This window comes from Ascaphus truei, unplaced genomic scaffold (assembly GCF_040206685.1).
Source record: "Ascaphus truei isolate aAscTru1 unplaced genomic scaffold, aAscTru1.hap1 HAP1_SCAFFOLD_1309, whole genome shotgun sequence".
Taxonomy (NCBI): domain Eukaryota; kingdom Metazoa; phylum Chordata; class Amphibia; order Anura; family Ascaphidae; genus Ascaphus; species Ascaphus truei.
Window position 1 is genome coordinate 7275 of NW_027454185.1, and position 72089 is coordinate 79363.

Sequence of the window (72089 nt, forward strand, 5' to 3'; positions counted from 1 at the left end):
GTCATTGTGTCGGATAGAGGGTCTCAGTTTGTGTCTTGCTTTTGGCGTTCTTTTGCCTACAACTAGGCATTTCTCTGTATTTTTTCTCTGGATATCACCCACAAACAAATGGTCAGACTGAAAGGACAAATCAGTCTCTAGAACAATATATATGAGGTTTTGTTTCCGATTCACAGGACGACTGGTCCGAACTTTTGCCCTGGGCAGAATTTGCTCATAACAACGCACGAAGTGGATCTACCATGGGGTTTCAGCGGCAGACGACAGACGACAGGATTAAAGAACTGCAAAATCTTTGGGAGACCTGCTCAGGAATTCCACTTTGCCACAACCCCTGAGACCTGCTCAGGAATTCAACTTTGCCACAACCCCTGATACCTCCAGCCCATAGCAAGGCTGCAACAGTGGGGCTCTTAACTAAGAGTTCCCTTGCTGCTCCGCCAGGGTAATGGGGAAGCCTGGCTGCCCTACAAGCTGCCCTTCCTTCCCCTCCCCTGGTACCCCTATCTCCTGCCACCACCCGGTCACCCCTATAGTGAAACAACGTGGTACAATCATAGGGAAAAATAAGTCAGGGTCAGTCTGCGACTTGGTCTGGCTTACCTCGCTGGTCCCCGCAGAGACCGCCGCCTTCGTTGGTCCCAATTGCAGGGGGACTGGAGTGGCCGGTACCCGGATCACCTGGGCCGGGCAGCAACGGGCCACTGCCGCAACAGCGCCCGGGCTTGGTACAGGTAAAACGGTGCAGGACAAGGGTCCCAGGTCTTTGTGGAGTAACATGGCTCCCGCCAAACCAGGTAAAATAACCCCCTCCCGCAATCCCTGTCCCTCCCCCCACTCAGAAAGGGCTCCGGCACTTTGCCGGAATCGCGGCTCTTCTGCCGCCGTCGCCGCCATGGGCGAACCCCGGGTAGCTGATGGATGGCCGCCGCTCTCCGCCGCTGTTGCCGATGCAACCCGGCCAGGTTCTCCAGGGGACGTCCCGCGAAGGGTTGTCGCCCTGGCTGGGCGGGAGCCATCAGAGGATGCCGCTAACTGGGTCATCTTTTCCGCAGCTCGTGAGCACTGGCCCTGAGGGGCTTCTTTGCCCGACCATGCACGATCTGGGCACCGGGCATTATTGTGGCCCGTTTGTTGGCAGTGCCGCAGCGCCTGCCGGAGCTTCCCCGCCATCGGTGGACTAACCCCAGCAAGGGGCAACGGAGTCCAGAGCGGAGTTGCTCGAGCGCCGGGCTCATTCCAGAGCTTCTCCGCCGCCAGTGGACTAACCCCAGCAAGGGGCAACGGAGTCCAGAGCGGAGTTGCTCGAGCGCCGCGCTCATTCCGGAGCTTCTCTGCCGCCGGTGGACTAATCCCAGCAAGGGGCAACGGAGTCCAGAGCGGAGTTGCTTGAGCGCCGGGCTCTGGGAGGGGATAAGCAGGTCGGTGCAGCACAAACGCCGTGAACTGGGTCCACTTCGCCGGGAACCACGTCTTGCCCAACACACACACCAGTGCTAGCTCTTTCATGGGAAATGGACGGGCCACCGCAACGGCCGTTACCTCTCCTGGTGCAAGACTTCCATGGTCACCGAGACCACCTGCTCCCTCCACAAGTCTCTGCCGTCCCGGAGCTGGGTCCATTCCCTGCTCTCCGGGCGGTTTGATGGTTACAGCGGCTGCAGCTGTGGATCTTTGCTCAGCCTGCCGGGTTTCATGCTCACCGATCACTGCCTCTCTCTCAGCCGTGCCGGCTGCTGGTCCCCGCGCCAACTTGATGCACTCCTCCGCAGTCTCGGTGCCCGGCTCCAGTCACACGGATGGCCGGCACTTTGGTTCTGGAGGCAATGCTTCTCACAAGTAGGGGAACAGTGAGGAGGTGCCATATCTTGTGTTATATGTTGTTCAATATCTTTAGTCCCAGGAACTCGCAATTACCATTGAGTTCCCACTATATTACAGTATCCCTAAGTACACTGTAATACAGGTCCAGTTCAATCCCACCGCTGCCACCAGTTTTATTAATAACCTGTGACGGGAGCTTTGTGACAGGCTATGAATAATACACCACCAAAGATATAACTGGGTTGAACCGGACGAGGCTTAGATATGATAAAGTATAATTTATTCCTTGAAAAAGGTAAACACACGAGATATACAAATAACAGACAAAATATGGACACTTACTTAAAGGTTAGGACAAGAAAAGCCATCAGGATACAGGATGGGCCATTTCTTCCATAATTCAGTTTCATATGAAGACATCACAGCAATACATGAAGGTCATGAAGACCCATGAAGACATTTGAGTAAGGGCTGACAGTGGGTTAAATACCATTTTAAACCCTTCTCTTAACCCTAGATGCCGAGTTGGCTAGAAAAAATCTCTTTGAAGCAGATTTTGGCTTCCATTGTAAGTGTGAAGTATCACACTTAAAAACACTTAGTTCCTTGGTTCCTGCCCCCAGTATAAACAATTAGGGCAGTTACCTTTTGATCACTGGCCTATGCTAATTCTTGCAGGATGCCCTTCCTGCATTATTTAACATAGCAGATGGAGTCTGCATTTTTCAGAGCAGATCCAAAATTCCCATATACACTGTAAATAACTTCATAACTTCAGTTCAGTGTTACTTACTGGCACGCGAGACATATTAATACATTCCGTCACGCATGACGCTCCCAATGAGACTAAATACTACCGTGTAATACTAAAATGAAGAGAGATATTAATATCTGTCTCTAAAGGACCGGCTAAACATCAGGTGTCTGTAATCCTTATGTGCGAATCAGTCCCACGAATACACATATGTAGCTTTTAGCACGTTCAGCCGAGGACATCTCATAATATTCTTATATTTAATAAGGTCACTCATTCTGTAGCCCCACTCCTAAATCAGGGGCGTTTGGCCAGTCTACCAAATGGAGTGTCTGGCAGGATACTATGGTTTGTAAGTGTGAGTTATAACACTCACAAACCACTCCAGCTTCCTGAAACCATTTGGTCGCATTCCTTAGTAGGCAGGCATCTTTGAGGGTAACTTAAATAAAAGGGCTAGAATCACTATTCAACTATTAACCCTTGCCCTCCCGGATGGATCCCAATGTTTGTGTGGTGCAGTCACTGGAACAGAAACAATAAATTTTTACAGGGCAATAAACAGTTGGATGGCTGAAGCAAGGCAAAACCACATTATTGGACCCCAGTCCAGTTAACCCCTTTCTTCCCAGGTGAGAGTAGAGGGTGGCCAAATGGGGTGTAACCCCTTTAATCCCGGGCCAAATTCCCTCTCTTGACAGGTACCCTAAATCTAGATTAAAGGACTTAAAGGAGCCGCTGGCCTCCTTGCTCAACTCGGTGTCGGTCTAGGAGGCGGCCAAAAGTAATCGCTCAATGACCTCAAAACACACTTTAATGACCCCTTTGTACGGCAATCCAGATTTTGCTCCGGGGTTAGAGGGCAAGAATTTCACGCTATGGCAGAAATTGGGGTTCAGGAGGCTGAAAGACCTGGAGGGGAGAAACATTATCAAATCATTTGACCAATTAAAGTCAGAAAAAGACATCCCCACCACAGAATTCCTTAGATACCTCCAGGCCTGGGCATTTTATATCAAACACTCAGCAAGACCACCGCTAACTAATTTTGAAAAGCTCTGTGTGCGGGGCACCGACACACGGGTACTGATTTCTGCTTTGTACAGAGATGTGATCGGAGCCAACAGGGACGGTACACGTAGACCCAGATTCATGACTCAGTGGGAGACAGATCTGACAGGGCCACTAGAAGACGAGGATTGGACGGAAAACTTTAAGGCAGCTACCAGTAGCTCGATCTGCACGACTTTAAAGGAGAACTCATATAAAGTAATGATGAGGTGGTATCTCACCCCAGTTAGATTGGCTAAATTTTCCCAGGCAGTGCGGGGAAAGGGGGGAGCTGGTGCACGTGCTGTGGTCCTGCCCACAAATCATACCCGTTAGAGATTGGTTGCAGAGGATCTTGGGCCTCCCAATTCAGCTAGACCCATGGCTGTTTCTGTTAAGCAAACCTACAAAAGAAGTGTCAAGATCACAGAGCAAATTAATTGCACATTTTGCAACGGCTATGAGGTGCGAGACCGCAGCATTGTGGAATCAGAATGCAATTCCATCAATAGGAAAAATTCGGAACAGGATTTGGTTTGTTTGCCAGATGGAAAAGTTGAGTTTAGTTAACGACACTGGCCCAAATTTCCAAAAGGTCTGGCTGCCCTGGGTGGCACAGACGGTTATCCAGGGGATGAGCAATGCCACCGTCTGGCTCTGACAGGATCTGGCGAGTTCTCCTCTGATGGGCGGTGAGGGTCGGATACAGAAGAACTAGGAGGACGATAGTGGACACCCCCCCCCACGGGGACACTGAAGTGGGCGGGCACCCTCCTTACCCAGGGCTACGGAGTTAAAGCAAGGAGCGATCTCAGATCATCTGCACATGTTAGGAGAGCCTCGGTGACACCTCCGCCAAACCCCTCCCCCCCCCCAATTCCTCACCTTCTTGTCATTCCCTTCCCATGTCTGTTTAGATGTATGTCCATAATTGTTTTTTTACAGTACTTATTATATGAATGTATGCTATATACTTAAAACCCAATAAAATGAAAGTTAAAAAAAAAACGCATGTTGCACAGGTTGCATTTCTCCGCCATTGGAGTCCATGGCAGAAACACAATTTAAACAATTCCCCATACTCCGTTTGGTTGATCAGAGAGGATCGGGAATTGCCATGCAATCATGCCGGAGCGGTGACTGCAGGGTGGCCAAATCCCAGCCCTCTAGTTCTTACCGAACCGCAGATATGGGTTCCCAGTTTATGCAGTTTTTCACTTAGCGTTTTCACCGCCTCGCGGCTTTCCTCCACCATTGTGGTCAATGGCATGGCCCTCGTGGTGGGCGCGACCCTTTCCCGTGGCCATTGACCATCGGACCCGGTTAGGGTCGAGTAAGGGGTTTCCCCTGAGCTAGGGGCAAAAAGAATTAGACCACTACCTGCCCTAGGACCGGAGTTACAATTTTAATAGGTTTGAAATTGGCCGTGACCAAGTTCCCACGGCACTTTCCTGATTAAAGGCTCTTTCATTGAAATTGTATCCGCTTTCGGAGTTTGCGGTTTGGCTGGCAGCCAACTCGTCCTTGGAGAGCGGAATCGAGGAATCCCCATTGAAAGACATTACGGCAGGCCTGCACAACTCGTAAAGCAAGAAGGGACGAACTGCTCCAAGGAAAAAAAAATTGGGGCCGCACGGGTAAAATCATCATTATCATCATCATCATCATCTCTCCTCCAGCACCTCTCATCATCATCCTCATATCTCCCCCAGAACCCCTCACTATCAACCTTTGCGATACTCCCCATCTATCTCTCATATCCCCATCTCTCCCCCTACCCCACACACACAATACTCCCCCTCCACATCACACACAATACCCCCTTGCACACCACAAACATACCACACCCCCCCCTGCACCTCACATCATTCTCCCCCCCTGCACCTCACATCACTCTCTCCCCTGCACCTCCAATGACCCTCCCCTGCACCCCCAATTACATCATCTCGCCCCCCTCTTCCCTACCTTGCAGTGGAGGAGGTGGCGGCAGAGCAGGCAGGAATGCAAGCACGCTCTAGAAAGCAGCAGGTTGGAAGTGCCTCAATGCTAGAGCGCGCTGCTACCCTGCGAGGGGGAGAGTGGGCTCGCAGGGGAGGGGAAGAGCAGGCTCGCGGGGGAGGGGGAGAGCAGGCTTGCGGGAGGGCGCGGGAGAGCGGAATTGGGAGGGAGGGGGAGAGCAGAAAGCCGCCGCTGGCCGCACAGTGAGTTCAGGCGGGCAGCGTGTTGTGCAGGCCTGCATTACGCCATTCATTTCAATGGAGCAGCTCCGCTCCTCCTCTCAGGCGCCACCTGCTGGTCTTCTCAGGTATCGGGCCCAAAACTGTGAAATCTCCATAGATAACTATGGAGCTTCAATGGCGCCTTATGGAACCGGTTGCAAATGGAGGGTGAAAATGCGGGAAGGGGAACAAAGGGTCATAAATACACAAACACCATTAACCCTTTCCCCCCTGACCTGATCCCAGTGTATGTGTTTGGTGCATATGCTGTAGGGGTACAAACAAAGGTAATTAGGACAATACATACAACCAGAAAAGAGAACACATTTTGCACTGAGGCAGGGTAATAAAAACACATGTAATCACTGTTACATTTAACCCCTCGCCTCTCACACGGTGGTGGGGGGTGGCCAGCTGGGGTGTAACCCCTTTATTACCGGGCCAACCCCCTCCCCCCCCATCGCTACACTCTCCCTGCATGAATTTGTTGGTTTCTGAAGAGATGACCCTAACACTGAATTGTTTCCCACACTGAACAAGCAAATGGTTTCTCCCATGTAAATACTTGGGTGTGACAGGAGGTCACACTTTGTACTGAATTGTTTCCAACACCCTGAACTAGGGTTAGACAATAACAAAAAAATATCCCACCATAAGAGTATTAAGTAATTTATCGTGATAATATTCAGCAACATATTAACACCCAATAGAAAGCAAAAAAGCAAAAGTCCTCAAAATGTTCAAGGTCATTTATTGTGAAACATATTTCTTATACAAATGCATTTCATTCTTAATAAAATGTAAAAAAGCAAATACATTTTAGTATATTTTAAGAATAACAAATGTTTCCATAAAAATGTTACCTTAACTACAGCCACACTAAAGCCCCTTTCTTCACCATGTTATTTTTATTTATTTATAAAATGTGTTACCAGGAAGTAATACATTGAGAGTTACCTCTCGTTTTCACATATGTCCTGGGCATAGAGTTAAGATGACAAATAATACATGGTTACAAAAATACAAGACATTGCATGCACAGTTAAAGATAATATATATTATAGGCGTATGTAACCGTTACAGACCAGATTAAAATGTGAGACAGCTTTAGTTTTGAAAGAACTTAAACTGGTGGTGGATGCGACTGAGAATGTTGAGAAATTTGACATTAAGGGGGTCTAACGTAAACAGCACTGACATCTCAGCAGCCATTTTGGCAGACTATCCTTGTCAGCCATTTTTGTCTTGTTTGCTATAAGTTTTGTATGTCATTCAGTCTGTGTCTGTCTTCCATGTGTTATGTGCTGATTTCTGTGAAACTTGTCTGTGTGAACGTGAGAAAGCAGAGTGGTTGTTGGGCTCTCAGTAGATGCTTTGTATCCTTTGCCAGCTGCAAATGATGAGGTGATGAGGAAGGAGTATGTGGGAGTGTGGAGCGGTAGAGAAAAGTCCAGACAATAATGAGAAACCTTGGTAGAATTAGCTTGAGTCTGAGATAAGCAGTTTCTCACATTGTAACTCTGAAACAAAGTATCAATAATAATGTGGAGGAAAGGTTACTGAAGCTGATGTAATCCTTTCTTGCTGATTTACATATATTCATTTTGTTTCTTTATTATACAATTACGTTATTTTTATGACGTACAAGCGACCTCATAAAGGGGCGTATGTTTTCGTTTTTAGGTTATAAATATGTCACACCATATTAACTGTTAGAGAGCTTTTCTATAGAAGCTTTCTCCTGTGTACACTGAATAAACTCATTTGATAACTACATTTTTTGTTGTAACATTTTTACAGCTTTAACACGAGAGTCTCCGGGTAGGTTGTTCCAGTTTTGGGGTGCACGGTAAGAAAGTTTATAATTACCCCCTCGACCCCCCTTCTCCTGTACACATTAATAGGGCATGGGGAGGCGAGGGTTAATGGGCATGGGGAAGGAGGGGGTAAAGAGGCACGGGTGAGAGCCGAGAGAAATACGGGGGAGGAGAGAAAGAGGTCGAGTCATGGTGGAAGGGAAGGGGTAAGAGGCATGGCAGAGGGGAAGTGGTTAATATGGAGGGGTGAGATTACCAGCAGGAGGATTCCTTATAGCTGCATGTGAAAATCAAGGAGCTCCCACTCCACTGTCTCTACCAGGCCCACTCAGTCCTCTCTGTGACACAGTCCCCACCCCCACGCCTCCCTGCCAGACCCACCCCCACTCTGCAGCTGCTGATAGGAATGCCATGGTAAGACGTAATGGCAAGTATTGCGTTACCGTCCATTTTTATTACTGCAGTATTACTATGCTACTGGTATATTGCCCAACCCTACTTTGAACAATCACATATTTTATCTCGTGCATGAATCCTCATGTGTGTAAGGAGGCTGATCCTCTGTGAAAAGCTTTCCCCCCACTATGTACATGGAAATGGTTTCTCCCGTGTATGAATCCTGTGGTGGGTGAGGAGGTGGCTCATTTCAGAAAAGCTTTCCTCACACTCTGTACATGTGAATGGTTTCTCCCCTGTATGTATCCTCTGGTGTAAGAGGAGGTTGTTCTTAACCCTGTGCGGTCCAAGTAATTTTCACTAAGTGCGCCAGCAAGTCTAATTTATTTTCCAGAAAAAAAAACCACAGCTTTTTTTTACTGCTCGCGCACACTCTCACACTGCGTGCGCGATCTCACTGGGCACGCGCACTCAATGCGCGCGCTTGCTCTCACTGCGCACTCTTACTGTGGGCGTGCTCTCACTGCGCGTGCGCACTCTTACTGCTCTTAATCTTTCGGCATACCTCCGATATCAGCTGTTTTGTCTGCTGGGGCTGGGGGGTGGAGGAAGGATCAGTGCGGCTGCTGGGAGAAGGGGAATGCAGGGGACTCACACCACCCATACACCCCCCCCCCCTACCCAGATGTCAGCTGCTTTGTCTGCCTGTGCGGTTCGGTGCAGGGTTGAGGGGGGGAGGGAGGAGGAGAGGAATCAGTGCGGCTGCTGGGAGAAAGGGACTCACAGCACACACACAGCCAGCCCCCTCCCCCCCACCACCGATGTCAGTGCTGGGAGAAGGGGAATGCAGGGGAGTCACAGCCCCCCTCTTTCCTCCGATGTCAGCTGCTTTGTCTGCCTGTGGGGATTGGTGCGGGGGTGGGGGGGGGCGGGTGTGGGGTGGATCGGTGCAGGGCTGGGGGGGGGGTGATCGGTGCAGGGCTGGGGGGGGGGTGATCGGTGCAGGGCTGGGGGGGGGGTGATCGGTGCAGGGCTGGGTGGGGGGGGGTGATCGGTGCAGGGCTGGGTGGGGGGGGGTGATCGGTGCAGGGCTGGGTGGGGGGGGTGATCGGTGCAGGGCTGGGTGGGGGGGGTGATCGGTGCAGGGCTGGGGGAGGGAGGGGCGGGGGAGGGATCAGTGCAGCTGCTGAGAGAAGGGGAATGCAGGGGACTTGTGCTGCAGCCTGTGCCTCGCTCCACATCTTCCTCCCGATCCGACATTGGACCGCAAGTGGCAAAATATTTTGTCGGATATATTCCGACATTGGACCGGAAAGGGTTAATACAGAATGGTTTCCCACACTCTGTAGGTGTGAATCATTTCTCTCCTGTATGAATCCTCTCGTGTCTGAGGAGACTCCTCTTAACTGTGAATTGTTTCCCACACTCTGCACATGTGAATGGTTTCTCCCCTGTATGAATCTGCTCATGGTTGCAGAGATCTGTCTTCTGAGAAAAGCTTTTACTACACACTGCACATGTGAATGGTTTCTCTCCTGTATGAATCCTCTGGTGTCTGAGAAGATGGCTCTTAATTGTGAATTGTTTCCCACACTCTGTACATGTAAATGGTTTCTCCCCTGTATGAATCCGCTCATGGATGAGGAGCCCCGCCTTTGTAGAAAAGCTTTTATTACACTCTGTACATGTGAATGGTTTCTCCCCTGTATGGGTCATCTGGTGTCTGAGGAGGCGTTTCTTAATACTGAATTGTTTCCCACACTCTGTACATGTGAAGGGTTTCTCTCCAGTATGAGTCATCTGGTGTATGAGGAGACTGCTCTTAAATATGAATTGTTTCCCATACTCTGTACATGTGAATCGTTTCTCTCCTGTATGAGTCATCTGGTGACTGAGGAGGTTTCTCTTAATACTGAATTGTTTCCCACACTCTGTACATGTGAATGGTTTCTCTCCTGTATGAGTCAGCTGGTGTCTGTGGAGGTTTCTCTTAATACTGAATTGTTTCCCACACTCTGTACATGTGAATGGTTTCTCCCCTGTATGAATCCGCACATGGATGAGGAGTCCCGCCTTTGTAGAAAAGCTTTTACTACACTTTGTACATGTGAATGGTTTCTCTCCAGTATGAGTCATCTGGTGTATGAGGAGGTTGCTCTTAATACTGAATTGTTTCCCACACTCTGTACATGTGAAGGGTTTCTCTCCAGTATGAGTCATCTGGTGTATGAGGAGACTGCTCTTAAATATGAATTGTTTCCCACACTCTGTACATGTGAATGGTTTCTTTCCTGTATGAGTCATCTGGTGACTGAGGAGGTTTCTCTTAATACTGAATTGTTTCCCACACTCTGTACATGTGAATGGTTTCTCCCCTGTATGAATCATCTGGTGATTGAGGAGGGTCCTCTTAGTACCCAACTGTTTCCCACACTCTGTACAAGTAAAATGAGTCACTGTAGTTTGAATCATCTGGTGTGAAAGAAGTTTCCCCTTCAGTGAGAAACCCTTCCCACCATCTGTGCATGTAAAGGTTTGCTCTCTAGCGGGGACACAAAGGTGTGTGAGCAGGTCCCTGTCCAGTGAGAAGCTTTTGCCACACTGACAACAGAGAAAAGGCTGAGCACCGCGGCTTCTTCTTAAATCTCTCGCATACGTTTTGCTCGACCCATATTTAGAGTCCGTCTCCGCTGTGTGCTGTACAAGGTCTGTAAATTCACCACCATGTGGCACTGGTTCCTTGCAAGTGTCTAAAATGTGGCAGGAATCATTGTTTTTTGGCACTTCTGGGCTGCGAGTAGTCAGCCAGCTTCTGGATATATCAGAGCTCAAGTTCTGTTCCTCATTCAGGCCGATCTCTAACAGAAGTAAACAAAAAAGACAGAACAAATGTTTTCAATCTGTAAATCAAATTACTGAACGCAAATTACAAATCCAAAACACTGAAGAATTTATTTCACCGATACTTAGTTAACAAAATATTCTCATCACCCAGGGTTTTAAAATTGTGGCACATTTTGGCACATGGACATCCAGTGACCCCTGACTGTGGTGATTCCCGAAGGCCTGAAATGTATTTGTAGCAGCTCTCACAGTGAAATCATTGATACATATATAACTTGTATTTATTACTGTATTCATTATTTAAGGATACATGTACATCCTCCAAATAATTAACATTGAAAATGTCCATGAGAAGTAAAGTTAAGGTACTCCTGGTCTATCTTATTAGTGCGTTAATAATATCAACTAAACCAGACAGCAACCTATAGTGTAAAGATACTGTAGATGCCCATGTATGTATGTCTTTATTTATATAAGGCCCGCCATGGGCACTTTATCAAAGAGTGGTTTCCTGTGTCTAGAGAGTGTCACCTTATAGGCACACCCCGCCAGAAACACTGCCTACCTGTATCAAAGGTAAAAAAAGTCCCATGGGAACAAAACAGTCCGGGGAAAATGTAACCACGGAAAGAAGGCAGTATAACTTTGGGGGAGAAATCCAGCAGAAGGACACAATAAAGAATACAATAACAATAAACTTAAATAGACTCATAAGGACAATAAAAATTAAATGAAAAAGCATCAAATTTAAAAATGGATAAGATGTGGAGAGAATAAAATTATTTAAATTAACTGTAACACCAAATAATATAATCATGTAATAATATACATATAATAAATGTAAATGCAACTACCAAGGCAAAGAACAATTTGAATCTTGATAAGGGGAGTATACAGTTAGGTCCGGAAATAAGTGGATACTGATACAAGTTTGATTATTTCGGCTGTGTACGAAAATAAATTCAAGTTACAGTTAAATAATGAATATGGGCTTAAAGTGCAGTATATGAGCTTTAATTTGGGGGTATTCACATCCAAATTGGAGGAAAGAAAAACCCCTTCACAACATCCAGCCAAGTGAAGAACACTCTCCAGGAGCTAGGTATATCATTATCCAAGTCTACCATAAAGAGAATATTGGTGGGATAGGGAGAGGGGAACAGGGAAGGGGAAATGACTCTCGCTTCAGCTTAATTTAAACAGGCGAATAAATGGTAACAAAGGTGCATAGGGGGAATGGGGTATTAGTATAATGTAAGAAAAAAGAAACACACTTTAACATGCACTCATTGTCTGAATTGATATGGTGACTAAAAGTTAATACTTATTATTTTATTAAATTGATTAAAATAAATGGTGATAAATAAATTACAATTATGAACAACAGAAACTCAACATATAAAACAAACCAACAAACATAAACCGGACCACAGGGGAAGATGCAGTCTATAAATAAACACTTAATAGCGGCGAGTGAAGCTCACAAAATAAGTATTTAATATGTCCCCTTGTCCAGCACTAATATAAAGTTAAAAGACCTATATTAAGTCAGACAGGTACCTATGGCTAACGGTCACGATGCTAGAAGCACACTGCACGCAATAAATGGATACTCCTATAGAATTCTACATACATTAAACACAACAAAAACCAACCAGATTGATAAATTGATCAGTTGCAGAATGTCAGAACACCATAGGCATAGTATATGCTGTTAACACTCAGTATAAAGTCTTATCTGCTAAAGTGTATAATGATGCAATATGTGATGGCCCACAAAGTGTGTTTGGTGTGGCCCTGAGGCACGAGTCTTTGCTCGTATCAAAGTATAGCCTCTTATACTAGACTAAGGAGTTGCAGTGTAAATCATTGGTGATGCTGTTCTTATAGAGTAATTATAACCTGGGGTGGGGTGGGAGTCGCATGGGGTGCTGATACTTTGTAGACAATGAACTGCTATTTAGGAAGCAATCAAAGACCATAGCATATAGTAATAGCCACGTTACAAAGCGCTACTCGCGTTACAAAAATGTAACTTATAAGACAACCGCTACACAAATATACAATACCATCGTCATGGCATTATAGTAGCAAAGAAACATATATAGTGTTTCCGTGTAGCTACAGTGTATTGTGAATAATAGTGATACCAAGGCGCTAACAACTTAAAATATAAGTGAATAATTCTAACTGCAAAAATTATATCAAGTGCAATTACAATATGTGCCAAATAATAATCTAAAATAAAAGCAAATTAATAAATAACCCTGCTCAAACCCTCTGGTGGGACCTGTTTCACGGGTTCCAAGAAGTATGATAGATCTCAAACAATCCAGGAGGAGCATATATGGGAAACAAAAGGAAAAACAATGCAAAATTTAAGTGCAGATGTATGGATATTAAGGGATATAATGCGATGAAATCTTGGCTTTGATGGTATGCCTACTCACAAGATGTCAGTGGTTTAAATGCGATTAGCAGATAGGGCTGCTACCCTTTGGGTAAAGATGGTATGTGGAACTCCCTCTAGGCTCGTCTCGTCAATGCAGGTAGTATATATGAGAGAGGGAAAGAGCACTACATAGCGCGATCAGATGTATAAAAATACTTTATAAAATGTAGGTATAAAAATGCGCTTACAATGTGCTAGAATAAAACATGCATTTGTCACAATATATCTGTGTACAGTGGGTTCACCGCAGCTCTCACCGCCTCCCCTTGGTACTCCGGAGCTCCTTCGCCTGCACTTTGAATTCTCTGCTCCTCTCTATGCGTCCTTCCGTGCGTGTGACGTCACCGCTCTGAGGATTGGGAAACTACGGGTCGCCCACTAGTCCAAAATACCACTCTACGCATTTCGCCCAGCCCTTGAGAACTGCATACGGCTTCGTCAGGAGTGTGTAGGTTTTGGAATTAAGTATTGCCTATATATACCCTATTCTATCAAACAATTTAATTAGCTAAAACAATTTAAGCCATTCCATGATTGGGCACTATGTATAGCAAAGAAATGCATATTAAGAACATAGTTATAATTAGATAACAACATGAGAGTTTATTTAACAGATTTAACACATTATGAAACATCATTCAGAGAGATTTAATGAGACTAAAATTGTATTTTTATCACAAAAAGTATGTAATTACTAATATATGGAAGAATAATACTTCAATTGGACCAAGTATGAAAGGGATTAATTAATTAAGAATCACTTCGAAGGTTATATTTTAAGTGTGATTATCAGATTTTTAGATAGCAACTATTGGGAATGCTAATACACAGCAATAGGTTAGGAGTAATTAATTAGTGTGTTTTTATTATTTAACACATAATTGTCAGATTCTTAGATAGCAGCTGTTGGGAAAGCTAATACAAAGCAATGGATTAGGGATAATTATTTTGCATTCATTAGTGTGTTTTTATAATTTAACATATGCAGCAATTAATTATAGCCTAATCATATGTGCCCTACTACTGGGGTTACACAAATGTAGTGGATGAGACTATATTAGTAAACTATATGTAAATACTATAATGACTTATTAATCTATAAATATAATCTTAACCATAATTATTTATATGTGCTAATAATTAATTTGAGAATGACATTTCATTTACATTACCTCCAATTTTACACAAACCATGAACATACAATATTAATTACAACTCATACAGTCTTTTTAGTTGATATAATATTTGGATATAATATAAAACAGAATGTGTAAAGAACATAGGATCACAGACAACTAATTAACTTCTTTTAACAAGATAATTACACATTTATATTCCAAGTGTTTTACAATATTAAAGAACTGATACTACAATGTAATTAGAATACAAATTCACAATGCAAGGGTTTCTAGTTTTATCTGGTATGGATGACATGACACAGAAGGCTGAAAAGACATGGATAAAAACAGGGAAAACAGGAAAAAAGCATCATTAGATACATATTTATAGTAGAAAAGGTGCCAGATCTATTTCAGCATTTAGTCCTTTTGGCGTAAGAGTTTTTAAACAGTGGATCCAGAATGTCTCTCTTTTGAGCAATTCTGATCCCCTATCACCTCCCCTCCAGTGTGGTTGTACATGTTCTATTGCTTTGAACTGCAAGCTTGTGGGTTCCCCAGCATGGCATTCTAAGAAATGTTTTGGTATACTGTGGTTCAAGAGCTTCCTATTTATTCCACTCAGATGTTCAATTATCCTGGTTCGCACAGGCCTGATACTTTTTCCTACATATTGTAACCTGCAGGAACATTCCAGAAGATATACTACATGGTCCGTCCTGCAGGTCATAAAGCTTTCTATTTTAAAACGTTCGCCTGTTACGTTTGAAGAAAAATACATATGCTCAGATGATTTGAACCGACAAGCTGTACATTTCTTGCATCCATAGAATCCTTTCATATTTAGCCAACTATTATCCATACATTTCTTTTCTCTATAGGCTCCAATTTATTCTTTAAGTTGTTAGCTTTTTTAAAGATAATATTAGGTCTATCTGGTATAACCTGGCCTAGAATCGGGTCATTCTTTAGGATGTCCCAATGCTTAAGAATGATGTTTCTAATATTTCCTGCCTCCCTGTTATAGCCTGTGAGGAAGGCAAATTCAAAATTTATTTTCTCTGTGTTCTTTCTTTTTTTCACTGTTAACAAGTCACTTCTGTTCATATTATCCACCTTTTCCCTTGCATTACTGATTAGTTCTCTTTTGTAATTCTTCTCCAGAAATTTATTCTGAATTTTTTCTGATTGTGTATCACATTGTTCAACATCTGTGCAGTTTCTTTTGATGCGGATAAGTTGGCTAACTGGCACGTTATCCATCCATCTTGGTAGATGGCAGCTATCTCTCCTAATAAAATTATTTTTGTCTGTGTACTTAAAATTAGTTTTTGTCTTTAACACATTATTGTTTATATAAATATTTAAATCCAAATAATTAACTGTAGAGTGACTCCATTCATATGTGAAAGTAAGGTTGTAAGAATTGGTGTTAATACTCTCCAAAAATGTGACTAAACTTTCTTCCCCACCACTCCAAATAATAAGCACATCATCGATGTAGCGACGATAGAGGACAAGGCCCGCGCCAGGCTTGCAAATATCCCAGATGTTCTCTTTCTCCCAATCTGCTACAAACAGATTGGCATAGCCTGGCGCGAACCTTGTCCGCATAGCCTGGCGCGAACCTTGTCCCCATCGCCGTCCCACACTGCTGCAAATAAAAAGTATTTCCAAACCAAAAATAGTTGTGATGAAGAATAAAATTTATACTATCAATAATAAAATTAATTTGTGGCAAAGGTAAAGTCTCATCCTCCTGTAGAAATCGTTTTATTGCTGCACATCCCTGTGTGTGCTGGATCACGGTGTATAGTGATGCAACATCACATGTCGCTAGAATGTAATGATCCTCCCAAGTTATATCTTTTAGCAGATTTAATAGATCCAATGTATCTCTCAGATATGATTTTTGTTGCACTACATATTTTTGCAAAAAGGTATCAATGTACATGGAAAGATTGGATGTTAGTGAGTCAATCCCCGAGATAAAGCTAGGATGCCAGTCTTCTATTTCCTTCCTAAGGTACACAAAAGTGTAGTCAATCCCCCAGGCCGACCAATAGTCTCGGGGATTGACTCACTAACAGCCAATCTTTCCATGTACATTGATACCTTTTTGCAAAAATATGTAGTGCAACAAAAATCATATCAGAGATACATTGGATCTATTAAATCTGCTAAAAGATGTAACTTGGGAAGATCATTACATTCTAGCGACATGTGATGTTGCATCACTATACACCGTGATCCAGCACACACAGGGATGTGCAGCAATAAAACAATTTCTACAGGAGGATGAGACTTTACCTTTGCCACAAATTAATTTTATTATTGATAGTATAAATTTTATTCTTCATCACAACTATTTTTGGTTTGGAAACACTTTTTATTTGCAGCAGTGTGGGGCGGCGATGGGGACAAGGTTCGCGCTAGGCTATGCCAATCTGTTTGTAGCAGATTGGGAGAAAGAGAACATCTGGGATATTTGCGAGCCTGGCGCGGGCCTTGTCCTCTATCGTCGCTACATCGATGATGTGCTTATTATTTGGAGTGGTGGGGAAGAAAGTTTAGTCACATTTTTGGAGTATGAACACCAATTCTTACAACCTTACTTTCACAAATGAATGGAGTCACTCTACAGTTAATTATTTGGATTTAAATATTTATATAGACAATAGTGTGTTAAAGACAAAAACTCATTTTAAGGACACAGACAAAAATAATTTTATTAGGAGAGATCGCTGCCATCTACCAAGATGGATGGATAACGTGCCAGTTAGCCAACTTATCCGCATCAAAAGAAACTGCACAGATGTTGAACAATGTGATACACAATCAGAAAAATTCAGAATAAATTTCTGGAGAAGAATTACAAAAGAGAACTAATCAGTAATGCAAGGGAAAAGGTGGATAATATGAACAGAAGTGACTTGTTAACAGTGAAAAAAAGAAAGAACACAGAGAAAATACATTTGGAATTTGAATTCCTCACAGGCTATAACAGGGAGGCAGGAAATATCAGAAACATCATTCTTAAGCATTGGGACATCCTAAAGAATGACCCGATTCTAGGCCAGGTTATACCAGATAGACCTAATATTATCTTTAAAAAAGCTAACAACTTAAAGAATAAATTGGCGCCTAGCGCCTATAGAGAAAAGAAATGTATGGATAATGACAAAGTGAGAATATGACTTAAGGGGGGGGGGTCTGACATAACAGCACTGGGATCTAAGCAACCATTTTAAGTTAGCATCCATCTTAGGTCTTGTCTGAGTGAACGGGTTATGAGATGGACGTTTTGAATGAGGTTTTTGCTTTCAATTTTTCAAGTGATAATAAACCAAGCAGCTAACCGAAAAAACCTTGAGCAAAGTGCCAATGTTATGAAAATAGGAGACTGATAGCACTGTCTCTCATTCCGAGGGGGGGGGGGGTCCGTGAAGTTCTGTATGTAGAGAAAAGGTCAACGGCTTGTATAAGGAATATTGCTGAATCATTTCATTTAGGCATCCCATAATAATGCTTTAACTCAATGTGTTCATGTTCATATTTTGTTTATGTAGTGACGACACGCAACCTTGTATAGGGGGCGTGGGTTTAGTATTTTGTGTATAAATAAGGCCTGTATGCCACCATGTCGTTGGGAGAGTTTTATTTTGAAACTCTCCTCTGCGTGTGCACCGTACACTGCAATAAACTTATCTGTCATTCTGCAAAACATATCCTCAGACTTGTGTTTTTATTCACAACTTTCTCAGATGGCGCACCGAATAGAAACCCAGATTTACCGGAAGCTGAGCACCTGAAAAAAAAACTCCTCGGTCACTCAAATCTGAGCGCTCGTAAGAATCAAGGTAAAAGGCACCTTTTGAGGAAAGCCTGAGTTTAAAAAGTTGTTTTGAGTGATGTGTAGAGAGATGTGTTTTGAAGGGTGTCTCAATCTGTGTTGACGGGTTTACCTAGCCGTTTCAAATAAGTTTATTTGTCTGTTCCTGTATCCATTTTAAAGTGTTATAGTTGTTAAGTTTTATTGGGATTACGGTGAGAGTCCCGTTAAAGGTTTTGGTGTTTTGGTGATGAAGGTGAGTGTTTGTATGCTTAAGGGATTGTTTTTCAGACTGTCCTGGGTTGTGATAAATATTTTTGTTGTCTGAGCAGGAAGGGTCCCTGATTGTTCATTTGCTCTGTCTTGTCATTAACATACCAAGTGAGTTTATTTATGGATATCTGTTTAGAAGGTCTTATCTGTATCCATGTTATAAAAGTATAAGGTTTATCAGGACTGGGTTGGACCCGCTGAAGTAATTCAAGTGTTTTCTTGGGTATAGTTATGGTGAAAAAATCAGAACAATAACATGCCAAAAGAGTTGTACGCAATCAGCTTGCGCTGATTATTGTATCAGGTGTATTGTACAGGTCAATTAAATGTGATTACTGTAACAGGAGAATAATGGGAAACCAAAGTTCTAAAATTTTGCCGTTAGAGGTTGTGTGTCTGCAGACAAAAATAATAAAGAATGGATACAGAGAACAAGAAGAGACAATATAAATATGTTTTGTTGGCCAATGAAAATACACATGCAAGTTCAATGAAAATACACATGCAAGTCCCAATGAAAAACATGCCACCCCAATGAAAAGAGTTTGTTTGCAATAAATTACTATGGAAGGAAGCGTGAACCTATGAGCAGCCGCACCGGTTTTCTTATTCGTAAGAATGCGAACGCAAGGGCTCATAGTGGAACCTTCTAACTTTCAGTAATCCCTGTGTGTCTGTGGTAGTATAAATCTTTGGATTTTATGAGGTTTTTGTGGCTAAAGTCAAGCATGGCGTGACCGGCTGGCGGACGCCGCAGAAATCAGTTGTGAACGTATAAGCTTTTCCTTCCATTTCCCCACATGCAATAAGTGGTTATAAATCATTTCCTGATATAAACTCAAGTTTCGGTGCCGGCAAGTAAAATTGTTGCGCCCTTAATGGAGTGGCTAGATGGATTTGATACCCTAATGAATTTTTCCTGAATGATTACCTGTGTGAAAGATAAACCATGCTAAGTATCACCTGTGTGCACAAATCACCATCCAAAAACTTGCAAGTACGTACAAAAACATGAATATTATTTGCTCACAATGAAATCAAATGTCTGAAAGAAAGAGAATCAGATTCGCAGCAGCACAGAGCGTGCCCCCACCTTTTTCTCCAGCGCGAAGAATGTGCTAAGATACGAACTTTAACTCAAAAGCTCCGGAGCATCAGAGTAGTTTTAAAGTCAGGTTATTTATGAGAGTAAAGAAAGAGAAGGGAATTTTTAATATAGTTGCAGGGCAAAATTGTTTGGTAATAGGGGAGAAAGGTCTTTCTTTTATTTGTTCGTTATTTTTGTGATGTTGTTTGGCTACGTATGAGAGAAGTTTTTTGTATTGTGTGTGTTCTGTATTGTGTTTAACCAGTAAAAACACATTTCAATTTTATTTCTATGAGATTAGGATATGTTTGAGAATATTTTGTGTTTAAAAAAAAAAAGCGGGTTAAAAGCTCATAAGCATTGTTTGAAGTATACAGGCATACCCCACTTTAAGTACACTCACTTTAAGTACACTCGCGAGTAAGTACATATCGCCCAATAGGCAAACAGCAGCTCACGCATGCGCCTGTCAGCACGTCCTGAACAGCAATACCAGCTCCCTACGTGTACCGAAGCTGTGCGCAAGCGGGGAGACTATAGAGCCTGTTACACATGCGTTATTTACATCAGTTATGCACGGATATGACGATTGCAGTACAATACATGCATTGATAAGTGGGAAAAAGGTAGTGCTTCACTTTAAGTACATTTTCGCTTTACATACATGCTCCGGTCCCATTGCGTACGTTAATGCGGGGTATGCCTGTATATTGTATTGTATGTTTTTATGTATATAACGCCATTAATATGCACAGCGCTTCACAGGAGTGGTGCACGGCGTAATCATATAGGTAGCAAATGGTAAAGGTAAGAGGTCATGGAATAAGTGATCCAGACATAAAAGTAACATTAAGGAAGAGAAGTCCCTGCTCTGAGGAGCTTACAATCTAATTGGTAGGTAGGGAAAGTGTACAGAAACAGTAGAATTTGATTAGAAGCCAGGAGAGGAATTTCAGGAGGGGAAACGCAGAATCAGAGTTTAAAGAGTAGAGTGTTTCTGGCAGCAGCGTTTAGGATAGATAGTAGGGAAGACAGGTGAAAGTCAGGAAGGCGGGATAGCAAGGGATTACAGCTATCAAGATGGGAGAGAATGAGGGTCTGAATCAGAGTTTTTAACAGTTGAGCCCCGAGAGGAACAGGTGTATCTTTGTGATATTGTGGAGGAAAAAGCGACAGTTATAGAAATGTTTTGAATGAAAGAGGAGAATATGAGAGAGAAGTTGGGAGTGACCCATAAGCAGCGTGCTTGAGCTACTGGATGGAAGATTCAAGAGTCAAGCTTGCTATTTTTGAGTCATGGTATAACTATTACATGTTTGAAGGAGAATGGGAAATGTAGCAGAGTAGAGGGAAAAAGGAGATCAACAGTGATGGTGACACTCTCTTTTGAGACAGTGGAAAAAGAGTCAAGGAAAGCAGGAAGAGAGTAGGAAGCAAAGTAGGATAGGAGGAAAGAGAGGGAATGTTCTGGTGTATGGATTCAACCTCTTTCTTAAAATAGTCAGCAAAAGTCCTGAGGTGAGATGAAGGAAGAGTTAGTGAGGGTTAGACTTGTGAGTGTTGATTAATGGAGAGAAATAGGTGTGTAGCTTGAGAAAGGACAGAATTGCAACAGGATAGCATAAATTTGTAGTGAATGAAGTCAGTGAAACTATGAAAGTTCAAAACAGAAGGCATTAAAAAAAACTGAGTGGAGGGAAATAGCATGAGCGTGTGGAGTTATTTGTGTGTTAAGAAGTTATATAAACCTCAGCTATATAAAAGCCCGTTGGTTAATTTTTAAGAGGCCATAAAAAATGTAGTTCTTAGGGCTCTGGATAAAGCTCCATGTGTTTAAACTTTAAGCGAAAGTTCCAATCCAATAATTATTTTCAGGAAGAAGCCGTGGTGTGCCGTTATCTTATCTGTTCAGGGTCAATTGGCGAAACGCCCAGAAACAAAATGGCTTGTTGCCCAGGAACAAGTCTTCTAAAATATTTTTTTTCTTTAGTCAGATGAATATGCAGAGTGTCTTTAAAATTATAAAGCTGACCGTGTGCTCAGCACTGTGCAAAGAGATTATATAAAGCAAGACATTAGTGTGAAGTCTTATACAAGTCTTATACAAAATCATTTGTCTATTAACTGAATATGTGATGTATGTTATAACTTTTAACCATTTATTTTTTCAAAAGGTGTCCGTAAGCAGTGGTTATTGTCAAAAATTGCTGTGTAATCTAGAATGGGTTTACCAGGAAGGGGTGAATTTGGGAGTCACCTCTCATTTGTGGGTGTGTCTTGTACATAGGGTTAAATACAGGGGATACATAGTTGCAAAAGCAGTTACATAAGTGAATAAGGTATGCATTATATACAAGGCATTTCTAATTTTTTAGCAGAATAGTTACAGTGGAGTGTTTGGGTAAAAGCCAGATAGGGATTGGCTAGGGAAATTTGTATGGGTAAAATAATTGCTCAATTGGGAGGGAATATTTTTCCATGACAGTGGATAGTATTGGGAGAAGAGAGATTGGCCTGTAGTTTGAGACAGTGTTTTTTTGTCCCCACTTTTGAAGATTGGGACAAACTCTGGTAGTTTCCCAGGTCTTAGGGATATAGCCTGCAGACAGGATAGAATTAATTATGGAAGCAAGTGGTTTGGCAAGGGATGAGGTCCCAAAGTTTCAGGAGCTTAGATTGTATCAAAGTCAGGTTCACAGTGGCTACTTAGTTTTAATTTGAGGAACGAATTAGGAACATTAATAGGGAATACCTCTGTCTATATGCGGATGCTGAGACAGGAGTAAACACATTGATACAAGAATTTATTCCTAGGTATAAATTATCTCCCTATGAGACACATATGGGATGACTTGTGACTATCAGCAATCCAAAGGAACGAATTAAGGACCATGTTATTGGTAATAAAACAATAAGTTGTATGCAACTAATACATTTTTGGAGTCTCTCTAGGCAAAGTTGAAAGTGCACCTACTCAAGATGGGGTTAATAGTCACATATTTTCTGCGCAAGCATGCTTTTCATCCCAGGTGAAAAGGCCTACACTGGCGACACACTTTATTCCAGCTCGGCTAGTCCCACGAATTCGGGTATACTCGGGTGTATTGAGGTTTGTGACTGTTTTCTGCCCGAGTGCATTGCGTTATTTTCCAGGCAGGGATTGAAGCATTTTATTCCCGCTGGCTGCAATACTGCACAGTATATATATATACTGCATTACAATTCATGAATTTATGCCATCTGGTAGACACGCGAAGCATTGTAGCCTATTAAATCCTAATCATTATCATTTAACAGATCAGCCGCCCGTCAGCCAGGCATGAACCATGGCTGGGAAGGCAAACGCAACGCGGCTTGTCAGAGGTGAGGAGCGGCGCATTCCAGGTATCTGCCAGGTACATACTGGGTATTTGCTCGAATAAAGTGTGTCGCAGCAGTAAAGTAACCATCAATACAGCAATTAAAGTGGCAGAGTTCTTTTCCTGGACCCATAGCACGTAAAGCTCGTTCCAGCGCCACCAAAGACCAAAGTCACCTAAAGCACAGCCGCAGCAAGTTAACGTCTTGCCGAGTCAAAACTCTAACCGTTAACCAACGAGGAAAATAAGACACCAGACTAAGGCCCGGGTTTATCAGAACATTTCATTTTTTCAGAGACTCAATATTTTTATTCTTTCGAGTGTGTTTAAGTTAGAAATTTAAGGTGTATGTACAATTGAGCCTTGATGGGAGGATTGGTTTCCTGGAAGCGTGGCTTGTGAAGGCTCTTGTATGTGTTTTGGCAGTACTCATCACTCTCTATGTATGTGTCATGTGCAGCAAAACTTTGATCCAGAAGTGTGTTGCACCTCCACCGAAAGGAGGGGGTCACCCAGGGGCGTGTGTCAGCCACAAGGAAAGGATCATAAGTCAGCCATTTTGACCCATCGCAGACATCGTCTGTTCTGATATTCTGAGTGAATGATGTATACAATGCGTGCAGGGGTGAGGATCATGCATTTCGCTTCCACAGATACCAAACCCCCTCAATTCTCAGTAATAGAATGTTGTGATGATTCTGAAAATATATGATGATAGAGATAGATGCCATTTCCTTTATCTAGCACCTGCATATCCAATGAAAGGTTGCTTGCATAAAATAAGGTTTTTAGTATTATGTGTATAATTTCTGTATTTTCCCATTTTTTAAGGGAACCTCTTTAAAGGGTGTATCACACACTAGGAACAAGAATCAATTTATGGGTCAAGTGTCTCCACCAACCAATGAAACCTGTGTAAAAATGTATATTTAGTCAGATAACAATTTACAGGAAGGATGTAGCCTTAATTTTGCAGTTTTTAATTTCATCATTAAACCAAGAACAGGTTCAGATTAGGCTTATGGCCTTACAAAACAGAATTGCTTTAGACTATGTTTTAGCTTCAAAAGGAGGGGTATGTGCTTTGATTAAAGACAATGTTGTGTTTTTATTCCAGATCAGAGTAGCAATGTGCAGCATGAACTAGATGAAATACAAGAGATTCAAAAGAGGCTTAGAAAGGAAGATGGGATGGAATGGGACCCTCTGGGGTTAGGTGAATGGCTTAAATCACTTGGAGCAAATATTTTGAATGTTTTTGTGTGTTTGGGGGTGTTACTTTTTGTCATATACGTGTCACGTGTTGCAAAGGTATGATCCACAAGTGTGCGACCCCCTACCCCAATCTGATGCCACTCTTTACAGATGCCAGAAACAGCAGTCCCTTGAAGAAAGAAGATGCCGACCACAGTTATTCAACTCCAAAAGACATATTGGCCGCAGCGCCTTACGAGACTATGACAGTGAAGGGCACGCGCCCTTGTCCTCTGAGTTATCCCTGGACTATCATCATAAACTTAATTCTCAAAAGCTATGTTTTAAGAATAAAAAAAGGAGGGAGTGACAAAGTGAGAATATGACTTAAGGGGGGGGGGTCTGACATAACAGCACTGGGATCTAAGCAATCATTTTAAGTCAGCATCCATCTTAGGTTTTGTCTGAGTGAACGGGTTATGAGATGGACGTTTTGAATGAGGTTTTTGCTTTCAATTTTTCAAGTGATAATAAACCAAGCAGCTAACCGAAAAAACCTTGAGCAAAGTGCCAATGTTATGAAAATATGAGACTGATAGGCACGGTCTCTCATTCCGAGGGGGGGGGCCCGTGAAGTTCTGTATGTAGAGAAAAGGTCAACGGCTTGTATAAGGAATATTGCTGAATCATTTCATTTAGGCATCCCATAATAATGCTTTAACTCAATGTGTTCATGTTCATATTTTGTTTACGTACTGACGACACGCAACTTTGTATTGGGGGCGTGGGTTTAGTATTTTGTATATAAATAAGGCCTGTATGCCACCATGTCGTTGGGAGTTTTATTTTGAAACTCTCCTCTGCGTGTGCACCGTACACTGCAATAAACTTATCTGTCATTCTGCAAAACATATCCTCAGACTTGTTTTTATTCACAACTTTATTCACAACTTTCTCAATAATAGTTGGCTAAATATGAAAGGATTCTATGGATGCAAGAAATGTACAGCTTGTCGGTTCAAATCATCTGAGCATATGTATTTTTCTTCAAACGTAACAGGCGAACGTTTTAAAATAGAAAGCTTTATGACCTGCAGGACGGACCATGTAGTATATCTTCTGGAATGTTCCTGCAGGTTAGAATATGTTGGAAAAACTATCAGGCCTGTGCGAACCAGGATAATTGAACATCTGAGTGGAATAAATAGAAAGCTCTTGAACCACAGTATACCAAAACATTTCTTAGAATGCCATGCTGGGGAACCCACAATCTTGCAGTTCAAAGCAATAGAACATGTACAACCACACTGGGGAGGTGATAGGGGATCAGAATTGCTCAAAAGAGAGACATTCTGGATCCACCGTTTAAAAACTCTTACGCCAAACTCTTTTTTTTTTTTTCCTCTTAACTCTGTGCTGTTAATTGACCAAATGGAACAAGCTGATTTATTGGGGAGGGGGAGGGTCATGTGACTGTTTTTTCTGTATAATACCAACACCTTTGCTGCATTGGGCAGGAACTGCATTAGGCAGTGAGGCATTTAAAGTGAGCTTCTAAGTGATAAATACAGTTAGACTACAGTTTGACTAGAGGTGACTGGGGACTGGATCTACTGCACTCTCTTTTACTCAAGACAACAAACGGTAAGCTATTCAGATCACACTATGATCCCATGCTTGCTAACCTGCCTATTTCAACCCCCCACCCCTTTACAACTTATTTACACCAGTCTCTCCCAAAACTGACTGCACAATACACTGAAACCCTTAACTGACTCTAGCATTGCAATACAGCTAAACATTTGACAAGGAACAGGCATACACCTGCTGTTAGTCTGCTCACACTCACTCTGCTCACAACAGCTCCTTGCAGCACTGCCTACCTTTGGCATCATGAACCTGCTATGTATTTTAACTTTTTTCTTTCTCCTGGCCTCATGGATATGTTACTCCCTCTATCCACTACTAACTCCTCCATCCTGGCCCACACCCAACATCACCATACACCCTGGACTACTCAAAAGCCTTGCACTATCTACTGAATGTTGGTGGAGAACTCTAAAAACCAGCACACCAACCACTGCTCACTCTAATGGAAAACACCACAAATTTACAACTTGCAAACAACTACCCAAATTTCTACTCATACTATTACTCTCTTTAGCAGGTGATATTGAAACTAACCCAGGTCCTCCCATTTCAGCTCTGTCCCATGCCCCTGAGAATTCCACCTTTAAATTCCAAAAAGGGCTACCTGTCGCCCATATAAACATCCGGAGCCTGCTGCCCAAACTGGATGAACTAAGGGCATGGTGCCATATGCATAAACCCAAAGCCATCGTTCTTACAGAAACATGGCTATCCCCTAAAACCCCTGATGCAAATATTGCCATTCAGGGATACTCCATTTTTAGGAGAGATAGGTCAAAGAGAGGAGGAGGGGTGTTATTTTATATTGCAGACACCTTACAATTTACACTGTTAAATTGCCCACCAAGTCCACCCTCTTTTGAAACTCTAGTTGGCAAAATCTGCCTCCCCTTTTCTAAGCCCATCTTGCTTGCTGGCATCTACCGCCCTCCTAAAGCCCCTCTACAATCCTTGACTGATATCACCCAGTTTCTTGGCTCCATTTCCTCTCTGAATGAGAAGAGTGAACTGCTAGTTCTTGGGGATTTCAACTTCAATTGGCTTGACCCTAAAAATCACAAAATCCAGATACAACTCAAGTCACTTAACCTATCACAACTCATTTCCCAACCCACACGGATAAACCTGAAATCGCATAACCATTCCTTGCTAGACTGGATTCTCTCCTCAAACCCCAACGGAATCCAATCCTCTGGCATCCTTCCTGATATTTTCAGTGACCATGCAATAGTGTACTGTGTAAGGAAAATTAAACCGCCCCATTCAAGCCCTAAAGTTCTCCTCACTAGAACATTTAAAAACTTTAACCCACAACAGTTTCTGGATGACCTTACCAACTGCCCATGGCACAGAATCGATTTAATTCCCGACCCCGATTCTGCGCTCGACTATTTCCAATCCGAGTTCTTAAAACTCTGCGATACCCATGCTCCACTACGCAAAATAAGGGTACGGGGGGCCCACCTTCCATGGGTTACACCTGACCTTATTGCACTCAATGCATTCAATGATTACTTTGTGGGGTGTGCCACTAACTTATTAGCGAAACGCAGCACAAACCCCAAACATGAATCTCATCCGGGGAGTATCCCTACAGTCCCACCCCCTCCCAACACTGCCCACAATTTTCAATTTAGCCCAGTATCTGAAGAGGAGATTACACAAGCGCTCCTCAAACTAAAACTAAGCAGCCAATGTAGACCCGACTTACTACAATCTAGGTTCCTACGACTTGGTGCCCCAGCCATTGCCAAACCAATTGCGTCCATAGTCAACTCTATCCTGTCTGCAGGCCATATCCCTAAGACCTGGAAAACTGCCAGAGTTGTCCCAATCTTCAAAAGTGGGGACAAAAACACTGTCTCAAACTACAGGCCAATCTCACTTCTCCCAATTCTATCCAAAGTTATGGAAAAATGTGTCCACTCCCAATTAAGCGATTTCTACACCAAGACAAATTTCCCTAGCCAATTCCAGTCTGGGTTTCGTCCCAAACACTCCACCGTAACTACTCTGCTAAAAGTTTGCATTTGGGATGCACATTGCTACCATGACATCCAAAACCTTTGCCAAACTAGTTGTACTTTACAGGAACAAATCCTCCCTAAGTCTCCTGGTCAGAAAGCGTATTGCACAGCAGATGCTAATGCCAATTATTGACTATGGAGACATAGTATATGGCTCGGCTCCTCAAACCCACCTTAGCAAACTTGACACCCTCTACAATTCAATTTGTCGTTTTGTTCTCCAATGCAACTACAACACACATCACTGCGAAATGCTCAAAGAACTAGATTGGTCATCACTAGAGTCTAGGCGCAAAGTTCACCTTTCCTGTCTCACCCTCAAATACTTTCTGGGCAAGCTACCCAGCTACCTGAACAAGCTCCTCACCCCTACCACATGCAGCACCTATCACCTGAGATCAGACTCCAAAAGACTATTCATGGTCCCAAGGCTCAACAAAGTATCCGGACGTTCCTCCTTCTCCTTCCGTGCACCCCAAAACTGGAACAACCTACCAAAGACCCTCATATCCACCACCAGCTTAAGTTCTTTCAAATCTAAGGCTGTCTCACACTTTAATCTGGTCTGTAACTGTTTCATACGCTCATAATATATATTTTCTTTAACTGTGCACGCAATGTCTTGTATATAATGTATACCTTGTTCATTTATGTACTGTACTTGTAACCATGTATTATTTGTTTTACTCTGTGCCCAGGACATACTTAAAAACGAGAGGTAACTCTCCCCGCTCAGCAACTAGGATATGAGAGTAGAGACTGGAAAGGGTGCTATCAGGGATATAGGTAGATGCTGAGAAACAAGGGAAAAAATCCCATAACATGCACTCACTCGGGATAGAGCTCAAAATAAATAAATTTTATTAAATGTTAACAAGAAAACTTTCTAATTAAAACCTGATATAAAAGCGCATGTTTGGCACAGCAGGGTGTGGAATGCTTGCTGCAAGTCTATGCCTGGGTATAGACACTATATAAGTGATCCAGGGTCAGGACTGATAGCTAGTTTGTAATCTGGTGGTGATGGTGGCAGTATACAAGATGCCTACTTGGTAGTCTGTAAACTCCGACAGTAGTCACAGTCACAATGAGGTCATCTGAGGGGTAAATGCTGCATGAGTGTATGAAAGGATTAAACAATATATCCCATTTGACCATGAGTGTTAGATAGACAGTAGTGATTGTTTGGCAACCTTTTAGAGTCAGAGGCAGTGAAGCATTCACTTCCCAAAAACCCAAAGTGTCAGGTAGTGCCAAGGGTTAAGCAGCTGTCACCTTTAACCATAAATATCCAACATCAAGCACAGTGTAAATGTACTGTTTTCCCTGGTTACACTGCAGTTATAGTGTTGCTGTGCAGGTAATGCTAAGTGTCTGCTTAGTGGATGGGCGTTCTGCTCTGCTGCATATGGGTCTGTAGGGGTTAAATGATTATCCCACTTGGCCATAAATGTTTGATCAAACAGTGGTGATCGTTCAGCAACCTCCTAGAGTCAGAGGCAGTGAATCATTCACTCCCCATAGCTCAGAGTGTGTAACGAGTAGTGCCACGGGTTAAACAGCTGTCCCACTTCTCCATAAATAACAGGCAGGCAGTATTGATCGTTTTAGCAGCCTTCTAGAGTCAGAGGCTGTAAGTAATTAACCCCCCATACCGCAGACTGCATACCGGAGGAGTGCCTGAGTCGCTGAGTGCAGGGATCTCTAAACAGATGAACACGGGAGCAGTCCTAGCTAGTGGGATCCACAACTGGCCCACATCATGATTAGCTAATAGCACTCAAAAGCTGAGAGCCGAACTGACCACACAACTATCTAGCTGGTCGCGCTGATGACGTCACACAGGACGTCTCACCCGACACGTGTTTTGTTTCTGACTATGGAACTTCTCATCTCATCTCTTTCCTCAGGTAAAACCATATTCCAAATTGTCTCTGTCCTGATATCCTCCCCTGCTGTGCATTTAGATCTATTTAGGTAAAACCATATTCCAAATTGTCTCCGTCCTGATATCCTCCCCTGCTGTGTATTTAGTTCTATTTAGGTAAAACCATATTCCAAATTGTCTGTCTGTAAATCATCCCCTGCTGTCTTAATTTAATTCAGCTTTCACACTTGTGCAAGACAACACCCAATCTTAGAAAACCATTTGCTTTAACGTCCCTCACATGTGCTAATTAAGTTTGTTGTGCCAGCCAGGTAACTTTGTAAAGGTATATAAGTAAACTCATAGCAGCCTTAGCTGCCTGCAGCCATGCTTCCAAGTATATATGTTTCAAGTATTTATGAAGTTTAAAAAGGAAGTTCAAAAAGAAGTGGAAAAGTGGACAACACCTACTGCTTCTGATTCCTGCTTTTGATCTACGTTGGAAAGGAGGATATCATCTATCCCAGACTGCACATCTCAACATTTAACTATTGCTATGATGCCACCTTTATTTTTTGTGTTTGCTGTAACCTCACTCATTTTCAAATTATGCACTTCCTTCCACCAGTCTCCTTATGTCTCTAACTCTATTCATATATCTCCATCTCGCCTTTCTTCCCCACTTCTCATGAACTCCTTTCTTACCTGCGCCCTCTGTCACCACACAGCTATACACCCTGCACTAAAACACACCCCTACAAATCATCCGCACACATTCTCTTTCTTTCCATGCTTCTCCTCCTTGCTTCTGGGGATCTCTCTCCCAATCCTGGTCCCAGTTTTATTTCTACTTGCTCTTGTCCTCGCCTCCCACATGCAACTTCTACTTCTTCTGGTGTTAACCCCTCCAACCTCATATCCATCCCCTGCCACCCTCCCTCCTCTCTCCCTTTCTCCTGTGCCCTTTGGAATGCTCGCTCCCTTTCTAACAAGTTCCTCTCTGTGCATGACTTCTTTCTCTCTCACTCCCTGCTTCTCTTTGCTATAACTGAGACCTGGCTTACTCAGACTGACTCTGCTCTGGAAGCTGTCCTCTCTTATGGTGGCCTTTCCTTCTACCACACTCCGCGCCCTGATGGCAGGGGTGGAGGCGTGGGGCTCCTGCTCTCCTATCTCTGCCGTTACCGAACCCTTCCTATTCCCCCCTCTCTTGCTTTTCCCTCCTTTGAGGCTCACACTGTCCAGATCTTCTCTCCTCTCCCTGTCCATGTGGCGGTCATCTATCGCCCACCTACCTCTACTCATCCCCCTTCTGCCTTTCTCTCTCACTTTGAATCATGGCTCTCTTTCTTTCTCTCCTCAGACTCCCCTGTTCTTCTCCTTGGGGACTTCAATTGCCACATTGATGACCCCTCTCTCCCTTGGACTTCCCGTTTTCTTTCTCTAACCTCTTCTTTTGGCCTTCAACAGTGGACTGCAGCCAGCACCCACAAGGATGGCCACTACCTCGACCTGGTTTTCACTAAAAACTTCTCTCTCTCCGATTTCTCCATTTCCCCCTTTCCTCTCTCTGACCATCACCTCATCTCATTCTCTCTATCTCGCTTCTCCCCTTTGCCACCTCTCCACCTCCATCTACCCCCCGGTTCTGCAGAAACCTGCGCTCTATTCACTTACCTGACTTTGAGTCCACTTTACGCTCCTCCCTCTCCTCTCTCAGCTCTGCTACAGACCCTTACAACCTGGTCAGGAACTACAACTCTGCCATGTCCTGCTCTCTTGATCTACATGCCCCGCTTTCTCTCTGCCGCACTCGCCCTTCTAACCCTAGACCCTGGCTAAATTCCCAAACGCGCATGCTGCGTTCCTCCACTCGTTCCTCCGAACGCCTCTGGAGGAAATCTCATACTCTCGCAGACTTCCTTCACTACAAATTTATGCTATCCTGTTTCAACTCTGCCCTCTCGCAAGCTAAACAAGCTTTCTTTTCTTCACTAATCAACATGCACAAGTCTAACCCACGCCGACTGTTCTCTGTCTTTGATACTCTACTCAAACCACCATCAGCTGCCTCTCCTTCCTCCATCTCCGCTCAGGACTTTGCTGACTATTTTAAGGAAAAGGTGGAATCCATACGGCAGAACATCCCCTCTGTTTCTTCTTCCCATCCTACACTTCTTACTAACTCTCATCCTGCCTTCCTTGACTCTTTTTCCACTGTCTCAGAGGAGGATGTGTCGCTGTTGATCGCCTCTTCTCCCTCTACCACTTGCCCTCTTGACCCCATTCCCTCCCATCTCCTAAAACCTCTTGCTCCTACTATAATCCCTACGCTCACACACATTTTTAACTCCTCCCTCTGCTCTGGAACCTTTCCATCCTCCTTCAAACATGCAACAGTCATACCCTTACTCAAAAACACCAAGCTTGACCCTACCTGTCTTTCTAACTATCGACCTGTCTCCCTCCTGCCTTTTGCCTCTAAACTCCTTGAACGACTTGTATTCTCTCGCTTGCTCCATTTTCTCAACACCTATTCTCTCCTAGACCCTCTACAATCTGGCTTCCGCACTGCTCACTCCACGGAAACAGCACTCAGTAACATAACTGATGACCTCCATGCTACCAAAGATAGAGGTCATTACACTCTGCTCATATTACTCAACCTCTCTGCAGCATTTGACACCGTGGACCACCCTCTTCTCCTTCACATTCTCCATACTCTTGGTATTCGGAACAAAGCTCTATCCTGAATCTCATTCTACCTCTCCCATCGTACTTTCAGTGTCTCTTCTGCTAACACCTCCTCCTCCTCTATCGATCTCTCTGTGGGGGTACCCCAGGGCTCTGTCCTGGGACTTCTTCTCTTTTCTCTGTACACACTCTCTCTAGGTGACCTAATAACATCTTTTGGGTTTAATTATCACCTCTATGCTGACGACACACAAATATACTTTTCAACACCTGACCATACACCTGCTGTACAAACCAAAGTTTCTGAATGTCTCTCTGCTATATCATCCTGGATGGCCCTCCGTCGCCTTGAACTCAACATGGCTAAAACAGAGCTCCTCATACTTCCTTCCAAACCTGGCCCTACTACCTCCTTCCACATCACTGTTGGAACTACCATCATTCACCCAGTAGCCCAAGCACGCTGCCTAGGGGTCACACTCTACTCCTCTCTCACATTTGCCCCTCACATTCAAAACATTTCTAAAACCTGACGCTTTTTCCTCCGCAATATAACTAAGATACGCCCTTTCCTCTGTTGCTCGACTGCTAAAACTCTGACTCAGGCCATCATTCTCTCCCGTCCTGATTACTGTAACCTCCTGCTGTCCGGCCTTCCTGCCTCTCACCTGTCTCCCCTAAAATCTATCCTAAACGCTGCTGCCATATTCACTCTACTCTTTCCTAGATCTGTCTCAGCATCTCCCCTCATGAAATCCCTCTCCTAGCTTCCGATCAAATTCTGCATCTCACACTCCATTCTTCTCCTCACTTTTAAAGCTTTACACTCTTCTGCCCCTCCTTACATTTCTGCCCTAATTTCTCATTATGCACCATCCAGACTCTTGTGTTCTTCTCAAGGATGTCTTCTTTCTACCCCCTTTGTATCTAAAGCCCTCTCCCGCCTTAAACCTTTTTCACTGACTGCCCCACACCTCTGGAATGCCCTTACCCTCAGTACCCAACTTGCACCCTCTCTATCCACCTTTAAGACCCACCTTAAGACACACTTGCTTAAAGAAGCATATGAATAGCACTGTAGATATTCTGAACACATGATACATAAAGCTTGGCCCCCTGCAGACGCACTTACCAGAACTCCCTCCTACTGTCTCTGTACATTCTCCCTACCTACCAATTAGACTGTAAGCTCCTCGGGGCAGGGACTCCTCTTCCTTAATGTTACTTTTATGTCTAAAGCACTTATTCCCATGATCTGTTATTTATATTAGCTGTTATTTATTTGATTACCCCATGTATTACTACTGTGAAGCGCTATGTACATTAATGGCGCTATATAAATAAAGACATACAATACAGTATGACTCTGCAAGCGTTCTCTCCATCTCCTCCTTGAATGACTCTGATAGCTGAGAGCTCAAACTAAAGGTGCACCTTCGTCCACAATATTCAAACAAGTGATAAAACCCTACGCGTTTCGTGCGCTTGCGCACACTTCCTCAGGGGTTTAAGTCATGCCAGTGATGCCTGGTATAAATACTCATACGAGTTCCTGATTGGCCTATCAATTAAGGCATACGTGAGCTAACACCTATATGGCTAATGATAATAAAATACTGGCATTTGAATAGCCTTGCAAAACAGATAATACATAACTACAAAAAACATTAATACAATAATACATGAACATAAGAAAAAAGTGAGAGAAAAAAACATGAAAATATTAAAAAAAAAACTAATGTTTGGCAAATGTCAAATAGTTACAAAAAGGCTCCAAGATCAAAATCTATATTAAGACCTTTTGGAGAGAGTGTTTGTAATTCATAAATCCAGCATGCTTCATGCACACTGGATTGTTGTAGTCTATTGCCACCTCTTATGTTAATAGGAATGGTCTCAATTGCCTGACACACCAATCCTTTAGGATTTTTATTATGATGTGTCAGGAAATGATGAGACACACTGTGGGTGATTAACCTCTTTTTTATATTGTATATATGTTCATATATTCTCCTTTGGAACGTTCTACCCGTTCTGCCCACATATTGTAAACCACAAGGGCATTGGAGTAAATATATGACATACATCGAATGGCAATTAATAAAAGATTTGATCGGATAAACCTTTAAAGTAACATTGGACTTAAAGTTTTTTGCGTTACAACTAAATGAACAAGCCAAACACTTTGCACATTTAAAAAAACCTTTAGCCACTTTTGCTCTTCAAATGCCAGTGTTTTATTATCATTAGCCATATAGGTGTTAGCTCACGTACACTGGCGACACACTTTATTCGAGCTCGGCTAGTCCCACGAATTCGGGTATACCCGGGTGTATTGAGGTTTGTGACTGTTTTCTGCTCGAGTGCATTGGGTTATTTTCCAGGCAGGGATTGAAGCATTTTATTCCCACTGGCTGCAATACTGCACAGTATATATATATATACTGCATTACAATTCATGAATTTATGCCATCTGGTAGACACGCGAAGCATTGCAGCCTATTAAATCCTAATCATTATCATTTAACAGATCAGCCGCCCGTCAGCCAGGCATGAACCCAGGCTGGGAAGGCAGACGCAACGGGGCTTGTCAGAGGTGAGGAGCGGTGCATTCCAGGTATCTGCCAGGTACATACTGGGTATTTGCTCGAATAAAGTGTGTCGGTGCAGTATGCCTTAATTGATAGGCCAATCAGGAACTCGTATGTGAGTATTCATACCAGGCATCACTGGCATGACTTTTAACCCCTGAGGAAGTGTGTGCAAGCGCACGAAACGCGTAGGGTTTTATCAAATGTTTGAATATTGTGGACGAAGGTGCATTTTTAGTTTGAGCTCTGAGCTATCAGAGTCATTCAAGGAGGAGACGGAGAGAACGCTTGCAGAGTCATACTGCCCAGTAGCGATGGAGCTTAAGGTGACGTCGTATCCGGGACTTCCGTGGATTCATCCCGCCTACCAGTGACGTAGCACGGAGTGAGGAGAGGCGGCACGGAGTGAGGAGAGGCGCACCAGCTCATCTAAAGATCTGGGCGTTTATTGATACATTTTCCAACGCGCATTGCCTATGGCTTTCCTGTGAGTAGCACTCCGATTTTGCTCCTCCGGACCGGTGTACCCTGAGTCCCTTATCCATTCATTTTTATATCATAGAGTTGTATTAAACTAACTTTTTTATTTCAGCCTTGCTTTTGTGTATTTGTGGTCAGTCTTGTGTTGTGTTGTATTGTTTTGTTTGTCTTATGTCTTGTCTTTTGAGTTAGCTGTGTTGCACTATAATTCTCTTTTTTTCATTCCATGTCGCTTCCCACACTGCTGAAGCTACACTTGATCACCTAAAAGACGGAGGAATTTTCATCCCCATGGATATTCATCCTTCTATCTGGAAATTCCAGGACTATATTCCATTTGGACTTTCAAGGCGCCGGTACTCCCTTTTTTGTTTTATTAAGGATACAATACTACTCATCAAATGTGACTAGAGAGAGACACATATGTATCTCAATGATAGAAACAAATGTATATGAAACACACACAGTATTATATAACCTGAGAATGGGCAAAGGAATAATATAGTTTAGAGAAAATGTTTTAGGTCCCATTCTGTATTAATCCCAAAAGGGGATAGAGTATTAAGTGAGTGGATCCAAAACATCTCACGCTGATTTAAGCTGTTTAATTCTATCACCCCCTCGTGCAGTGACAGGTATAGATTCAATCCCCTCGTGTAGGACAGGTATAGATTCAATCCCCTCGTGTAGGAACAGGTATAGATTCAATCGCTGAAAAATGAAAGGTGGACAAGTTTCCCAATGTACAATGTGTAAAATGTTTGGAAACTGGGAGCATCTGATCTAGTTTTTTTAATAGAACGAATGTGCTCCATAATTCTGACCTTCACTGATCCGATTGTCCGCCCAACGAATCCTCGACCACAACCGCAGGTTAAGTAATAAATCACAAAATTACAATTACAATGAATAAAAACTGGAATTGTGTGTGTTTTCTTACTGTGTACAATATCAATAGATATGATAGGATTGGCATAGCAACAAATACACATTTACCATATTTGAAAAAACACTGTGTATTAAATTTGATTCATGAACCCTGTCTGACCCGGATGTAAATAAACTAGGTGAAAGATAGTTTGCCAAGGATTTAGCCTTTCTAAATGCAATTTTTGGTCCTTGTTCAATTGGCTTTAAGGTCTTCCTCCAAGGTGAGCACTTCCCAATGTTTCTGGATGATTGAGCGGATTTGATCAATGCCATGTAATAAACAGCGGATTGGACCCTTCGGGAGTGTCCTGGTCTCTCCTTGATTTAAACCCCCTGCCTAGAACCAGTCGAACCATAAGACAGTAACTCAGCATGAGTACAGAGTTTGGCATTCATGTAAGCCTCCTCTGGATCCCTGTTCTGTAGCCCCTGACAGAAAATCTGTTTGCCAATTCGGTGGCCTGTTAATGAAAAGAATCCTTGTTAGAGCAAAGCTGCCTTAGGCGGAGGAATTGGCCCTTGGGTATACCACGGATGAGTGACCTGGGGTGATTGCTATCCGCTTTAAGAAAGGTATTCCTGGAATTTTGTTTCCTATAAATGTCAGTCTGTATTTCTCCTGTAACGCCAATAAATAAAGTGATATCTAAATAATTAATGTGATTAATATGGGGTTCATAAGTAAAGTTAAGATTCAACATATTGGAATTAAGTGGATTAATGAAAGTGTCCAGTGAATGTGAATCCCCTTCCCAAATCATAATCAGGTCATCAATATAATGCTTGTAAAAAATAATATGATGCCGAAAAGGATTAGAATCACCAAAAATAAATGTGGATTCCCAGAAACCCATAAAAAGATTAGCACACGACAGGGCAAAGGAGGTACCCATAGCCGTACCCCGTGTCTGCAAGAAACTGTGACTCAAATAATAAATAATTGTGAGTCAATAAAAATGTGATGGAATCTAAAAGAAAAGTGCGAAGTGAAATAGATAATGAGGAGCCGAAGAGTAAGGGGTTAAATACTCCCCTAGCAATGCTCACAGGGAATGTCCACGTGTTAAACATACACTTTGTATCCTTTAGAATCTTGTTTTCCTTCCCAAAGAAGCCTAGACCTCCATTATCCACATCAGCCAGAATCAATAATGTCACATATCATGTCCTTTCATAACCCCTCTTGATAGACTTCCACTAGCCTTAATAGGTAAATCTTATGTGGTTGTCAGTGGTTTAGGGTACTGTAGACATATAGTATACATCACTTTCACTGTCCGGAACAATTGCCTGGACTCTTAGGACACTGTCACCCATCTATCAGTTAAGCTATGTCTAAAGACTGGATATTATTGTGTATCTAGTGACCCTTAATGAGAGGGTATTGTTAAGCTGGGGAACCAGGTTAGTTAGGGATGGGTCCCTTGAATTTGTTTTCCCAAATTGTGTTTTATCGCATCTATTGATGGTCAGACACCCATAACTCTGCATTTCCAACCTTTATACGTGTCTGAGAGCCATATTGCACTTCTAACTCTGCTGCATGTGGCTTGTCCCAGAACACCCAGCAGGCCTGGGGACTTCCTATGAGAGGCAATTAACCATGAATATTCACTAAATGTGACCATGTGTCTTGTAACAAGATAACACCCCTTTGTGCAGACAAAGGGGAAAAGGTACTCACCAGAGACAGGAAAGGGAACAGTTTCACTCTTTATTGGGGTCAGATGTTCCTCAGTGTTCGGTTCTTCCTTCTCTAACTTAATCTCTAAACTCTCCAGCACAATCACTGGGAAACCTGGCAATAAGAAAAGGGAAATCCATCATGTAAAGCTGGGAGTGGGGGCGCTTCTTGTGATATCAGTATACAGAAATACTCTATACTGATTCCTATGGGGGAGGGGTGAAGTGATTGATTTTATTTGTTATTAACCCTTTGAGTGCTGAAGAAGTTTTTACCCCCAAGTGCTGAAAACATTTTGGAGCTACCAATGTTCAAACCTCAATAACAATAATATCCTCAATATAACCTTAGATAAATCATTTTTTTCATTAGGACAGGTATCTTATAATTGTATTCATGCTTTAATATTATTTCCCAAAATATTGTACACATTTCAGTCCATTTTTAAACATACTGAATAAAGACAAGTGAGGATGTAAGGGTACTTACCACAAACAGGAAATGCATCTATTTCTTCCTTTATTGGGGTCAGATGTTCCTCTGTGTTCGGTTCTTCTTTCTCTGTCTTAATCTCTAACCTCTCCGGGACATCCACTGGGAAACCTGGCAATAAGAAAAGGGAAATTCATCATATAAAGCTGGGAGTGGGGGCGCTTCTTGTGATTTCACCTCCTCTGATATTGGTATAATATAATACCTCTTGTTAAAATTTGTATTACTAGCCCTTCTGGCAGAACATGACACAAGTGAAGATATATTATCTTCTTACCTGCTGATGGTTCTATCAGAAAATAAGATTAGTTTGGGTGTTTGACTCGCATAACTGCAAATAATCAGATATTCCCCCCTTGCATATTCCAAAGACACTAAATTATCTCCTCTACTCACTTAACAAGCGTGGATCCATGCTGGGAGTGGGCAGCGCTGCTCTGGAGGTGCTGGCAGTGGGCAGCGCTGCTCTGGAGGTGCTGGCAGTGGTCCTCTGGAGGTGCTGGCAGTGCTGCTCTGTAGGTGCTGGCAGTGGGCAGTGCTGCTCTGGAGGTGCTACCGGAGGATACTTAATCTATATGTGTTGGGTTTTACAATGTGCCTGTATATAAAACAGAATTGTAATGATCAGTTATTTTTGGACAAATATACAGCATTTAGTATCAGCTCTTTCACACCTAAATTATTAACCCCAACGGAGTCGGGGAAGACAGGGGCACCAAAAAGCACATATGGTCCATACGCAAACAGGAACTTAATTTCAAACACTGCAAAACTTTAATGGCTCAGGATTATGTCACAACATAACCATCTAGAAAAGTATAAAGAGAGTCGGAGATTAGCAGCCAAAACATCAGTAAAGTTCTCATAGTGTAACATAGTAACATACTGTACAGTTCCACAGTATTAAGATGTAGCCAGGTCCCCCTTTGCTTGTCGCTCCCCCCCCTCACCTTGCTGGCGATCGCGGGTGCCGCTGAGCCCCATGGCGGACCCGTCGGCGGGCCGCAGGTGTGCGTGGTTGCTGGGGGAGCTGTGCGGCGGTTGCGGTGATCGTGAGCCAGGTACTCCCGGAGCAGGGTGCCGCCATCTTAGATTGCACACGCATGCGCAGCAAGGATTTCAGTACGATGGCCAATCGGGAAGTTCGCGCATGCGATTTGTAGAGGCAGATTTGTAGACATAATGAAGGCAGAGTTCCTAAATGTAATGAGGTATGCGTTCATGCAAATAGAGCCAGCGCCAGGAAGAGATGAAGGCTCCGAGAGCAGAATTGCGAGATGTACGCAAGGAACAGGATTTTCTCACAAGTGGACTAAACGTATTGAAAATACTGTACAGTTCCATAGTATGAATAAAAAGCAGATACAGTACATGAGTGAGACTTCGATAAATGCTCCCGATACTCTCTCAGGTCCAGCAGTTCTGCTCCATACTGACATAGTCTCACTTTCCTATTTCATACGGTGAGAAGTGGGTAATGCAGAGGAACCAGTGCAGTAACTTCCCTCACCTTACCCCACCATAATAAATAGGGGGGTTTGAACCCTCACTGCCTCATTAATTTGTTCCTCGATCACCTCCAGTTTCTCACATTCAGCTCATTTGTACCTGGCAGGACATTCTTATATAAAGGAGTGCCTGGGGAAACACTCAGTAACTTCCCCTCACCTGTCCCCACTTCTCACTATATTAAACAGGGGAGTTTGATCCTGCACACCCTCATTAATTTGTTCCTCGATCACCTCCAGTTTCTCACTTTCAGCACATTTGTACCTGGCAGGACATTCTTATATAAAGGAATGCCTAGGGAAACACTGACATTTTACTCACTGATTATTTATTTTCTCCTGGTCTCTCAATGTCAGCACATGACATGAGGGAATAGGCTCTGCCCATCTGAAGGTAGGACACAGACTTCTGACCTGCTCACACCCTTATAAGCCCGTCCTATTATGATGGGATCACTGCTTCCCGACCCAGATAATTTCTAGCGGAATAGTTATATTCTGATACTGAATCAAAAGCACTATTCTCTGTGTTATATCTGTGGAACGTATCCATATTATATAAATAAATAGTGACAACCACATCACGTTGAGGTCCCTTTGATCCCAAATAAGGCCGGAAACACAGTACTTCTATTTACGTGGGGTTTATTTATAGGGGTTTAAGTAACGTATTTGCAGGTCCACCGTCCCTTTAAGAAAACCAAACTAAAATAAAACATAAATAAATGCCTATACCTGCCAGGGAGCTTACTGACTTCTTCAGTCCCTTACTATCAGGGCCGCCAGCTAAGCCGGTTGTCAGCCCAAAACATGCCCTGGCATGGGCAATACAGTAACAGCACAGTCTTTGTACATGTCCCTGCTTCAGCATGGCTCTCTCAGCAGCTTCTCTCACACTGCTTCAGCACGGCTCTCTCAGCAGCTTCTCTCACACTGCTTCAGCACGGCTCTCTCAGCAGCTTCTCTCACAATCTGCCAACTTCTTTAACAGCCTTTGGTAGCTGCGGAGCTCCTTCTGCCTCCCTCCTTCTCTGACGGAAAACCGGTCAGACTCTCTCACTGCCTCTCTGGCTTCCTGGGTCTGGCTCTGTGTCTCACAGCTTCCTGTATCTTTTTAACCTGCAGTCTTTCAGGAATCCTGCTTAATTAGGCTGCAGGTGCTGGAAGGTTAACTGGTTGAGTGCTGGAAGGTACACATATCCTCCATTCCAGCCTACTGAGACAGTGACTCTGTCACAATATATACATACACATATATATATATATATACATACACATATATATACATAGAAAAAATAGAAGAAAAGAAGCGCCAAATCCTAGTGCATTACTGTGCAAACTTGATAAATTTAATGCCCAAAAATCTCAATAAAAATTAACTCACAAACATAGAACAATTAAAAGCATTTTATGAGATATTCTCATGCTCCAAGGACCAGGAAAACGCTGCTTGACTGCTGTCTTGGCTCCGTCACACCTCTGGATCTGAATGCTGCCTTTGCTGTTCACCGATAGCAGGAACTGACGTTTTTGGCACTCCGCAGTGATCTCTCCCCGGGTATACACCGACAGATGTTTTTTTGTTCCCACCGGGGACGATGGATATCGCGGACCAGCGGATGACGTCACAAAGATGGCGGAGGATACCGGACCGATTGAATTCAAAGCAGTTCTGGAGCAAGCGTTTGTGAAGGTCCACTGCACACCTTCCCTACGCGTTTCATCAGATGGATTGACTTCTTCAGAAAAAACATCTGTCGGTGTATACCCGGGGAGAGATCACTGCGGAGTGCCAAAAACGTCAGTTCCTGCTATCGGTGAACAGCAAAGGCAGCATTCAGATCCAGAGGTGTGACGGAGCCAAGACAGCAGTCAAGCAGCGTTTTCCTGGTCCTTGGAGCATGAGTATATCTCATAAAATGCTTTTAATTGTTCTATGTTTGTGAGTTCATTTTTATTGAGATTTTTGGGCATTAAATTTATCAAGTTTGCACAGTAATGCACTAGGATTTGGCGCTTCTTTTCTTCTATTTTTTCTATGCAGGTGGAGAGGGAGGTCGTTGAGCCCTTTTAAAGAAGCTGCCTGCTTTTCCTACCAGTGCTATTTTACTCCCCAACTATTGGTACAATTATTTGGACTCCATAGGACTATCTGCATTGAGCAGACTAAGGAAGGTTCACAGCACCACGTATTTTTTATTCAATTTTTTTATGCATTTTTTATTTTATTTTTCTTTGCTTGTTATATATTTAGTATTGTGCTTTATTGGTATTGAATGATTATTATCATTTTTATTGGTACACTATTTTACCCATTGTAAAATTTATTTTACTATTTTTATATTTTTAATATAATACATTGTTTTCTGGCATCTAAGACAACAGCGCAGTCCTTTCTTGTAAACATATATATACATATACATATATATGTAACGGTTTTTGTGCACCGGTCTGACCCACCCAATCTCACATTGGCCCCTGTGGTCTAACCGGTCCCCATTACAGTGTGATAGTGTCTGGTGGTGCACCTGTTGGCAACAGGACTCCTGAGTCTCCTGCATGATGGTGTATGGGGAGGACCCGTCCAGACAGGCAGCTGAGGTAGTGTGCTGAGTCCTACCTAGTTCCAGTGCAGCGCCTCCACCTCATCAGGGTCCCTTCGGTCACTTGGGGATGGTCCTGGCGAGGAACTCCTCTGTGGTGCTCCTCTCTGTACAATCACTCCACACATGTACACGAGAGAGTTTGTAATTAAGAGCATCTTTATTGCTTGAGGTGGGCTAGCTGCCCCTCGCAGTAGTTTCTCTAGCCACTCATAATCATTCAGTGCTTCCCTTTGAAAGGTATAATTCTCCTTTAATAGGGATTCCCTATCCCAGCCGGGATGTCTTTACCCTGTGCCAGGTCCCTGGACACAGTCTTCTTACTCAGCTACTATAACATAACTCTACTCTTCTCAGAACTCCTCCTCCACATCACAGATTGTACATTATACAAAAAAAATGACCACAGTGACATCTCGCCAAGCCCGCCCCGACCAGCAGCCACGAGCCCGCATAATGCCTTAGTACCCCCTAATAATAGTGACTCGGGTCAGGTTTTCTAACCTCTCTTCCACCCATGTCCAGGTACATCTCAATGGTTTCCCTAAGCCACCTTTCTCTGTTCTCTTCTATCTCCTCCATGAGGGGTTCAGGGACATAAGGGTACTCCAACCCGTGGGAAGACTTATATCGAGCCATTATTGCCCGTTCTGCTCTACTGATCCTAGTCAGATCAGCCCTACCTGCCCTCCCAGGTAGCACCCATGATAGGGGTTCGTCAGGATCCACAGGATCGGACAGTGTGTCGGGACCCATGGGCTCTATCTCCCTGTGCTCAATCTTAAACCACCGTTCCTGCAGCTCCCTATCTCGCTGTTCAGGGGTGAATTCTCCCTTGGCCCACCAAAAATCAACTACATCCTCCCTTCGGATAAGAAATTGCGTACGATCCATCCAGGCCACATAACCTTCAAAGAGTGGAGCCCACCAACGGTGTTCCTTGAACCTGTGTGAATCCCCTGAGTCACTCTCTTCCGCATCCCCCCATGAGAATACCCCCGATGTCCGTGCCGACCGTGGTACGGACCACCGTGATGATCCCAGGGCCTTGTCCTCTGTTTTGCTGGTCGCAGGAGGCAACCACCGGCCTACCGCGGCCTTACCTAATTCTCCCCCTCCCCGAGAAATGCCCTCCGTAGCGCAACTGCGCTGTCTTTCCCCAGTCCGTCTCTCCTCCCCCCCCAAAGGTACGTCCACAAGTTCCCGGCTAGGCGGGGACCCCGTGGAACAGGTGATGGGGGCAGGGGTTTTACCTAGGGCGTGGGGTTGGGCGTAAGGGCAAGAGGGAATACGCCACGGGGCTACGACCCGTTCCCGGCTGTCCATGGACTGATCCAAGGAGGATAGCTCACCCTCATCAGTCTGCGGTTCACCCATCCAGCTCTTGGGCCCTTGAGGTGATCGGGGACCTTCACCCGATCGTCGAAGCGTTGCTGCATCCTTCCCGTCTGTTCCGCCGTCGCCACCGGAAATGATGTCCTCTCCGGAACCGGAAGTGCCGCCATCTTGGGTGGGACCCCCATGCGGGATCTCTTCCTCGATGACGACATCCGGAAGCTCCGCCGTCGTCTCCACCGGAAGTGGTATCTTCTCCGCACGTGCGTCTTGGGCCTGGCACGGCCTTGTTTCCGCTACACCGTCTACCGGAGCAAGGTATGTAAGTGGCTTTCTCTTACCATTCCGCAGGGGTGTAGGCGTCTCTCGCCCGTCGCCACCATATCCTGGGGCGGAGGGACTCCGTCTCTCGGCTCGCCGATCTGCGGGGGATGCCCTGCTTTCCAGGCTGCTACTCACGCCACGGGGTGTCGTCCTCCCCGGTTCTGTCCTGGGCCTTGATTTCACCTCCGCTAGCTCGCGGAGATCCTCATCCGAGTAGTCTCCCTTCCCCGACTTAGCGGTCACCGATCGGGGCGATAGTCTTTTTTCAGTGCGGTCGGGGGGTGACCCGACCATCTCGGTTGCTGCTGACCCAGCCGATTTAATCGACTCCAGTCCCCTTTCTCCGGGACTTGCACGACTGATCCACAGTGCACCAGGGGACTTGGCGGAGCGCCTGGCCGTATCCCCCGGGGGGTCAGCAGATCGGAATGAACGTCGGCATTGGCCACAAGTATAATGTCCCACATTGTGGGCAACGTGCCGCTGTGTTAACAATGCCTCCGGGCAGCCCGCATTGAAGGCAGAGCCCGACCACCGTCTCGGTGTTGGCCACCCTGACTACCAGTACCCCGCCGGGTACCGAGTAGGGCTGGGTGGAGACCATAGTACCCACAGTGGAGGATCAGGCCATTCTTTTAGTAGGGACCACTTTCAGTATGGGTCTCTCCAGGTCAGTGGTTCCTCGCAACTGACTGGTAGAAGCTGCTGGGCCAGCCACTTCCTGCTTCGGCTCCTCCTTCCGCTGGCATAGCTGGAACCCGCCCCCAGGGGTTGCAATTATGGGCGGGTCCCACAGGGGAATAGCATGCCCCTTAATTAAGGCCGCGCCTTTCTCAGTCCTGGTGGGCGCGGTCTGCGTTTTCGCGCCAATTTCCTCATCAGAGTGGGATTCTTGGCCCGCGGCTAGTTCCCGCCTTCTCCTGGCAGCTGCTTTTCGTGCAAAATATCCCTCCTTTTTGCACGTTACCTCCGTGGCCGGAACTACTTCTTGTAGTGGTGCCGTCTGGATATCAGTCCCTGGGCCCAGTGGGTGCATTCCCACAGGCCATAGTTGAAAGTCACTCCCCCTGGTGGAAATCAGGGGAGGGTCCCATAGACTAAGCGGTTGACTCAGCACAGGGGCCGAGTGAGTCACTGTCCATGAAGGCGCAGCCATAGCTTTCGCGCCATACCCCCCATCAGGGCGGGGCTCTGCTGTTCGCGCCATTCCCGGCCAGCTTTTTGCAAGTCCTGGATCAGCCAATTTCTCTGCGACTGGCCCACGCGGTCTCCCTAGCAAGCGGGAACCGCCATTTTGGGTGGCTTTTAAGCCCGAAATGTCAGTTTGTTTGCTTCCCTCGCTGGGTTCCCCCCCAGTTATCACAATGTCCTCACACTCTTCAAGGGTGGCCCCTCGGTGTCCCAGACAGGACAAAAACGGGGCAGCCACAGCCTTCGCTCCACTCCAGAGCAGATTAGTTAAAGACAGCTCAGCGACAGTTTGCTCTTCAGTGGGGCGCACGCCACGGGTGCCTTCCCCATCAGCCTCTGGTCGCCATGTTGGGCTCTCCGCACCACGCGGATCCTCCATTCCTTGGGTTGTCACGCTCTCGTACCAATTATCGTACATGGGGCTCCGCTCTGCGGGGCAGCCACCACACCAGTACAATAAAGATTTGCTCAGATGCACCACCACATGTGTACCTGATCTAGGCTGGACTCATGTTGCACTACCTCAGGCTAGGCTCACTCTCTCAGTGTCTGCTGTAACTCCTTCCTCCCAGTCTGTGCTCCCTATGGTAAGTGTCTGGAATGGGCTAGAGTACTCTGGCTCTGCCATGCAGTACTTGGGGCGTCTACCTCTCTTGGTCAGCCTAGCGCAGACCCTCTCCAGGATTCCTGACCACGTTAACAGGCTATCCCTTCTGGCGTCCTACCAACTAGCACTACCTCAAAGTGACTTGGTCAGCTATAGCCCGGCTCCAAACCCCTCACTCCTTTCAGGCCCCTAGGTCGTCCCTGCGAACTGACAATACCCTGTCAGCCCCTGACCACCCCTAGGTCCGTCCCTACGCAGCACAGAGTGGCAGCAGACGCTCTCCCTGTTTCCCAGTGTGCCTAGCTAGAGCCTGTCCTGTTGACAGATCTGCTCTCAGCAGCGCCTCCAAATGTAACGGTTTTTGTGCACCGGTCTGACCCACCCAATCTCACATTGGCCCCTGTGGTCTAACCGGTCCCCATTACAGTGTGATAGTGTCTGGTGGTGCACCTGTTGGCAACAGGACTCCTGAGTCTCCCGCATGATGGTGTATGGGGAGGACCCGTCCAGACAGGCAGCTGAGGTAGTGTGCTGAGTCCTACCTAGTTCCAGTGCAGCGCCTCCACCTCATCAGGGTCCCTTCGGTCACTTGGGGATGGTCCTGGCGAGGAACTCCTCTGTGGTGCTCCTCTCTGTACAATCACTCCACACATGTACACGAGAGGGTTTGTAATTAAGAGCATCTTTATTGCTTGAGGTGGGCTAGCTGCCCCTCGCAGTAGTTTCTCTAGCCACTCATAATCATTCAGTGCTTCCCTTTGAAAGGTGTAATTCTCCTTTAATAGGGATTCCCTATCCCAGCCGGGATGTCTTTACCCTGTGCCAGGTCCCTGGACACAGTCTTCTTACTCAGCTACTATAACATAACTCTACTCTTCTCAGAACTCCTCCTCCACTTAGCAGAACTCCCCAGAACTAACTTTTAGACACAGTGCTGTGCCTTATGTATACTCTGGAACTGACACACCTCTGACATCACTAACCATGGAGTCAGAGCCTGTGACCACTCCCATCCATACACAGGGCACCTCACCAGGGTGTGAGGGCAAACCTCCATAATTACTGCTGGCATGCCCACAACTTACCAGGCCTTACTGTCAGCAGGAGAGATGACTGTAGCCATTTTACATGACCGCTACATATACATATATACATACATATATACACACACACACACACACACACACAATGTTTCAACCTTGTGGGTCCCATCAGTGTGAGGTTGGTTGTTGGTTATATTGGCTTCTCAGTTAGAAACAGTCTGTCTGTGAGTGGGTTTATTGGATTTGCATCTCATTCCAGGCTATGTTTAAAGCAGCAAGCATTGGCTTAAGGGTTTTCCATGTAATCATGGACATGAGACAAAAGGTGGCACTATTCTGGAACCACAGAGTCACATGTAGGATATGAATGAGGCCAGATAGCTCAACTCGTCTCCATTTGAAAGCACACCAAGTTCTGTAATAATTCATAACTTTATTGAGAAAGCATCAGACATATAAAAGGCACTTGTAGATGGTGCTGTGTGGTAAGAGAGTGCTTCTCTAGGTGAAGGTGCTTTGGCATGGGGGGGGAGGGTAAAAACGAATAGCCTTGCCAGGGAGTAGATGGAAGAAGTACTCACTCAGCCTGCTAGGATGGAAAAGGAAGTGAGGATTCCTGGGAAACAGGAAAAGTCTGAGGACCAAACTAACTTGTCAGCAGAGACAGGGGAGGTGGAAAGACCCATTCTCAGCTAGGAGAATTGGGAGGTTGCTAGGGCAGCCAGCACTGCTGAGTGGAGAGGGGAATGTGTAACAATAATGTATCAGTTACACAGGCACTGTGTGTTTTCAGAGCAGAGAAGCATGCAACTGAAATAAGGAGCTGGGAGTCAGAAAACTACAAATGGGGGAACAGAAATAAACAATCCTGTTAAAGGACAGGCACTGCGTGCTCATTTGCATGTCCCTTCCTACAGTGGAAGTGCTGTATGCTAGATAATGGTGAAAAGCAGGGTTGTAGACTTGTGCTCACAATATAGTGTGTGTGTGTGTGTGTGTGTGTGTGTGTGTGTGTGTGTGTGTGTGTGTGTGTGTGTGTGTGTGTGTGTGTTACATACACACACTTAGTTAAGTTATGGTGGGTAAAAAGTGACAAAAACCCTCCAAAGCAAATGGAAATATTCCTGTATGCTCATTTGCATGTCTTAGACAGGTCTGCAACACCGCCTTTAACCATTATCACCCAGCACACAGCACTTCCACTGCAGCAAGGGACTCTGGGAAATGACATGCAAATGTGCACACAGTGTCACCTTTTGCTTCAAAACCATTTTTAACATGGTTCCCCATAGGCTTAAGTTTGCTGCATGGTCACAGCTTTAAACACAGCCAGGGTTAAGGTGCATAGCCAGAAAACCTACCCACAGACAGCCGTTTCCACCTCAATTGGTCTCATCAGCGTGGGGTTGGTTAACTGGCTATGATATATATATATATATATATATATATATATATATATATATATATATATATATATATGTATATATATATATATATATATATATATATAAACAGTAATAAAGACAGCGCCCTTTTCCTACCACATCCAAATCGCTGCTAAACTGGTGACGTGTGGCAAGATGTTGCACCAAATATCAATAATGAATATTGGATGTTTACATGAAATTAACCAGTGATTGCCTATATAAAAAAATCATCGGGAAAAAAATTAATTTTGAAAAACAAAAATAAAAGTGTGCTTATAAAAAGAAGAACAAAAATTTTTTGTACCAAAATAAAAAATTGAAAATATAATTATCAAAAAATAATAATAGTAAAAAGTTAACACTCATGTGTTAAAAGACTTAAGGAAAAAGATGTATAAATTACTGGCAAAAACCATGTATGAATGAATTATTGAAAAAATAGGATGAAAAAATCACATATTAAAAAAATATAAAATACATATGAATACTTAAGTCCACATGTAGTCCATGAATGATTATAACAAAGGTCCAGGCTGCGTCTTCTTGGGCTCACCAAGTTCCCACAGTACCTATTAGAGAAAGAAAAAAGAAAAAGCGCCCGATCCTTGTGTAAAATCAGATAAACAATTTAATAAATCACGGACAAGACAAATGCACACTTACAATTTGTCTGATAAAAACAGGCATTTTATGGGACCTGCCCATGCACCAAATGAAGACTCCATGGTCACCTCCGCTCTACGATACCCAGGGTAGTCTTGTATCCGGTAACACTGAACGCCGTTCGTTCCAAAAGAAATACAGTCCACTTGTATGGAGTTTAATAGCAGCGTGCGTCCGCCATTGCTCTCTCACATGTGGAACCGGAACCCGGAAGGACTTCACTCGCGTCTTCACGATCTCTCACTAGTGTCAAAGCAGGTCAGCCACCGTAGTTTCAATTGTAACTGTCCCTACGCGTTTCTTCCGACTTTGCGGATTTCATCAGGGGATGGACACCAATAGGACTGTCTGATGTTAAATAGTCCCTCATACCAATAAAAAATGTTTCTCACAGGTGTGTTCAATTCAATAGGTGTCATTATTTAAATCAAATTGATATTTGGTGCAATAAAGATTGATACTAATACTAAAAACTAAAACATATAAGAACATGACTAATGCCAGGACATAAATATATTTGGTATATATATACAACAGCAACAGAGGATACTGCTACGGGTGGAACCTATATACAATCTATATGCAGATTACAAAATAACATAGAAAGGATATGACAATCGAAGCTAATTCCGGCTTTGTGTATAAAGACAAATATATAAATATATAAATATAAATAACAACCATAATATACTAATCACATTTAGAGTGTGAACAAAAAAATTAGTTAGGAACTAATATAATAAAGTCCCTACAAATCCTAACTACAAATAATTATTTCATATTGAATATTGGTGTAAATAATAAACCTGGCAATAGTTGGTTGAGGGTTCCTCACTGTTGGCACCGGATAGACACTTCTTTGGGGTACACGACTTCTGCCTTGGGCCCTCTAGATATTCGGTTAACCGCGGGACAAATTCTCCATTTTCTCTAGGCTGCAGGGCAACTCGGTCCCCCTTTATCTCCACAGGATCTGCGGACGTGTCTGTTCTTTCCACGGTAAGTGAAGAACCGCTTTTCTTTTTCCGCCTTTTTTTTTTGGATGACTCCGTCCCATCAGGAATACTGGGGTCTCCTTCTTTATTTGATACTTCAGCAGCTTCATTATATACGCCAGGCTTTTCTTGCAGTTGCTTTAGCTGACAGAAATATTGGGTGATCTGCTGCTCCCGCTCTTTCTCCTGCTGATCATATTCGTCATCATAGGGAGCGGTCTTTTCGGTTCGTGCCGAGTTCAGGCACCCCCACCATTCTTGGGGTGTTTTGTGGATGTGACTCGGTTCGGGTTCCCAATAAGAGATGTCTTCCTCTTTATTGGACTGGAAGGGCCACTCTTCCGTGGGGTAGGTTTCATTACAGGAACGCTGCATCTTGTCCTCCATTTTGAGGCTATCAGGTGTAATTTTCTTACTGACCTCAGGAGACGCTATTGCAGCTGTTGCCACTGTATTTCCTAGAACCCCCAATTGTGGTAGTCCTACAGGTGAGCATATTTTGCTTGTAGCGGTCGTAGCTCTAACATGCATCTCTATAGACTTTTCTTTCTTGGGTAAGTTTTACAATATCAGCAGTACTGTGCACGCATTTTCTCTCATCAGGTATACAGGATGTGCAGTTGCTAGGTAAAAAGTTCTGTTTGCTTTACACCATTTACTTGCTAGGTGCAATCTCTCTGCTTCAGCCAAATAATGTGATTTTCTGCTTGAATTCAGTCTCAACTTTGGGTATTAGGACATTCACTCTTCACACTTTGGGATACCTTTTACACAGCTCAGCAATTCCTTTTTTTCTAGTAGGCAATTTTACCCTCAGCACTTGTTTACTGAAAATTCCCCTGCTTCAGCACAGTCTTGCATCAATTTTCACATTTTTCTGCATATACTCCATTCACAACTGGTAGTCCTATGCGGTGTGGCAGCCCTAAAGGGGCCTGTATCTCGGGAAGCAGGGGGTCCCCGGACCTAAAACCAAAACGTTTCTGCTCCGGAGACCCTCTGCACATGTACAGTATAAATAAAACACATATATAAATAAACACTCGTTCCTTACCTTTGCGGCTATGTGCTATGGTAGCGAAGCAGCATTTCTGTATTTTTAATAATATTGTACAGTGAGCAGGGGGTTCCCTGAGCCAGAAATCAAAACTCAGGGGGCCCCCTGCTTGATGCACAATATTATTAAAAATACAGAAATGCTGCTTCATTACCATAGCTAATAGCCGCTAAGGCAATGAAGGGGTTAACCCACCATGCCCGCTTTATTGTGGGTAGCGGGGGTGGGTGAAGGGGGTATTTGGCCCTTGGTGTGAGTTTAGGACTTGCGGGGGGGTTGCGGGTGCACTTAACCCCTTCACGACCGTAGCAGTTAATAACGCTACGGTCATGAAGGGGTTAACCACTCCCGCGACCCCCCCGCAAGCCCAAAACAACCACCGTTGGGGCTAATACCCCCTTCACCCACCCCCGCTACCCACAATAAAAAAAATTCACACACAGCAGCCGCCCAAAAAATAAATAAATAAATCTAAATAAATAAATGAATATAAATAAATACATTTAAAATACATTTTTATTCCTAGTGTAGATGTGCAGGGGGTCTCGGGAGCTGAACCGCATAGGTTTCAGGTCCGGGGACCCCCTGGTTCCCGAGATACAGACCCCTTTATGAGGTGCCGGTATCCCTCTGCATTTAAAGGTCCCGATCACGTGACCGCGACCTGTAAACCAAGCAGAGGGATACCGGCATCCCCAAAAGGGGCCTGTATCTCGGGAAGCAGGGGGTCCCCGGACTTAAAACCACAGCGGTTCAGCTCCGGAGACCCTCTGCACATCTACAGTATGAATAAAACACATATATAAATAAACACTCGTTCCTTACCTTTGTGGCTATGTGCTATGGTAACGAAGCAGCATTTCTGTATTTTTAATAATATTGTACAGTGAGCAGGGGGTTCCCTGAGCCAGAAATCAAAACTCAGGGGGCCCCCTGCTCCTGCACAATATTATTAAAAATACAGAAATGCTGGGGGGCGTGCCGATGACGTCATCCAGGGCAGACGGGTAGAGGGAGAGCTCCGGAGACCCCTCTGCATAATCACTGAATTTAAACCTCTTCACCCGGTTAAAAACACCCCAAAAAGCATTGAATCTCTCCCTGAAACCATAAGGATGTCGAACAGGGGGAAAAGTCACCAGCCCCAAGGGGTTAGCAGGTTCTTTACCCCCGCTAAACAATCTGCTGAGGCAGGAGGCAGGCGGCAAGATGGCGCCCAGACATCAGGTGCACGAGGCACACAAGGCCTCATTAGCCCGGCGAGCCCCGCTGAGACTCCCCCCTCGCCAGATGGGAGAATAACGAAGGAGTTTCTTGAGGAGCTCCATGCTAAGCTCCTAAGATCACTGGAGACGAATATTAAGGATGTGGTGGCCGAAATAAAACACGACATTCAGGGCCTACAAGAGCGCACCACAACCCTGGAAGCCAGGCTGGATGAGGCCCTCCATCACCAATCAGAGGCGGACGACGAGATAATTCGCCTGGACCAGGAGATCCACTCCCTCCGAGACGGTCTGGAAGACCAGGAGAACCGGGACCGCAGGCAAAACCTGCGGATCCGCGGTATCCCCGAGGCAATACTGCCCTCCCAGCTCAGGGCATACCTGGTGGATTTTTTCCTCACTATCTCCCCTGATCTCGACCCCCGGGACCTTGAAATAGACAGGGCACACAGGGCATTGGGCCCGCGTTCAGAAGATCCAAACCGCAGGCGGGACGTGATTGTGCGCCTCCACAGTTTCTCAACTAAAGATAAACTGATTGGAGCCTGCAGGGATAAGGACACGATCACGTTCCAGACCGAGCCACTACAGATCTATAATGATCTCTCTAAGCTTACCGTGGACCGACGGAAGGCGATGCGCCCCCTGACACTCCTCCTCCGGGAAAAGGGAATTAAGTACAAATGGGGCTTCCCTTTTAAGTTGATCATCTCCCACAAAGGAAAATTCCTGACCATCAGACAGGCCGAGGATATGGAGCCTCTGGCTAAGACCCTGGGCCTCCCCGCCGAACCTTTCCACCATGCTCACCAGGCTGACAACAGACCCCGGGAACGGGAGGACCACCCGGTCAGAGCATCCGAAAGAATCGCGGAGCAGAGGCAGTCCAGGGAGAGATGACGGGTGTCCCCTGCACAGAGGGAGGCCCTCCCGGGAGATTTCCGTCCTTTTCCCTAACACCACTTAAAATGGCATCTGGAGGGTCCCCACCGCATGCCTCTGCACAAGAAGCGCTAAACGAAGCTACACCACTAACCTTTGAAAAGGGACTCCCAAAAGCACCCGGAGAGGCGACCGGCTCCATCTCCTCTGGCACGCTGAAGGATCCATCCGCTGCATCGCAGGAGATCGAAGAGATGAGCCCACCTCGTGCAACGTTTTTTTCCAAGATGGCGTCCGAGGAGTCTCCATTCCGCTGCGGAGCACCACGAGGTATCCTGATCGAGATCGAGACGAAGCAGACGTCATCACCGCGCGCGACCTCCGACCATCAGATTCCACTCTCCGCATCACGTGGCCCCGACCAATGGATCCAGACCAGAGGCGCCGAGCACACAGCGCCAGATGAGTCCATACAACAGCCCGGCCCCCGGATGGTGTGCCGGTGCCCCCCCTCGGCCGAGGGGGGGCCAAGAGGTCTCGCTGATGCTCCAACCCCTGACGGTCCCACAGGATCGCGGCTCCCCCCCCTCTGCGGAGGGGTGGACGGCACAGGACATCCCGGTCGCTCCCAGCTGTGAGGCGCCCACAGAGGGTCTGTAGCACTGTTCCCCCCATGTTATCCCCGGTTGTTATACTTCCCATTGCCCCAAATTTGGCAGCAGACCTCAGCTACCCCAGCGTTCAGGTCCTCCAAGTCAGAAGGGCCCACACAGAACTCGAAGGGCATTCCCCTATCCCCCCCCTCACCATTCCCCCCCCTCCTTCCCCGACCCACCCCCCCCTTCTTTTTTCCTATTCTCTCCCGCACCTCACCCACCCCCCCCTAATACCAATGCCCCCATCCCTTCCCTCTGGCCCAATACCGGCCTCACCTCCCCCTCTCCCCCTCTCCCCCCCCCCCTCGTCCTCGCTATCCCCTTCCACCCCACCCCCCTTCCCTACTCATCCCCCCTCCCCTCTCTCCTACCCCCCCCTCCACCTTTCCCCCTGTCCCCCTAGCCTCCTTCTCAACCCCTTCCCCATCCCATCCGCACCCCAACTGCAGCCCAGTGACATTCACAAGTGAATAAGGACATGAAAATAACACTTTCCTGAAATGACACAAAAGGCTGCACTATCTCTGTATTATTGTAACTGTCAGGTGTCTACAGCATTGAATGCTCTCTCTGTATAATGTTTTGGGCGCAACGATTGAGTTGGTTCCCCCCCCCTCCCCCCACCTCATTCCCCTACCCCCACTCCCTTACCCCACCCCCCCTCCGATTTACCCCCTAATCCTCCCTCCCCTCCCCCCCACCACCCCCAACACCCCCTCCTGCCCCTCACCCACTCCCCTCCCTGTTCCCCTACCCAGAACAACCTACACCTCAGCTCTGCTATATCTCTGCAGGTATATAAGGCTTTGAAAACTGCTTCTCCCAAGGTAGACACAGGAGGGCGTACTGCCCCCATAGTACCGCAAATATCCGACACATACCTAACGGTTTGGATAATGTGGGCATGGTTTACGGTTCAAAGACCTGTGTTACCCTCTCCCCACTCCCCCCCTCCCCCTCCTCCATTACCCTAGGCCCCCCCCCACCCTCCTCCTCACCCACCCCCTCCCCCCTGACCCACCCCCCCCAACCATGCAAATCCACCCCCATACCCTCGCCCCCCCTTCCCTCTCCCCTACCCCTGCCCCCACCCATACCCCCTCCCGTCCCTTCCGGGCGGAACCACTTACCTCCGTGCCAATTCGGCTGAATATGCTCACGAAGATGGGCCTGACAAGCGATGCTCCCAGATCCACCACACGAGGTCGCACAACACTTGCGCTACTGCGAATGTCTGTTGTCAGTACTACTAAATGTAAAGTATGCATAATGTCTAAAGGTCTAAAGTATAAGCCTGTACCCCAACTCCCCCATCCCCTGTCCCTTCCCCAGCTACCCCTCTCCTTCCCCCCTTACCCTGGCTCCCCTGGGCATTATTATAAAGGATGCTGAAGATAACCGAGGTTGTTTGGGGATAAGACCTATGACGACCCGCCCAAGCCTCAAGCCCCCTTCTCCCCCCCCTTCCCCCCTACTCTTCCCCGCTCCAGGACCAACTCCCTACCCCCCCTGTCTCCCAACTACCCCTCCCTATCCCTGCCCCCCCCTAACCCCACCCCCCCCCGGGCTGGACCACTCTCCCTTGAATCAGCCTGGCTAAGCACGCTCACGAGTATGGACTCGACAGGTGCATTACCCGGGTTTACCACACGAGGTCGCACAACACTTGTGCTAAGGCAAATGTTGTGAGGATTCAGGGATCGTGGCATCCACGCCCTGGTTCCCCTTCTCCTGCGGTTACTCCCGCTACTGTGGCGCGCTCCTCTCGCTGGCGTCACTCACCTTCGGCGGTCCTGGGGGTTCCCCGCCGTGCTCTGCGTCCTCGGGATCTGCATTCCCGCATACGGCCGCCATATTCCCCTGCCGCGCGCCTGAACAGCGCGCGCCGGGTGAGGTTAATTTATTCACTGCTCTTGCAGTGAAGACCCGCCCCCAGCACACTAAGAGGACCTCCTACCAAGACAAGAGTCCTCACCTGCCTGCCAATCAAGGGGACCTATCCAGGATGGCTCCACGCAGTCCTCCAGGTCTGCCCCCACCTCTGATTGGCCAGTCACACTTTATAATGCCTGTCCTTCCTCTTACTCATTGCTCGACATAGTTTTCACTTGGATTACTACTCTGGCGTTTTCTCTCTTATTCTCTCAGGTTACGACTTGGCTTGACGGACGTCTCTCTCTGGCTCTAGACCCCTGCTTGGACAAACGACCTTCCGGAATTCTCCAATCCCAGACTTTGGCTAACGGCAACGACAACGGCATATCTACACCGGTACCGGCAAGTATTGCTAGCTAAATACACCTGGCCTGGCAACGCCAAATCACCACACTCCGGACACGCTCCCTTTGCTGCGGGTGCGTGCTTCTATACGTTCCTCACCTCAGTGAAAGGAACGGGTCTGGTCTGCGGGCAGCACCGGCATAATATTATGTTGAGCCCACAAGACGCAGGCCAGACTGTGGATTCTATGATGACGGCCATGTACCAACAAATATAGGCCTTAACGGATCAAGTGGCTCTCCTCTCCCAACAGGTATCGGACCGCCCTTTACAGGCTCCGCCTGCGGCTGCACCCCCGGCGCAGCCTGACTTATCTTCCACTTCATTTTCAGTTCCGAAGATTCCGGCTCCAAGGCCCTACGCAGGGGATCCACACGCCTGTCGTGGCTTTCTCAACCAGTGCGAGATCCAGTTCGAGATGGCTCCCCAGTTGTATGCTACTGGCCGGAAAAAGGTAGCCTACGTATATAGTCTGCTCACAGGTAATGCACTGGCATGGGCCTCTCCGATCTGGGAACTACGCCCTGATATTACCCGCGATTACGCGGCCTTCAGACGGGACTTTCGACAGGTTTTTGATACCCCCGCACGTCAAGAGACTGCTTCTGATACCCTGCTAGAGCTTACACAGGGACGTCGGCCTGTGGGTCAATACGCCTTGGAATTCAGAACTGTAGCAGCTGAGACTCATTGGGGTCAGGAGGCTTTAGTCGCCGTCTTCTGGAAAGGTCTATCGGAGTCTCTGAAGGATGAACTTGCTTCCCACACCAGGCCAGAGTTACTGGAGGATCTCATCACCCTGGCTACTCGTATGGATCAGCGCCCTCAGGTACGCCGCGCTCAGCGTCAGCTTCCCCGGGCTACGCCTTTCCGTGCTTCCTTTTCCAGGTTCTCTACTAACCAGAGACCCGTCGTCTCCCCGTTACCGGCGCTGGAGGCTCCAGAGCCGATGCAACTAGGAGTTCAGCAACCTCGGGCACCGTCACGACAACTTCGCTCTACTGGGGAATCGTGCCATCATTGCGGAGCTTCTGAGCAGCGTACCCGTAACCATCCACCATCTCCGGGAAACGACTAAGCCCAGTGAGTACAAAGGGGCGCTCTCTGGGTACTGAATCTCCTTGTCCCCCTCCCAGAAGGGAACTTCCCAAAAGATTGACTATTCCCGTCTCCCTTTCAGGACCGACTTTCCGCACCTCCACTGCTGCATTTATCGATTCCGGCGCAGGAGGGAATTTCATAGATCAAACTTTTTCTGAGCAAAATCAAATTCCGCTTTCCAGGAAGGACTCTCCCGTTGCCTTGGTCGGGATTGATAATCGACCTCTCACCCCGGCTTATATCTCCTTAAAGACCGGACCTATCACCCTTTCTACTCATTCTCACAAAGAGACTCTTGGTTTTGATGTTATTCATGCCCCAGGAACACCTATCACGCTTGGCTTGCCCTGGTTACAGAAGCATAATCCACTCATCGATTGGGTTTCTCCTAACCCTATTAACTGGAGGTCAAGGTCAGAGGAACCTTTTTCCTCTATCAAGCAACCATCCTTTCTATTAGCCAACACATCAAGTTCTCGGAGGGAGTTACCTTCTCCATACGCCGAATTCTTGGACGTTTTCAGCAAGGCACAGTCTGAACTTCTACCTCCTCATCGTTCCTACGATTGTCCGATTGATCTGGTACCTGGTTATACCTTGCCTAAAGCCAAATCTTATCCTCTCTCGTTGCCCGAGACCAAAGCTATGAACGAATATATTCGTGAGAATCTTAAGCGGGGCTTCATACGTCATTCCAATTCTCCTGCGGGGGCTGGATTCTTCTTTGTCAAAAAGAAAGATGGTACTCTCAGACCATGTATTGATTACCGGGGTCTGAACCATATCACGGTGAAGAATCGTTATCCACTCCCACTCATCTCCGAACTCTTTGATAGACTTCAGGGGGCCAATCTCTTTACTAAACTGGATCTCCGTGGGGCATACAACCTCATCCGCATCCGGGAGGGCGATGAATGGAAGACTGCCTTCAACACCCGTAGCGGACACTACGAATATCTAGTGATGCCCTTCGGGTTATGCAACGCACCGGCAGTTTTTCAGGACTTCATCAATGACATCTTTCGAGACGTTCTTAATATATTTGTCATTGTATACCTGGATGACATCCTTATTTTTTCTCAAAACTTACAGGATCATATCATCCATACGAAGTTTGTGCTTTCACGCCTCCGCGAGAACCGGTTGTTTGCTAAAATGGAGAAATGCATTTTTCATCAGTCTACCACTTCTTTTCTCGGATACATCATCTCCAACAAAGGCTTGGCCATGGACCCAGAGAAGCTAAAGGCCGTCGTGGATTGGCCACAACCCAATTCCCTCAAATCTGTTCAACGGTTTTTGGGTTTTTCTAATTATTACCGGAAGTTTATCCACAACTTTTCTACCATTGTCGCTCCTATCACGGCACTGACCAAAAAAGGTGCAGACCCTTCATCTTGGTCTCCAGAAGCTGTCACGGCATTCGAGACACTGAAACAAACTTTTGTCTCTGCTCCTATCCTTCGACACCCTAACATGAATTTCCCCTTCACCTTAGAGGTTGACGCTTCGGACTGTGGGGCTGGAGCGGTTCTGTCGCACAAATTTTCTTCCCAGGATAAACTTCATCCTTGCGGGTTTATCTCCAAAAGATTTTCATCGGCAGAGAGGAATTATGACGTGGGCAATAGGGAACTTTTGGCCGTCAAGATGGCTCTTCAAGAATGGAGACATCTTCTGGAGGGGTCAAAAGAGCCATTCACCATTCTTACGGACCATAAGAACTTATTGTACATTGAGAATGCCCGTCGCTTAGGTCCTCGCCAAGCTCGCTGGTCGTTATTTTTCTCTAGATTCAATTTTGTTCTCTCATACATTCCCGGCACTAAGAACGTCAAGGCGGATGCTCTCTCCCGGCAATACTCTTCTGAAGAGAGATCAGAGAAATCCACTGAGTCCATCCTCCCTAAACAAAGAATCTTAGCAGCTGTGGCATTCAAGAATCTTGAGAGGATCATCAAGTCTCAAGAGAACCTCCCGTCCGGTCTTGTGGTTCCTAAAGACTCTTTGTATGTGGAACCCAAATTTATCCCTGAAATACTGGACTGGGGACACGCCGTCCGTTCGGCAGGGCATCCTGGATTCAAGAAAACCTTGGACCTCATCCGTCGTACCTTTTGGTGGCCCAATATGGTTAAAACCATTCTGGAATTTACACGGTCCTGTCCGGTATGTGCGCGTAACAAGATTCCTCGTCAGAAACCTCAGGGTCTTCTCTTACCTTTACCTATTCCGGAGCATCCCTGGTCCCACATTTCGATGGATTTTATTGTGGAGTTGCCTAGGTCGAATGGCATGAATACCATTCTTGTGGTAGTGGATCGGTTTTCCAAGATGGCACACTTTATCCCTCTCAAAGGATTACCCTCCTCACCCGCCCTTGCGGATATTTTTTCCAAAGAGATTTTCCGGATCCATGGGATTCCCACATCCATCGTGTCCGATCGGGGTTCCCAGTTCGTCTCCAAGTTCTGGAGAAATTTCACCAAGAGACTAGGTATCTCGTCTTCCTTTTCTTCTGGATATCACCCTCAATCCAACGGACAGACCGAGAGGGTTAATCAATCCCTCGAGAAATACTTAAGGTGCTTCGTCTCTAATTCTCAGGATGACTGGGCAGAATTACTTTCCTGGGCTGAGTACGCATTCAATTCTTTCAGGAATGAGTCCACTCACGAGACCCCCTTCTTTATCAACTACGGATTCCATCCGGCTCGCCTACCTATTACCAAAGAATCCTCTGGGGTACCAGCCGTGGACGAACATATTGCTCTCCTACAAGACTCTTGGTCCAGAATACAATCTGCATTACAAAAGGCATCCTTGACATCTAAAAATCAGGCTGATCGTCACCGTCGTCCGGCACCCGAATACAAACCCGGGGACAAGGTTTGGCTATCATCCAAGAACATCCGTCTCAAAACGCCTTCCCTCAAATTGGCTCCTAGGTTCCTGGGTCCCTTTTCCATTTTGGAGCAGGTTAATCCGGTTTCTTTTCGACTCCAACTTCCTCAAAGCATGAGAATTCCGAATGTCTTTCACACCTCACTTCTCAAACCTTTTATCTCCAGTAGCCTCTTTCCGGATCACACTTCTAAACCAGATCCTGTGATGGTACAGGGTAACGAAGAGTATGAAATACAGGCTCTACTGGATTCCCGTCTGTCAAGAGGTAAAGTCCACTTCTTGGTCCACTGGACAGGTTTTGGACCCGAAGAGAGGTCATGGGTACCCCTGAAAGATATTCATGCTCCAGGACTCCTCAAACGCTTTCGAAAGAAGTTTCCATCAAAACCATGGAAGGATCGTCCTGAGGCCGATCCTGAAGGGGGGGTACTGTGAGGATTCAGGGATCGCGGCATCCGCGCCCTGGATCCCCTTCTCCTGCGGTTACTCCCGCTACCGTGGCGCGCGCCTCTCGCTGGCGTCACTCACCTTCGGCGGTCCTGGGGCTTCCCCGCCGTGCTCTGCGTCCTCGGATGTCCGCGGGATCTGCATTCCCGCATACGGCCGCCATATTCCCCAGCCGCGCGCCTGAACAGCGCGCGCCGGGTGAGGTTAATTTATTCACTGCTCTTGCAGTGAAGACCCGCCCCCAGCACACTAAGAGGACCTCCTACCAAGACAAGAGTCCTCACCTGCCTGCCAATCAAGGGGACCTATCCAGGATGGCTCCACGCAGTCCTCCAGGCCTGCCCCCACCTCTGATTGGCCAGTCACACTTTATAATGCCTGTCCTTCCTCTTACTCATTGCTCGACATAGTTTTCACTTGGATTACTACTCTGGCGTTTTCTCTCTTACAGTATTCTCTCAGGTTACGACTTGGCTTGGCGGACGTCTCTCTCTGGCTCTAGACCCCTGCTTGGACAAACGACCTTCCGGAATTCTCCAATCCCAGACTTTGGCTAACGGCAACGACAACGGCATATCTACACCGGTACCAGCAAGTATTGCTAGCTAAATACACCTGGCCTGGCAACGCCAAATCACCACACTCCGGACACGCTCCCTTTGCTGCGGGTGCGTGCTTCTATACGTTCCTCACCTCAGTGAAAGGAACGGGTCTGGTCTGCGGGCAGCACTGGCATAACAAATGTATAATGTGTAAACTGTTATATGTGAATCATGTACAATGCTGAAGGTTCAATGTTTAAGCCTGTACCCCCCCCCCACCCCATATTCCTCCCCCCCCAATTCCCTCCCACCCCCCCTTCCCCTCCACCCACCCCGGTTTCCCTGAGCAGGAACATATTCGATGCTGATTGTAACCTAGGTAGCTTGGAGATATGACTTTTGATGACCCGCCTCTGCATCATCCCCCCTGCTCCCCCCCTTCCCCCTACCCTTTTCTCCTCCAAGTCCAACTCCCTACCCCCCCCCCTGCACCCACCCCTAAACCCGCCCTCCCCCACACCAATTGAGTAGGGACCCTTCCCGTATACCCCCCCTCCTCCCCCCACTAGCTACTAAACAGTTCAGGTATAAAACATTGCTATACAATAGGTTCCACAACGAGGACCCATCCCTCCCCTCCCCCCCATTTCCCCCCCCTTCCCAACCATCCCCCTTCCACCCACACCTCCCCACCTCCCTCCCTACACCCTCCCCTCCATGCACTCCCCTTGCTACCTCCTCCCCCCCTCCTTGTCCCCCTCCCCCCCTCCTTGTCCCCCTCCCCCCTCCTTGTCCCCCAGGGCAACCACCCCCACAGCAGCCTTTAACGTCCCCAACCCTCCACCTCCCGATCCAGTTCCCCCTCCCTCGCCCAATCCCGCCCACACACGGCTAGTTAGAGCAAAAAGCCCAGCGGGCCTGTCATCTCACCGAATAAGCCAACCCGGTGATGCGGAAGCCGGTTGAAGTCACAGAACCTTCAGGGTCTCCACCCAGCCCGCGTTCTCGGACCCGCCCCCAAGGGTCTTATACCCCACTAGCCGGTTCTTTACCTAAGACCGGTCCAACAATTTTAGACCCCACTAGGGTCGACTTTCCTCCCTTTTTTCAGCCGCTGTTACTGTCCCAGCGGCCCCCCTCCCGACCCCCCTCCCGACCCCCCTCCCGACCCCCCTCCCTCTTGCCCATTTTGACTGCACCCCCCTAGCACTACCCCAGCGACAACACAAGCGGTCTAAACTGTGAGATAACAATGTCCCATCAAAAAGCTCTAAAAATTGTCTCCCTAAACGTGAAGGGTCTCCACAATAATAGAAAGCGTCGCCTGGCCCTCCAGGAGATAAAGAAAACAGGAGGGGATGTTGTTTTCCTCCAGGAGACGCACTTCACGTCGCAAGAACCGCCTAAAATATTCCAGCACGCATTCCCAATGAGTTATTTCTCATCATTTAGCAGCAAGCGCAGAGGGGTTGCCATTCTGTTCCGTCAGGGCACTCCATTTAATTTAACAAAAATTCAAGCAGATCCAGAGGGGAGATTTATTGTAGTCTATTGCTCACTATCCGGCACGACAATCGCCCTTATTAACCTATACGCCCCAAACGAGAACCAGACAGAATTTCTTAAAAAGGTTCTGGAAGAAATTGACCCACAATACCTATCCTCAATGCTCATTGCAGGGGATCTAAATATGGCAACCCAAAAGAAGACAAATCGAGCCAACTAGGACGGCAACATTCTACTCAGTCACAAAGACTGGGGAAAAAATTCAAGGACATTATCGGGGACTTTTCTCTGGTAGACATTTGGAGAACACAACATCAGGGGCAAAGAGATTATACTTTTTACTCGGCGCCTCACCAGTCTTACTCCCGTATTGACTACTTTCTCTCTTCCTTTAGTTTTAGTCACCATTAGGTGTCTCCTGGGTAGTACTTAGCCGTCCAGCTGCACAGCTGTTCTGAGGTGGGGTTGGATCCCCTCAGAGTTTGTGTGTATTTTTAATAAATTACCTTCCACTAATCCCTGGTGCGCATTTGTGCATTTTTTATTATCTTGTATTGAGCGCTGAATATCCTGTTTTTTCTACCTTTAATTTGTAAGTCGCCTTTTTATTCTTGCTTACCAAATGCATAACCTTACATTTATCTGTATTAAACCTCATCTGCCATTTACCTGCCCACGTTTCCAGTCTCTCCAAGTCCTTCTGAAGAGAAATTACATCCTGCTCTGATTCTATTACCTTACACAATTTAGTATCATCAGCAAAGATGGAGACTTTGTCCTCGATCCCAACCTCAAGGTCATTAATAAACAAGTTAAAAAGCAGGGGTCCCAGTACCGATCCCTGAGGTACTCCACTCACGACAACCTACACACTGCTTCAATGACACAACATGTCCCTGCTCACACATACAGCACAGAGTGTGATAGGAAGGGCTGTCCCACTCCCAGCCATGTAATCCCAAATAGAGTTAGAAAGTAATTAGATTGAGGGAGTATTGATTGGTTGGATGTCACGATGGACACCAACTTTATCAACACATTTATATTTCTGGGTACTTGATTGAATAGAACAAGTTGCAAAATAAATAGTGATTTATTTCCTTAATAGACAAACACACGACATCTGCAGAATACACTTGAAACAACACTCACTGGGATAAGGGAACAAAATAAATTGTCCTTTGCTTGCAAGTGCAAGAAATGCAGCCTTGGTTTAAAGGTTCTGTGGCCAGATCACAAGTTGCTGATCTAATATCTCAGCCACCTCAAAGTATTTCGTGGAACTTCGTTACAATTCGTTACAGAGTCACCAGGGCTAACAAATTCCGAAGTTTGCGGCAAATCCTTGGTTACGTTGTTATTAACCCCTTCACTCCTGGACCAGTTGCCGCTGTGCTGGAACAAAGTCTTGCATCTTTACATCATGGATCAAAATTCAGGAAACACACTGAGGATACCTGGGGAGCCACGGTTATAGACTGGCCAAAGCTATCTTTAACATGTGGATCCAATCACCTTGTGGGAACAAAACAAAAAAACACCAATAGCCAGGTTGCCCACAGTTCATAAGACCGGTCAAAAAGGCTGCAAAGGTATGCAAAGAGCCTGGGTCAGGTTGACACCCATGCCACTTAGCATACCTGGGATACACCCATACTTTGGCGCCGCTGCATCTGATTTTTGTCCATAGACTGGCATCTGTTGTGCCTCAGTATGCCAGTTTTGTATACATTATGGGTCTCTGGGTCTTTTCATGACTGACACTTTTAGACAGGGAGACGCCTCTTTTCTAATGAGGATTTATACAGAAAAAAAAGTGCGCAACCCAAAAGACACTTAATCGTATTAAAGACAATGTCTAGTTAATACACCATAAATTTGATCCTTATAGATTAATGTAAAAAAAACTTATATTCACATAAGGCGCAACCCCACTGTGGAAGTGACAAAAAATGTAAACCATACAAAACCATTGGTGTAGCGTCTGCTGCTATAATTAAAGAGTGGCTCAATTAAAGAGTGGATCACCCTGATGTTTGCCGTGTGGTAATTTCGTGTGTGATTACACGTAAATGCGAATGTTATATAACTCTGATGTACGCAGAATACTCACCCTTTTTATTACTAAAATATCCACTTTGATTTACTTCACCATTTGCATTTTGCACTTTTTTCTTGTGTTTTATTACACTGAGGATACCTGGGGAGCTACGGTTATAGACTGGCCAAAGCTATCTTTAACATGTGGATCCAATCACCTCGTGGGAACAAAAAAAAAACCCACCAATAGCCAGGTTGCCCACAGTTCATAAGACCAGTCAAAAAGGCTGTCCGGTATGCAAAGACCCTGGGTCAGGTTGACACCCATGCCATTTAGCATACCTGGGATATACCCATACTTTGGCGCCGCTGCATCTGATTTTTGACCCAGAGGTGTCCATAGACTGGCATCTGTTGTGCCTCAGTATGCCAGTTTTGTATACATTATGGGTCTCTGGGTCTTTTCATGACTGACACTTTTAGACAGGGAGATGCTAAATCAGCTAGACCCCTTTGAGGCTCAGTCATAAAAATACCCCAGCTTGTTCACCCATCTTACAGCTGTATGTCCTTGGAATGTCTCTCCGGCTTTCCAACATACATCCTGCCTTACATTTAAGATCTGCAGTTTTTACACACTTTATTAAAACAACATGTTCCGTTTGTGTTATAACTGTAATTTTTATATGTATGTGCATGTGGTGTCTTACTGTACTTGCACCTCAAAAATCAGGTTTCTGGGTGCTTTCGCTCTAGAATTAGTATTTCTCATTGAAATGCCGGCTTCTATACCGCCATCATGTGTTGGTTAGAGGGTATGGCAAGCAATGCATTTTGACTTTTAATATAAATAGACCATAAGAGAAAGAACTCAGTTTATATAGCACTCAAATTCCTGTGGAAGTGTGTGTAGATATTAAAATTAATCTTTAATCAAAATGGTTAAAATAAATGGTGCAACAAAATGAATAAAATAAGAGAAGCATCAGAGGAATACCTAATCATTAATGCTTTCAACTGCAGGTGTCATTCAAATACAGTTGCTAGCAAGGTATTGTAGTTAGCCAGATGGCCGAGTCTGTAGGTACTAAACACTAGTTGAGCCTCTACTGTATATAGTAAAAAGACTCCTAAGGAGTCTAAGCTGGAATAATGCCAGCAGTTTGTTGGTCACAGCTTTTATATAGCAGACCCCAAGTGTTGGTCTGTATTGTGATAGTATCAAATCACTTCTAGTCCTATGGATAAGGACTGTAGCTAGCAGGTATATGCTATAATACTTCCCTCTGGTTAGGAGGGGAGTATGGGTAGGGTTAATATCATACACTTCTGTGGCAAGTAGCACTCTATAATATATAGGTGGTATCTAGTATACATTGAGGTGTCAGTGCTAAGTAAGGCAAAAAAGAATTGTATACTGGAGCTTCTATCCACTTAGTAACACGTGGATAGAGCTTGTCAGACAGTAATAACATGCGGTGCCTCTCACCTCCGGTATAGAGGCTATGCGTGTCACTTTCCTACTGCTGCAGGAAACAGGTCCCCCTCAGCTGATCTACTAAACGTTAAGTCTAAGGAGTATTGACACAGAGCCTGCACAATTGCTTACTCAATCTGGAATGCAGAGAGGTCAATGTATGTGTATCCTGGAGCTTCTTACTTGGTAATGGAATGCGCAGCCTGTCTCCTCCGGTGTAGCAGCTGTGTGTCGCTGTTTGCTTGCTGCAGGAAAGATTTTCCCTCCCGCTGATCTGCTACACGGTGAGTATTAGAGATTAAAGCTGTGCCTTAGTAGGACAATATTGATGGCGTTACGAGCCATTCACCACAAATATCGCAACCTTAAATAACCATAGCAGGATAAATCAAACCCTGGTACTGTAGCTGTCTGAGTAATAAGCTGATATTGATCACATTAGGAAAAGACGAGAGCTTTACCGGCCGGATCACCACAGTTTTAGCAAGTTCATTGATGGCACGGATGAGCTGGGCTCATTTCTAAATGATTTTGAGAATCAGTGTGGCCAGTTCCGAATACCAAAGAAGGACTGGGTGATTAAACTATGACCACTACTATCCGGCAATCAAGATATAGAGTCCAGAACAGTCTATTGAAGGGTTTTGTTTAAGCTGCTTTACAATTAATTTTTTATTTCACATTTGGTGGTGGAAAATATTTTATATGATTATTACTTAATTGTTCACTATATATATATATTTATATATTATATATATGTCACTAATAATTTTGCTTTTATTTTTATATTATATATTATATTTTATATATAAGATTGATGCACTAGCACTTTGTTTGACTAAGTAAGGAGCGCCAGATTACACACACTCTTTGCACTAGTATGTGGCCAGCAGGATTGCGCTGGACGAGCCAGCCGTTCCCAGAGCAGGGACCCGAGCAGCCCCGGGAGCTAAAAGTACACCTCAGTGGACAGTTAAACCTGCAGCCGCAAGCAAAGCACTAAAAGCTGCAGAATTCAAACACAAGAGGAGGTGTTTTACCTGCAACAAGGTCGGGCACCTTAGACCCGATTGCCCGGACCGGGATCAGTCCGCAGGACCCCATCAGCGGCACTGCTCCCAAGCAGCAAAACCAGTCGCCCATGTGCGACTGGCACCATCGGAGAGGACAAGCACAGCCGTGACGCCAGCCAACAGAGGGATGACCACGGAGGCATCAACCCTTGCCACCTCAGGACTTGCAGTGGAGGGCATCAGGTTGCGCCAGTCGGGCTGCAACCCAACGATGCCCGGCTGAAGCATCTGTGGAGGGTGACCATCGGAGACCGGCAAGCAGACGGGTTGCTGGACTCCTGTCGCCCTAATATGGTGTGGCCAGAGGATTTGATCCTGGGCACCGGGTTGCAAGTGACCATGCCAGACAGAGGACCGTGGTCACTCCAGGTTGCCCGGGTCTTTTTGGACTGGGGGGCGGGTCGTGGTATTGCCCGGGCTGGATGCTGAGGTGCTCCTTGGCAACGATCTGGGGCATGTTACCTGTGTTTTTACTACGGAGCTGACGCCTGCTGCACCGGTTGCAGCGATTACCAGGAGCCAGTCCGCAAAGATCACAGCAGCAGCCCATGCATTTGGGACCTACGGTTCCAGCGGTCTCTGAGGAGACCAGACAGGTAAGCCAGACTCATTCCGCTTCTGACACTGACTTACTGTACCCCGTTCCTGTTCCCTATCCCCCTGACTCCGGTATGAGGGGTGGCCAGAATTAGGCACTCGGTTTAGGGAAGCGGTGCAATCTTATCCCACCTTGGAGGACATGAGACTTTGGGCATCCGAGTCTAAGCCAAGTGAGGGGTCTGATTACTATCTGTGGCACTGCGGGCTTTTGTATAGAGAGCAGGGGGCTACAGGGTTAGATAAGGTTTGGCAAACTGGCAAGCGACAGTTAGTGGTACCCACAGGGTATAGGCAACAGTTATTACGGGTTGCCCACTCCATCCCGCTTGCGGGGCATCAGGGGGTCACACGCACGAGAGCTTGGCTCTTGCAGCGTTACTACTGGCCGGGGGCATCCAGCGAGGTGGCAGATTTCTGCCGCTCCTGTGATGCCTGCCAGCGAGTAGGTAAGACGGGTGATCGTGTGAAGGCACCCCTGAGGCCATTACCGGTGATAGGGGAACCCTTTCAGTGGGTGGCAATGGACCTTGTGGGGCTGTTTATGATCTGTAGCTGGACAGGGAAGTGCTACATTCTCACGGTGGTGGATTTTACCACCCGGCACCCCGAGGCTGTAGCGCTGGCTACTATTGACGCTAAGGCAGTGGCTAAGGCTTTGATATCCATTTTCAGTAGGGTAGGTTTCCCTAGCGAGGTCCTAACCGACCAAGGGTCGCAATTCATGAGTGAATTGCTACAGTGTCTCTGGGATGCGTGCGGGATGAAGCACCAGCGCATGACCCCTTACCACCCCCAAACCAACGGACTATGTGAGAGGTTCAATGGTACCCTGAAGCAGATGCTTAGAACGTTTATAGAGGCAGAGGGGAATGACTGGGAGATTCACCTGCAGCACTTGCTGTTTGCCTACCGAGAGGTACCGCAAGAATCTACAGGCTTTTCTCCCTTTGAGCTGCTATACGGTCGCAAGGTACGTGGACCTCTGGACCTATTCCGTGAGGGATGGGAAGGGGAAGCTACCAATACTGACGCTTCTGTGCTTCAATATGTTGTAGATCTCAGAGACCAGTTAGAGATGCTCATGGGGTTGGCGCAGGACAACCTTAGGGTTACTCAGACCAAGCAGAAGACTTGGTATGATCAGAATGCCCGTAGCAGAACGTTCAACCCAGGACTGCAAGTACTTGTTCTGAAACCCACTCAGGAGAACAAATTAATGGCTGCCTGGTCGGGACCGTATCCGGTAGTACGAAAGATGAACGAGTGCAACTATGTTGTACAGGTAGATGCTTAGACAGGGAGGACCAAAATCTATCACACTAATATGCTCAAGGAGTGTGTGGCATCGGTGCTAGCCATTTGCAGCCCACCGATTGGGGATCTGGCGAGCAATGCTCTGCCTGATCTCCTAGGGGAGACTAGGCAGGGGGGTACTGTAGAGCAGGTAGAGATAGGGGCTCAGCTGAGTGTCAGGCAGAAAGCAGATGCCAGGGCTATGCTAGAACAGTACAGGGCTCTGTTCACAGATAAGCCAGGCAGGACACACATCACTGATCACCCAGTGCTTACAGGGGATCTGAGATCCCTACACAAGCATGCTTACCGGGTCTCAATCGAGATTAAGGGCAGCATATAGAGGGAGGTAGAGGAGATGCTGGCCCTAGGGGTAATTTTCCCATCTCAGAGCCTTTGGGCTTGTCCGGTAGTCCTAGTACCCAAGAAGGATGGGACCACCCGGTTCTGTGTGGACTACCGGCAGCTCACCGCAGGGACGGTTTCAGATGCCTACCCCATGCCCCGCATGGATGAGTTGCTGGATGAACTCGTGGGGGCAAGGTATCTGACCACCATGGATCTCAGTAAAGGGTACTGGCAGATCCCCTTGACCCAGAAGGCTAGGGAGAAGTCGGCTTTCATCACCCCAAGTGGCCTCTATGATTCCTTAGTGATGCCATTTGGGATGAAGAATGCACCTACTACCTTCCAACGCCTGGTCAATCGATTGCAAGAGGGTATGCAAGGGTTTGCAAGGGCTTATCTGGATGATATTGCTGTGTTCAGCAACTCTTGGGAATCACACTTAATTCATGTAGCTGCGGTGCTAGCCAGGATTAGGGAGGCAGGTCTCACCCTAAAACCCACCAATTTTTTAATTATTTTTTATAAAATTTGTTGGTATTGTTCATTTTTGATAAAGTTTGTTGATATTGTTTTTTTCTTTATTTCTTTTTGCACTGGGTGAGGAAGCCATGTTTTAGACGTCACAGACAATTAGGTAAACAGAGGCCTATGTCGGCTGTAATCAAGTTTTGTTTGTTGATGGGTTAAATGAGCCAATCGGATGGCTTCTCTTAGAACTCCATATCACTCTAATGGATGAAGGGGCCTGTTCGTTATTAATAAAGTTGTTTGAATATGACGCGATCCGTTTAACCAATAGGGATCCGTCTAAAGGGAGATGCCACCCGATTGGTCAGTTCGCCTGTGACGCCACTCGGTAGCGCAATTGGCGCTACGATATAAATATTGGCTCCCTATTGTTGTTAGGTACACCTTGAGAAAGGGCATAGAGCCCGAAACGCATTGGTGGACCACTGCTGTGGCCAGGGGGGACAACTAGTCCAATTTTTATGCAATAAACATCTTTTTTGCTGCTGCAACCGTGAGCCTCCTCCTGATTTTCTGGCAGTGCACTGCCCTTTTCCTACTTGTTCCTGCTGCTGAATCATCTGGTGGACTGCACGGCTTTCATGCTGCTGCTGTATGAAACTCCTGGATACCAAAAGTGAGTTTTATTCTGTGGGTTGCCATACCCTGTTACTCTCACTGTATGGGACTTTATTTGTACTATTTATCAGTGGTGCCAATGGCATTAAGTACTAGTCCCCTAACACTATTAGGGCAACTTTATTGTGAATATTGGGAGTTCCTGTTACTGCAGATGTTATAAATATAAATACAAGGACTTGTTCCTCTGATGCACTGGCGTCCTACACATCTATGTATCTCTCAAGCCTTGCAATATCTACTGAATGTTGGTGGAGAAGTCTAAAATTCAGCATACCAACCACCGCTCACTCTAAATGGTAAACACCACAAATTTACAACTTGCAAATAACTACTCAAATTTCTACTCATACTATTACTCTCTTTAGCAGGTGATATTGAACCTAACCCAGGCCCTCCCATTTCAACTCTGTCCCATACCCCTGAGAATACCCCCTTCAAATTCCAAAAAGGTCTATCTGTCGTCCATATAAATATCCAGAGCCTGCTGCCCAAAGTGGACGAACTAAGGACATGGTGCCTTATGCATAAACTCAAATCCATAATTCTCACAGAAACATGGCTAACCCCTAAAACTTCCGATGCAAATATTGCCATTCAGGGATACTCCATTTCTAGGAGATATAGGTCAAAGAGAGGAGGAGGAGGGGTGTTATTTTACATTGCAGACACCTTATAATTTACACTTAAATTGCCCCCCAAGCCCACCCTCTTTTGAAATCCTAATTGGCAGAATCTGCCTCCCCTTTTCTAAGCCCATCTTGCTTGCTGGCATCTACCGCCCCCTAAAGCGCCTCTACAATCCCTGACTGATATCACCCAGTTTCTTGGCTCCATTTCCTCTCTGAATGAGAAGAGTGAGCTGCTAGTTCTTGGGGATTTCAACTTCAATTGGCTTGACCCGAAAAAACACAAAATCCAGATACAAATCAAGTCACTTAACCTAACGCAACTCATCTCCCAACCCACACGGACAAACCTGAAATCACACAAGCATTCCTTGCTAGTCTGCATTCTCTCCTCAAATCCCAGCAAAATCCAATCCTCTGGCATCCTTCCTGACATTTTCAGTGACCATGCAATAGTGTACTGTGTAAGGAAAATTATACTGCCCCATTCAAGCCCTAAAGTTCTCCTCACTAGAACATTTAGAAACTTTAACCTACAACAGTTTCTGG

The 72089-nt window shown here is 45.7% G+C and overlaps 1 protein-coding gene across 1 annotated transcript; it reads right to left on the bottom strand.

Moving 5' to 3' along the window:
- Nucleotides 1-9222: 9222 nt before the first annotated feature.
- Nucleotides 9223-39213, bottom strand: LOC142475659 (uncharacterized). Its single transcript, XM_075581431.1, has 4 exons — nucleotides 39031-39213; nucleotides 38632-38745; nucleotides 38143-38256; nucleotides 9223-10918 (listed from the first exon to the last, which is right to left on the bottom strand). Exons 1-4 carry the CDS (start codon nucleotides 39047-39049, stop codon nucleotides 9417-9419), a joined length of 1749 nt encoding a protein of 582 aa, XP_075437546.1. The 5' UTR covers nucleotides 39050-39213; the 3' UTR covers nucleotides 9223-9416.
- Nucleotides 39214-72089: the final 32876 nt, after the last annotated feature.

Coding starts and splice junctions, on each gene's coding strand:
- LOC142475659 (XM_075581431.1), bottom strand. Junction 38,257..38,631: donor AGATGCATTTCCTGTTTGTG/GTAAGTACCCTT, acceptor TCTTATTGCCAG/GTTTCCCAGTGATTGTGCTG. Junction 10,919..38,142: donor TGTTCCCTTTCCTGTCTCTG/GTGAGTACCTTT, acceptor TACTTCTGTTAG/AGATCGGCCTGAATGAGGAA.